Genomic DNA, 70991 nt, shown 5'->3' with positions numbered 1-70991 from the left:
CAGACAGACACATGTACCATCCACAGCCAAAATACCCTTGTGGGTCTGGGCTCTCCCTTCCCACTCCATTTACATGTTCAAACTCTCAACCCACTGCCCAGGTCTTGCCCCTATTTCTTGGTGATCCATTAAGCCTGGAGTGAGCTCTGCAGGCACAGCTCTGTAACCAGGACTGAGCCCTGGGCTCTGTGAGCTGTTTACATTTTAGCTGCTAAATAATGCACTAACGGAAAAGGAAATCTTAGCCAGGGCATCCTGATCAAGATGCAGAGTAACCACAGCTTTTAGCTTTAATTCTGTGGTTCCAAGTGATGCATTTCTTAGCTTTATTTCTACATATGTATGTTTTTTTGGTTGTTGGGGTTTTTTTGCACGGGCTTTCCAAGAAGAGATTTTGACTACAGCACTTGAATTTTTGATATCAGCATTCTTGCAAAAAAATTTTTGTTTCCACAGGAAGCTGCTGGATCTAAGAAATCACAGACAATCCCCAAAGCACAGAAAAAACTGAGAGGTGCCTTTCGTCTTTTCAGCCAACTCTTGGATTATATATTAGTTCTATCGGTCCATCTTTCTGCTAACTACTGTATTCACCTTTGAGGGGAGTGGCCTTTCTCTTTACAACTTGAAAGAATTTTATCCTGACTATTAAATTAATAATTAGTGCTTCATTTACCCAGGATCTCCAGTGTCCAGACTGTATTGATGTATCAGAGATGGTGCAGTGGAAAGATGGAGCCTCTTTCACTGAAGTTTTGGGCAGAGAGTCAACAGGGCTTGTTAGCTATTTAAAGGGACATTTCCCATGCAGAGGACAAGCAGGCTGGGAGAAAGGAGCCAGGGAGGGTATATTGCTGCAGGTTTCTCATCCCTGCACTGGCCTGCCCAAATCCCACCTGGAAAACTGCCTCTGGGCAGAACAAAGGAGCTGGTGGCACCCCAGTGCTCCCAGTCACATCCCATTCCCAGCATGGCACAGTCACCCATGTCTTCACTGCTCTTCCAATCCCCACAGACTGTTTCCAGAATCCTCAAGACAAAAAAAAACCTTTCCCGCAAGGCCGTGCTGCCTAAGGGCCACTCCAGGCTCAGGAATCACCACGGCTGGCCAAGGAATTGCTAAAGTCACCTGCTGGTTTTAACAAGAGCTTGTGATCCTCTGGAGAGCCCTCAGCTGCTTCTGGAAAGAGGAATGAGTATGGGAACTTGGCTAAGGAAACCTAGGGCAGTGGTGGAGTCACCACCCCTGGAAATGCTCAAAGAATGAGCAGAAGTGGCACTTGGGAATGTGGTTTATTGGGTGTGGTGGGATTCTGTCCAAGGTTGGACTTGTTGAGGCCTTTTCCAACCTTAATTATTCCATGGTTCTAGGAAAACAGTCTAAGTGACATCTCATATGTCATATTCACGCTTCTTTCATCTGAATTTTAAACCAGAACATAACTCACCCTCACCACCCAAGAGCTATCTGGTCTAAATCAAAGCGTTCAGCAAATCTTTTATTTGAAGCAGCTGTTTGTGAACTAATAAAGCATCGCTAGGAAATCATGGCAAACTTAGATGAAGAGACTGCCAGTCATCAAAGCAAGAGACAAGAGTTTATCCAACTCAGTGTGAGCATCTGCAACCCAGCACAGGATAAATCCTGTCAATGGGATCAGGGCAGTGGGCACAGCCCCAAGGCTGCCAGAGCTCCAGCAGTGTTTGGACAACGCTCTCAGGGACAGGGTGGGATTGTTGGAGTGTCCTGGGCAGGGCCAGGAGTTGGACTGGATGATCCTTGTGGGTCCCTCAGGACATTCTGTGATTCCATTAATTGCTTTCAGTCAGGTTGCACAACACCCCCAGGACCCAACAGACCTGGGGTACACGTGGAGTCCAAGCCATGGGAGTGCACTAAGGGCATGACAAAGGTGGAGGCTCAGCAGGAGACTCTGCTGGTTTCAGTTGGAGCTGAACTGAAGCAAGAGGATGCTCTGAGCAGCCCAAATGGGCTGCCACGAATCCACTGCCTGCCAGAAGCAGCACATGGGCACAGACAGCTGGGCAAAGGATTAGCAGATTTAGGGAGCCTTTTGCCCACAGCTGTCCAGCACAAGGGAAAACATGGAAAAAAAAAGCCTTTACAAATAATCTTAATCTAATCTGTAGCTGCAAACTCTCTACACTCAACCTCAGTGACACGTCATGGGCGGTGAAGCAAAGTGTGCTACAGGGCCCTGTGCTGCTCCCAGGCTGCTCCGAGATTTTGGTGCCACAGCCACACCCTCCTTGGGGCACTGGAATTGGCCATTGTCACACTGGAGATCTGCTTCTCATCTGCAGTAGCAGCCCTGGCACTGCCAAAGAGCAGCTCAGTGAGGATCCAAAGGGCACATATTTACAACATGCCATCTTGGGATAAAGCCTGGAGACATTTAAGGGATTAAGGGATTAATTTATCTACCACAGCTGATCACCTTTCTATGGAAGACCAGTTCCCATGGTCCCTCCAGTGGAGTGGAGGGAGGTTAGAAACTGCTTTGGGCTCTCCAGGTTTGTGGGTTTTTCAACTTTATAGGATCGTAGAATCCCAGAATGGTTTAGGTCAGAAAAGACGTTAAAGCTCATCTTGTTCCACCCCTTGCCATAGGACACCTTCCACTAGCCCAAGTTGCTCCAAGCCCTGTCAAATCTGGCCTTGGACACTTCCAGGGATGGGGCAGCCACAGTTTCTCTGTGCCAGGGCCTCACAAACCTTCTCCCATCAGAGGTTTGTCCATTCCCATGGTTCCCGGCCATGGAAGGGTCACTGCACATCCCACTGACCAAAGGCTTCTGTTGTATCTGCATCTATAATTATAGTAATAGCTGCTGCTATTCTTTCCACCAGCAGTGGATCAGATGTCTGGATTTTCCATTCTGTATCTCGGGGATGCCTTGTGAGACTGGATTCCCAGCTGGGAAAGCATCCTGCTTTTCCCTGCTCAGCTTCCCCACTTTGCCAGGCACCAGCCCTGCTCTGCCAATCCATTGTGCACCACCAGTCTGACCAGCTGTGACATCCTGAGCAGGAGAAAAGGAGGGATCAGGATGGCTCTGGGAATAAACAACCACATGAGGTCACCCAGAGCCTCCAGCAGCCCCCAGAGCACACAGCAGGAACAGTGGTGGGTTTGGGGCAGTTCCAGAGCCAAAGGATGTCACCTGCATGTCACCTCTCTCCTCCAACTTCTGGGGAGTTGCTCTGTAGAGCAAGGACTAAACCCCTGAAGGCCTGACCATGATATGTCCTGCTGGCAGCAGGCAAAGGCAGAGTCCCAAACAAACGAGAGCAAGAGGTGCCTCCAGCTGAGCCCCTGTGGGCAATGGCTGGGTGCTGGGAGCTGCTGGGAGCTGGAGCTGCCCCCAAGGCTGTTTGTCAGCCATGGACAGGATGGGCCTGTCAGACAGGGACAGCAGGGCCTGTCAGCCATGGACAGGATGGGCCTGTCAGACAGGGACAGCAGGGCCTGTCAGCCATGGACAGGATGGGCCTGTCAGACAGGGACAGCAGGGCCTGTCCCGCTCAGGAATGCAGGTCCCAGGGCAGGGGAGCACTGGCTGGGCTGGGAGCAGAGGGTCAGTGTGGGGGCAGCATGAGGAGCTGGGGGACAGGTCTGCTCTGCTGGGCTGTCCTGGTGACCCTCAGACTCCTCTGGAACAGCCCTGCTCAGTGCTGGCACCCTGAGTGCTCTGCCATCTGCCCAGCCCTGGGGCAGCAAGCACGGGGAGGGTTTTCCCTTGCCCTGGTTTGAGCTGGGGCTGCAGGGGGACTGTTACTGTGCAGGGCAGGAGGAAAAGCATCCATTACATCACCCCAGCAGTTAAGAGAGTGTTAGCAGACTATGTCACTGGGAAGATCTTTGAAAACTCATAAAACGACAGAAAACCCCCCCAAACCTTAGTGTTTCAAGCTAATTAAACCAATATTAATGGAAACAAATTTGCAAACACAGGCCCAGTCCCCATCTCCTGCACTTGGGGCACTTCTGAGGTGTAAGAAGGAGCAACCAGTTTTCTGGCAAGAGGGGAGCTGAGCAGCTTCCAGGGCAGGTTCCCAACAGGAAGCTTGTATGGTCTGGAGCCTCATCATCCCAGATGGACTCGGGACCTCCCCAGGCTCCCACAGGAGCTGCTCCCCAGTTGGTGCGTGGTGCAGACACTGCTCCTTTTCTGCTGCTGGGGGCTCTGGTTGTTGCTATCAGGAGAGTCAACATGAGTCCTACAAATAGTTCAAACAGCTTGGAGTTAAATTTACCAATATTTATGGCTACTGGGAAGTTGCTTTATCCTTGATAAAGGCAGCAGGGCTCAGTCGCAGGAGAAGGAGGAGGGAAAGAGGACAGAAGAAAAAAAGATCTGTAAAATTAAGGGATGTTTGGAAAAAATCTCTTTAAAAATATGATTATTTTTAGGTCAGTTTCCCACCCCAGAGGGTGTTTGGGCACTGCCCAGGCTCCCCAGGACAGTGGGCACAGCCCCAAGGCTGCCAGAGCTCCAGGAGGGTTTGGATGATGCTCTGGGGCACAGGGGGTGACTCTTGGGGCTGGGCCTGTGCAGGGCCAGGAGTTGGACTGGATGGTCCTTGTGGGTCCCTTCCAACTCAGCATGTCCCGTGATTCTTTGAAAGTGAAACAAATGACAGGTCAGGTCTGGTGTGGGGGAACAGAGGGATTCTCTGGCAACAGGGCACAGGATTTGGGTCAACACGGGATTCCGTGTCACTGGAGAAAAGTGCCCAGCTCCTGTCAGAGCTGGGAAGGAGCTGCACATCCACCTCCACCACAGCTACCCAGCCACCCAGAGAGCACAGCGACCACCCTGCACCAGGGGATGTCCAGCATAGGAAGGGCAGAAGGAGGAAGATGGGGATCCCATCCCTGTGGTGCTGTCAGTGTCTGCTGTGGAAATACAAGTTTTGAGCACTGAAGCCATTCAAGAAGCAGGAACAAACATGCTTGAAATGATAAACACTGGCCCGCAGAAAACAAGTTTCAGAGAAGAAAAAGAGTAACTCATGATTGCCAACTGCAAAGAACTGCTTCCTGTTTCACTATTTTCATTTCTTATTTTCTTGTTTTATTTTCTAAATTTTCATCATTGTCAATTGATCCTTTTTGTAAATATTTCACAGATCAATTTGTTCCCTCTTCACCCTTGATTTTGCCTCCTTTTAACACATATTTCCCTATTTCCAGTTCCTCCTCCATGCTGTCACCAGCTCAGCTTTTGAGCTGACAATTCTATCTCCTCATTTCCTCCTTTTCTTTCTCTTTCTTATCCCATTTCATTTCCTCCTCCCCTTAGGCCAGGTGTGTGCTGAGGCTGCTCCTCTTACTCAGAGGGACCAAAATAAACCTGGTGGGGTGGGGAGGGCTTCTTCTTTAAAAAATTAAAAAGCAGCCTGTGGGGAGCAGGAGCCCTCCAGGGCAGCTCACCAGGCTGCAGTTTGAAGGGAATTCAGCAAGGAATAGGTTGTGTCAGATGTGGTTTGGGACATAACTGAGGATGGGCACGCAGGGACAGTGCAGGGGACACGAGTTTGGTGTCAGCACATGGAGGGCAGCAGTACTGCCCACAGAGATTGGATCCCAGATCTCTGGGGGAGCAGGATGGGAAGCTTTGGGGGCAATAAGGTTTGGGGTGAGCTGTCACAGGGGGGTGGGGTTCAGTGAACTTGAAGAAGGGGTGAGAGTGGCCTGGCTGTCACAGGAAGGTGGTGGAGGGTGGGACTATTGATGGTGAGTCAACCCTTGCTGGACAATGACTTAGGATGAGTTCTTGGGTTAGAAGGTTTAATGCACCCACCTGGCAAAGAGCCTCAGCAGTCCTGCAGGGAAGTATTCTCCAGTTCGATCTTCTGGGGTTGGGGTGGCCATGTGGCTGTATTTTAGGGCTCATCTGTGTGTAACAGCAGTAGGGTTTCATTGACCTCGATGGGGATCTGAAGAGATTCCACCAGGAAAAATCTTCTTAAAGCAAACTGGGCACCACAAACCCAACGTCAAGGCCAGGCTGGACAGGGCTTGGAGCAACCTGGGACAGTGGAAGGTGTCCCTGCCCATGGCAGGGGGTGGGACTGGATGAGATTTGAGGTCCCTTCCAACCCAAACCATTCTGGGATGTAGTGATTCCATGGTTTTGTGACACACTGGAGGCTTCTGACCATCCATGGTCATCCTGGGCTGTGCCAGCCCCGGTGTGTCCCAGCCCCAGGGCAGGGCCTGTCCCTGTGCTGGCACTGCTGGGGCACCTCCAGCCCTGGGGCACTTCTGGGCCCCTCAGACAAGAGAAACTGAGGGGCTGGAGCGTGTGCAGGGAAGGGAACGGAGCTGGGAAGGGGCTGGAGCAGCAGGAGGGGCTGAGGGAGCTGGGGGGGCTCAGCCTGGAGCAAAGGAGGCTCAGGGGGGACCTTCTGGCTCTGCAACCCCCTGACAGGAGGGTGCAGTGAGCTGAGTGTCAGTCTGTTTTCCCAGGGGACAAGGGACAGGAGGGGAGGGAATGGCCTCAAGTTGCACGAGGGGAGGGTCAGGTTGGATATCGGGAGAAATTTCTTCACTGAAATGGTGGTCAGGCACTGGAACAGTTTGACCTGGGCAGTGGTGGAATCCCCATCCCTGGAAGTGCTCCAAAAGTGTGTGGATGTGGCACTTGACACAGTTTGGTGGTGAACGTGGTGGTGCTGCTGGGGGAAAGGTTGGACTGGATAATCCCAGAGGGCTTTTCCGACCTAAATGATTCTGTGATTCTCTGACCGAGCTCATCCTCCATTGGAACTTTTTGTTTTCCCCAAGTTAATTTTGGACTCAGGAAATCCCAGCTGGACAGTATTGGAGGTGAAGCCCCCCAGCCTTCCTAGTTCAGGTCTCGTGTCCGTGACTGCCAAATGCAGGAGGACACACAATTGAGTGGCTGAGTTGGGTGTTGGTAGTGGGTCTAGAAAGAGGTTCTCTGGCTTGGCCATCTCCAAGATGAAATTCTGCAAACCCTCATCTAATTGTTGCTAAAAACCCAGGCTATAAAGACAAGTCATTTTTTCACAAGTAAATCCCTCAGATGTCTCTGCCTTTCCCTCCTGGAAAGGCTCAGTGTGCTGGGTGCTCACAGAAATTTTCATAGGATCACAGGATCAATGAGGTTGGAAAAGACCTCCAAGATCACCAGCTCCAACCTGTGCTCAGTGCCCAGTGCCCACCTTGTCCTCCAGCCCAGAGCACTGAGTGCCACAGCCAGGCCTTCTCCACCTCCAAGGGTGGAGACTCCAAACCTCCCTGGGCAGCCCCTGCCAAAGCCTGACCACTCTTTCCATGAAGTTTTCCCAATATCCAACCTGACCCTCCCCTGGCACAGCTGGAGGCCGTTCCCTCTCCTCCTGTCCCTTGTTCCCTGGCAGCAGAGCCCGACCCCCCCCGGCTCCCCCCTCCTGTCAGGGGGTTGCAGAGCCAGAAGGTCCCCCCTGAGCCTCCTTTGCTCCAGGCTGAGCCCCCCCAGCTCCCTCAGCTGCTCCTCATCAGACTTGTGCTGCAGACCCTGCTTTGTAACACAGAGTTTGAGGAAATCCAGAGTGTGTCATGTACCAGCAGCTCTGCAGAAGGGCTCAGAGCCACAGCAGCTTTCCAGTGGTTTGCACACAAACCAGAAGTATTTGGCCCATTCAGATTAATTCTTGGAGGGTTTCTGTGGGATATCTGGGAAGAAAATCTCTGCAAATATACCTGCCTGGAGCAGGTGAGTGCTGCTGTCAGTGCTCTGGGAAATGAGGCAGTTAAGGACATTGAGAATAAATGTCAAGACATTGCAAAGAGAGTCACCTGCTCATTATTTTTATAAGCCCTTGCTGAAAGAATGCTTTTTGAGGTAGCAGGCGATAGCGCTGTGAGCAGCTTAAATGTCACGTCTTTTTTTCTTAATTCACACCAGGCAGAGGCATCTGCCTGTTACAAGTTTCTGATAATGAAGGGCATGTAATAGTGACCACCCAGAGCACAAGGGAGCCCTGTTTAACATGCTCAGCCTTCCTTGGGTGTTCATTACAAAGCCTGATGCAAACTCAGCCAGCCCATTACTGCTCTGCTTTTTATTTGGGGGCCACTTGAGCAAGTTGAGAGCTTTGGTCTTTGAGGGAATCTGTTTACACTGAAAGCACTTGTGCATTTTTTGTAAGTGGTGTTGGGGGCAGGAGGGTCATGGCTTCAATCAATATGATGCTGCTGGACTTGGGAAACAGGAGGAAAAGCATCACTGGTCTATCCAACGTGAAGATGGGGTGTTTGGAAAGATGTGGGACTCGTTTGCTTCAAGCACTACTGAGAAGCATTACAGAGGAACAGTGAGTGGCATTTCTGGGGTAACAAGGCCTCTCCCAGCTTTGTGCACCAGGCAAGCAGGCAGGAGGGAGGTTGGGTGTGCAGGGAAAGGGGGATCAGGACCTGATGTCACAGAATCATAGAATGGTTTGCGTTGGGAGAGACCTTAAACCCCATCCTGTTCCACCTCCTGCCATGGGCAGGGACACCTTCCACTAGCCCAGGTTGCTCCAAGCCCCGTCCAACCTGGCCTTGGACACTTCCAGGGATCCAGGGGAAACCACTGCTTCTCTGAGGAACCTGAGCCAAGGCCTCCCCACCCTCACAGGGAAGGATTTCAGCTCAATGCAGGCTCACCCAGGCTCCAGAGCTGGCTGGGGTCTGGAAGCTGTGAGACAAAGCCAGACCAGTGCTCTCCCATCTCACATACCTGCTCAGCAGTGGGGTAGCATTCCCTGCTGCCATGGCCAGCAGCTCCTCTTCTGTCCACCTGTTCCCAGCTTGTAAACTCCTGGGATCCTCTGCCTTCACCAGACTGATGTCCCAGCTTCAAGACACCAAGTTCATGTTTGCCCCTGGATTGTTTATAGGCACGTTGGTTCACAGAGGAGCTGGAGCAGAACAGTTCCCGTGTCCTGGGGTGGGCTGTAGGACTGGCATGGCAGGTCCCAGCTCCAAATGATGTCTATACATTGTATAAATGTCTTTCCACTCCTCTCTATGAATACAGGCTGGGAGAGCTGGGGTTGTTCAATCTGGAGAAGGGAAGGCTATGGGGAGACCTTAGAGCCCCTTCCAATGCCTGAAGGGGGCTTCTAAAAATGAGGAAAGGTGATAGGTCCGGGGGAATGGTTTTAAACTAAAAGAAGAGAGATTTAGATTAGATTTAGGAATTCCCTGTGAGGGTGGGGAGGCCCTGGTACAGGTTACCCAAAGAAGCTGTGGCTCCCCCTGGATCCCTGCAAGTGTCCAAGGCCAGGTTGGACAGGGCTTGGAGCAACCTGGGCTGGTGGAAGGTGTCCCTGCCCATGGCAGGGGGTGGAATGAGATGAGCTTTAAGGTCCCCCCCAACCCACACCTGCCCATGACTGATTCTCTGCAGTGTTCCTGGGTCTGCACAGGGCAATGGAGAAGGCAAAGCAGAGCTGGTGGGGAAGGCGAGGGGAGGAAGAGGAGGCTGCTGCGATATCCAAGGGCAGAGCTGGGGAGCAAATAGGAGAAAGGGGGGATCTTGTCTCTCTGCTACATCTGTTTCCAACTTGCCTAGAATTCCAGTCTGTGAATCGGGGATGGAGATCATCACACGGAGGGGCTCCTGGAAGGGTTGATCCTCACCTCCTCCCAAGCACAAGGAGATGGCTTTGACTGTGCTTATCAATGAAAGCGGGACCACAAATGAGGGATGAGCCAGTTCTCCCAGTCCAGCCCCAGGATTCCTGCTTTGCTGCAAGAGGACACTTCAGCAGGAGAGCAGTGATGGGAGCTCTGAGATGCCACTTTTGTGGGCTGACACTCTCCATCGTGCTGCCACCCTCACCCCTCTTCCTTCAGAGCTTTTAATTTGTTTTCTTCTCGTTTTCCAGCAACTGGGATTCCCAGTTCCAGGTGGTGCAAAGCTGCCTGTTGTGTCTTTGGGAGCAAAGACCATTTTCCCGGCCTTGGAAAGACCATTCCCCACCACACCCGTGTGCCACCAGTAGCGCTAGCATTGCCTCCTTGCCACTTCCAAGCAGGAATTGCCTCTCTTCGGGATGAGAGCAGGGTAGAAGCCAACAGGGCATTTCTTGTTAATCCAGCTCTACTTGGGGCTCCTTCTCCTGGAGCAGCAGAGACTCAAGGGAGCAATGTGTCACTGCCTGCATCCCTGTGATGTAGCCTGTAGGTGGGAAAGCATGTTCTGTGAGTAGGAAAACTCCCAGTGTCTTTTTTTCAGCAGAGAACATCAACAAGTGCAGCTCTGCTGCCTCCTGACAGTGCCAGGCAGGTGCTTGCTTGCTCGGAGATCTCTTTCCCACTTGGTAGCTGGGGAGATTCGCTGTCAGTGCCGCCTGTGTACACACAGATGTGTCCTGGGCTGTGACCCTGAGCTGGAGCCATCACAGCTGAAAAACTGCATGGCACATGGTCAGCATGATCATGACCCCACAGATCAGCTCCAGAGAAATTCAGGCTGTCTGTCCAGCACCCCGAGGCCTGATGCCACCTGACACCACTGTGGTGCCTACGGTGATTTCAGCAGCAGCAATCAGCAGGCAGTTCTGGAGCTGACTCAGAAAAGGTGAAGCTGGGCCAGCAGCCAGCTGGATGGACTCCAGGGCCATGCCAGTGTGGCCAGCAGCCAGACCCTTCTGTGCCCTGGGGAGGATGGGGAATGTACCCCTCTGCCTTTACCAGGCTTGTGGGGTGCAGATAATGCCATGTGAGTCAGCAAGGGAAACAAAACCTTCCTTCCCTGTGCTCCCTGATTTTATCAGGCATCACTGGGATGCATTGTGCAGACGGAACGTCCTCTCCACATCCCCACAAAGGACCCTGTGCTGAGCAGGGAGCCAGGGTGGAGCTGGGAAGCTCCCAGTGGCCATCCCAGCTCTGCTCAGAGCCCATGCCCAGCCAGGCTCTGTCCTGACCCCCCTCAGCAGCTCTGATTTCATTAGGGATGAAGCCCTGATACAGCTTTTTTCCACTTGAACAACATCATCCTGAACTTCCCCCTCTGAACACACATTCCCTTTCCAAGATCTTCAATTCCCTCTCTGTGCCTTGTTTGGAGGAGGCTGTTCCCACACTGCTCCAGTCCCAGCACTTACTGACACCTGAGTCAGCATCATTCCCGGACCTGGTCCCTGTTGGCATGTCCAGGTGGGCACAGCTGAAAATGTAATCACAATGCTGGCCAACTCCACCAGGTCAGAGCCTCCCTGGTAGCACTTGAGTAGATGGAAATGCAGCATTTCAATGAATGGCCCTTTAATTACGCTCTCTCTGCCCTGCTCTTTCTCTCCCCGCTGCAGAAGCCAAGTGAATGTTAATAGGCAGCAGCTCTGCGGGCTCCCACAGCCTCACACCTGCTTGCTTTCATGCTGCTGGATGCCTGCACCGGGTATTAATTAAGCAATTAAGGCAAAAGAGGTGTCTCCTGGTCTGCAGCCCTAGAGAAATGCTCCCTCCAAGGCCTTGGGGCTCTCTCAGAGCCCCTGCCCTCAGTGGAGATCCATTGGAAGCTCCTGGGAGTGCTGTGAAAGGCCAGGGGAGTGGCCGTGCCTTACTCAGGCAGATGCAGCATTTGAGCTGCACAATGAATCCGGCTCTTCCAGGGATTTCATCCAAGCAGGCTTGGCCTGACCTTTCCTTCCTTTTTTTTTTTTTTTTTTTTTTGGGTGGAGCTTGCTCTTCTCAGAGAAAAGCACCATTGAAGCAGAATACAAAAGCTTTAGAAAAACTCCCAAAGCAGAAGGTTTCTAAGACTTCTTTGTCATCCCCAGCTCGGGAGGGAATGTTGCTGTGCTCCAGCCAGCTGATCTGTCCCTGAGCCCTGGACCTGTCACACTGCTCTCCCTGGCCAGGCTGGCAGTGGGGGGATGCTGCACCTCTGCTTCTCTTGGAGAATTCCCAGCCTTCCAGTCCCTGAAGGGGGCCTAAAAGAGAGCTGGAGAGGGACTTCACAGAAGGACAAGGGCAATGGCCTTAAGCTGAAGAAGGGAAGGGTTAGACAGGATATTGGGAGGAAATTCTTTCCTGTGAGGGTGGGGAGGCCCTGGCACAGGTTGCCCAGAGAAGCTGTGGCTGCCCCTGGATCCCTGGAAGTGTCCAAGGCCAGGTTGGACAGGGCTTGGAGCAACTGACAGGGCCTCAGTGAGATCACAGCAGCTCAGGGTTGTCACAGACCTGGGCACTGATGGCCAATGCTGCCTCTAAAGAGTGGGATCCCCTGCAGTGCAGGGTGACCCTGAGTCTTAATGGGAACAACTTTCATGAGAGCTCACCAGGAATTTATCTGCCCTCAACTCTGGGCAAATATTCCCAGGAATAGGATGGTGATAGGTAGGGCACTGGGGGAGCAGGTCTGGCTGCCCATCCACATCTGCCTGTCTCATGTGCTGAGCACAAGGCTCAGCACCCCTTCCTGCCTCCACCTCAGCCCACTTCTCCCATCTCCAGGGATTTTTTCATGCTCTCCAGCCCAAAGCTCCTGCTCCAAGTGCAGCTGGTTGAGCCTGTGTTTCTCTAACCTACCTGCTGAGGTCACCTTGCAGAGAGGCCACTTCACAAAATCCTGTGTCCAAAGGAGCTCTCCAGGAAGCCTTTCCAAACCCAGCCTGTGCTCCTGCCTGTTGAGGAACCTTCTCTCTTCTTACATTGTCCCTATGGACAACCCTGGGCATTGTGGAAAAAAAAAACTGAAAAAAACCCTGGAAAATACCTGTACATTACTGGAAATATCTTTATTTAATCCCAGGAAGAAGCAGGACTGGGGGGAGAATTTTTGCTGTGCAGCTGCATATGGCCTGAGAGAAGAGGAACCTGGGGATACAGCTCTGTATCACCAAAAATGTTATGATGTATGTCATGCAAATAGGGAAAAGAGCTTAAAAGATTCACAAGTGTGAAAACCAGGGACAGTGGCCTAGAAAATATCTCCTGCTGGGTTAAGAAATCGTTTACAGTTACCCATTGCCTTCCAAAGGAGGGGTGCTGTTAGACAGGCTGGGGGACGTTGGTCAAAGAGCAGTGAGCAAGATCACAGCCTTCAGGAGGTGTCATAGTTTGAAATTGGCCCCCCCTGAGAGGCTGGGGGGCTCAGAGGTGTTTGGGTGCCAGGACAGTGTTCCCTGGAGAGCCAATCACTGTCCATGTTGTTTGCTTCTGCTCAAAACCATATATCACAGCACCGGAAGCTGTTGGCAAGTTCTGTCTTGGTTGTTTTGCTGTTGGTGTCTGCTGCGGGTAGGTGGACAAGGCCGGGGGGTGGCTGGGCTCCCTCTCTTCCCCCTCCGGGGGGGAGAGGGGAGCCCTGCAACCCCCCAGCTCAGCCTTTGGCTAGAATTATTAGAGTCAGCATTTGGAGTGTGTGCTGTGAAGGAAGAGATTCACAGCACCTGAGGTAAGAGGAGAGAGGCAGGCTTTGCAGCCGAGCCCTCTTCCCCCTCCTTTTCTGCAGTGAAGCTGTAGAGGGGGGGCTTTTTCTTTCCCTCCACTGTAAGTGGAGGAGAGGCTCAGAATTGAAGCTGAGCTAAGAGAGTGGGCCGTGGAGGTAGGCCCAGCACTCGGGAGAAGAGTCCCAGATGAAATTGGAGACGAGCCCAGAGCTCGAGGGTTGCCTGCCGAAGCTGACCGGGGGCAGCCGAGAACTGATGTGGAGGAATGAAGATTCCAGGATGTGGACGCTTGATAAACTAAGCTACACTACAGCAGCTTACGAACTGAGGTGAGACACCGAGAGGGAGGAATCACCAGCAACAGAAGAGCAAGGACTCAAAGCTATCTTCTCAGACTTCACGAGGAGGAGAGACTACAACAAACAACTGCTGGAACTTGGTGAGGGGGGAGTGTTCAGGAGCTCAGAACACTCCCACAGCAAAAGACTGTGTTACATGTCAGCCTTAAAGGCTGCTCCTGGACTAAAGTTAAAGGAGGGGCTTGAAAGGACTGACTGATAGTAATGTAATATATATATATAGTTGCCTTTAGTTTGTATAGTATTTATTTGTGTAAATAAATGTATATACTTCCCCCTTCCCCTACAGAAGCCTCTGGCCTGAAAGGTTCTCTCCAGTGTTAGGATAAATTGTTGAGAAGGGGTGGGGGAAGCCTAAAAATTGGATTTTAGATTTCTAATGTGGCTCAAACTGCCACAGGAGAGAAGGGAAAACCTGCAGCCAGTCTGCTGGGACTGAAGGATTGTCCCTTTTGAGGTGCACTGAAGTTTCCTCTTCTCTGAAGTTTCTTTGGCTTTTGCAGAGCTGCTCTTTCTCTCCTGAGCTTCTCAGAACTCAAAGCATGGAATCACAGAGTCACAAAAACCAGTTTGTGTTGGAAGGAACCTTAAAGCTCATCCAGCTCCACCCCCTGCTATGGGCAGGGACATCTTCCACTACCCCAGGTTGCTCCAAGCCCTGTCCAACCTGGCTCAGAACAGCTGACAGTGGCAGACACCCAGCTAAGCTGTTGTCAAAGAATGATAGAAAGAGTCTTGGTGCAAGGGGCTTCTGAAGGTCTCTAGTTGCAGAGCTAACTCTAACCTGGACCAGGTTTCTTAGTGCCCGTTTAGAAAATCTTCAGGGATTGAGATTTTCCCCATCTGAAAAGTGAAGAGTATTTTTTTAGGAATTTTCCCAGTTCCAACTCATGTCCATTCTCTGCTAAACCTCATTTTGTCCCCTTGCGAAGAGTTTGGCTCCATCCTCTCCACAGCCCCCTTTAGGTAACTGTACTTAGAGCATTTCTGCATTTTATCACAGCCACCATTGCTGGAATTCTGCCATTCATTTCAGCTGAGAATTCTTCACAGGAGTGGAAGCAGGCTCTCGATTCTGTCCTGTAACCCAGGAATTACAGCTGAGAAGAGGATCAATCTCAGGACAGTCCCATCTGAATAGCCCTCCTGGTTTGACAGAGCTTGTTAGGAGCTCTCTGAGAACAGCCCTTCACCTGCTTCCACCCTCATCCTCTTAAAAAATCTCGAGCATATTTCCCTGGTTTGCTCAGAGAACATCCTGTTGTGCTGAGTTAACAGCCCTAAAGTCAATACATCTCGCATCTATTGCTGCTCTTTATCCACTGGGCCAGTTACTGTCAAAAAAAATTGGTCTGATTTGAAATGATTCATTTCTGACAAATCCCAGATGGTTGTTTTCCATCACCCAGGGATATCATATGTACTTATAAACTGAAGGCTTTCTACTTGCTCTTTCTTTGATATCAAAGCCAGGCTGAGCTGTTTACCTCCCATTGCTCCTGTGTCCATACTGCTCTTCTTCAGTGCCCCCCACCTCCCTAATGAGGGTTCTGGAAGATATGGGGAGTGTTCAGCCTGGAGAAGAGAAGAGGGGACACCTGAAAGCCCTTTCCAGTGCCTAAAGGGGCTCCAAGAGAGCTGGAGAGGGACTTGGAACAAGGGCCTGGAGGGACAGGACAAGGGGGAATGGCTTCCCACTGCCAGAGGGCAGGGAGAGATGGGAGAAATCCTTCCCTGGGAGGGTGGGGAGGCCCTGGAACAGGTTGCCCAAAGAAGCTGTGGCTGCCCCTGGATCCCTGGAAGTGTCCAAGGCCAGGTTGGACGGGGCTTGGAGCAACCTGGGCTGGTGGAAGGTGTCCCTGCCCATGGCAGGGGGTGGGACTGGATCAGCTTTAAGATTCCTTCCAACCCAAACCATTCCATGATTCTGTAATTATCCCTGGGTTTGCATCCAAGAAGTTGTCAAGTTGTCCCAGACATCACCTGGAGTGTTTCTCTCCTGCTCCAGTGTCCTTCCATCAGATATAAGAAAGACTAAATTCTCTCAAAAGAGTGTGGATATCTGGAGCCCTTCTTGAGTTGTTTTAAAGAGATGTTCTTCTCTACTCCCTCCCCCTACAGTGACCTGCAGGACATCTTCCACCATAGTGTCATCCTCTCTGAGTCCCACCCAGACTCAATCCTTCCACAGCAGAAGTTCTGTGCACCTCCTCCAACAAAGCACATTTCCTTCTCCTCAGCCTCTCTTCCCTTGACTGCCCATGTCTGCCCCCACACCAAGCCCACCACAACACATCACTTATCCCAGTAATGCCATGGTTTGATGGCCACACACACAGCTCTGTCTCCTTTGACACTACATTACATTTCCAAGGACTTCAAGGGCTTTTTCACACCCACTGCTCTGTCACAGCTGTTTACCACCTCAGCTTCCATTCTCTTCCTCAGTTCCCAGCTGGTGTCACCATCCCACAGCACACCTCACCTCACCAGCCTGTTGGGAAAAATGCTCCTGCCCCACTTTGTCATCATTGCCCAGCTGTCCCTGCTCACCACAGAGACACAAATGTCACATGAGCCAAAGCACTGCCTGTGTCACCAGCCAAGTATTAACTCATGGGGTGAGTCCTTTCCTACCCGTGTTTTTCTGATTCCATTGGCAGGATTGGATATAACAGTGTCTGGCCTTCAAAATCCTTCTCTCTCACCCTTGCAGTCCTACAGCCAATCTTGATTTCTTACAGGTATCCCTTGGCAGCAGCACTGTGGCCATACTGATTTACAACAAGGTGCAAAAGTCTGAAGGCCAAAAAAGCCTCAGCAGCATCTCCAGAACATCCAAGATCAAAGTCATTGGCAGCCTACAAACCTCCTGTGTCACAGCTCAGGGGACATATGTGTCCATCCTGCCCAGGAGGGAACCTCTGATGACCAGCACCAGCTGCTTCCTCTTGCTCCTCATGCTGGATTGAGGTCTGGCTGAAACCTCCCTTTGTGGGGTATGGTCCCTTTCTTGGATATAAAAGTTCTGCAGCAATTTGCTAACACGGATCAGGAGGCAGAGAAAGGCCATTTCCCAGCTGTCTGAGGTGTCCCATCTCAGCCATAATCACAGAGTCACAGAACATGCTGAGCTGGAAGGGATCCACAAGGATCACCCAGCCCAACCCTCAGCCCTGCACAGGCCCAGCCCCAAGAGTCACCCCCTGTGCCCCAGAGCATCATCCAAACCCTCCTGGAGCTCTGGCAGCCTTGGGGCTGTGCCCACTGCCCTGGGGAGCCTGGGCAGTGCCCAACCAGCCTCTGGGGGAAGAACCTTTGCCTGAGATCCAACCTGAGCCTGCCCTGACACAGCTCCAGCCATTGCCTGGCTGCTGTCCCTGGTCCCCCCAGAGCAGAGCTCAGTCCCTGCCCCTCCTCTGCCCCTGCCCAGGCAGCTGGAACTGCACTGAGCTCTCCCCTCAGTCTCCTCTGCTCCAGCTGAACACACCAAGTGCCCTCAGTGTCCTTACACGGCTTCATGGGAGTCTCCACCCAGAAGTCCTTCCAGCCCCATCTCTTGCTGTCCCACCTCCTTTGCTTCAGAAACCTGTCTCTTTTGTGTCTTTAAAATCTTTACAAAGACTGTGTCATTCTCATGTTCATCCTTCCTGCAAGTGCCTCTGCTCCTTCCCCCCCAGCTCCTCCAGCTGCCAAACCAGCCTCTCAGCCAGTGCCTCCCCTCTAGGCCCCCATCACCCGGCCCTAGGAGAGGCACCAGCCCCTCCCTGCAGCCACAGACCACTGGTGCAGACCTTTTTAATGAGGGACCCACCGAGTGGGAAACAACCAACACAGGCAGTTGGCCCGAGAAATCTCCAGATGATACTGGAAGAAAACAGAAACAACAAATTACATTTGAGAAAAAAAACAAAACTGAAACAACAGATGAAAAAGTAGAGAGAAAAAAAGAGGTAGATGGACAGAGAGACAGATAAATCTCAACCAGTGCACCCATAGATCAACTGCATGGGAGGTGTGGGAGAAGAAAAATGCCAAAACCCCCTGAACTAAATGAATAAAAAAACCAATGGAAATGCCCAACAAAAAAACTGCAGGTGGGAACAACAACAAAAAAGATCGAAAAAAAGTTGCTGGCCCCCAAACAGTCCCAAAAATATGACCTATCTAAATAGCTAAGCACTAATTTTTTCCCCTTTCCCTGTGCCAGCATCTCACACTTGTGTCCCCTCCGTTTCTGCACCGCAAGAACAGCCAGTGTTGGAGGGAACATGGAACATTAGTTACAGGAGCAGGGAAGGCTCACACAGGTCTGTGGTGTGCAGAGGGAAATGCCAGGATGAAGACACAAATCAGTCCTGTCAGGTCAAAATCTAGGGCGCTGAATCCTGCTTTTTTATCCCCAAGCTGCCAATTGAGACCCGCCCAGGACACTGCATGTGGGGGAGGCTGGGCTTGACCCATGTTTTGTGCTCATCAGGCAGTGAAAGGGGCTGTGCTGGACAAGATCCCTCCTCATTTTCCTGATCAGCAGCAAAATAAGGAGGTGAGGGGAAAGTTTTTTCTATCTTCAATGAATTAACACATCTCTTAAACAGAATTATTAGATATACAATACATACTTGGATAACAAGTGTTAGGAGGAGGGAGCACAAGTCTGATGAGGAGGAACTGAGGGAGCTGGGGGGGCTCAGCCTGGAGCAAAGGAGGCTCAGGGGGGACCTTCTGGCTCTGCAACTCCCTGACAGGAGCGGGGAGCCGGGGGGGGTCAGGCTCTGCTCCCAGGGAACAAGGGACAGGAGGAGAGGGAACAGCCTCAGCTTGTATCCTGGGAGGTTTAGTTTGGATATTAGGGAAATATTTTTAATGGAAAGGGTTGTCAGGTGTTGGCACAGGCTGTCCAGGGCAGGGGTGGAGTCCCCATTCCTAGAGGCGTTCAAAGAAACCTGTGGATTTGGCCCTTGGGGACAGAGGTGGGTGGGTTTAGTGGGACCTGGCAGTGCTGGTTAATGGTTGGACTTGATGATCTCAGAGGGCTTTTCCAACCTTAATTATTCTCTGATTTTATGTTTATATATAATAAAATTTCTGTTTTGTAGGGATGGATGTATTTATGTATTGCATATATATGTATCTGTGTGGCCTCTCAGACTGTGAATTGAGCTGGGCTATAAATTGCAAAGCTTTTCATGCTCAGCCTTGATCTAAAAAGCCTTTCGCTGTCCCTGCATCTCACAGTGAGAAAGTGTCTGCAGGCTCCCTGTCCTGCTGCTACCCAGAGGTTCCCCCTGGAGATACCCCTGTTTTTAGTGAATGTTTCTTGTGTAAATGCAACCTCCTGCAAGGGCTGTGTCAGCCTGAGAGGGTCTGAGCACTGAGAGGGTCGGAGCGCTGCTCACCCCCAGCAGCCCCAGCGAAAAGGGGAAGGGTTTGGGGACTTTATAAACTCCTGGTTTTCCAGCTCTGTTTGCCAGAAGCCCCAAGCCCAAGTGCTTCAGCTCTGGAGAGCTGCCTGCCCTGCAGTGGGCTGGCAGGCACTGTGGAAGTCAGCCAGTCTGATGTCAGGGTTTTCTTCTCCCAGAGGGACCGCGTGAGAATCTGCATTATCCATTCTGACAGCGTGGCAAAGCAAAAGATGAATAAAACTGACTTTAATCCATCAAAGCCCCATCAAACCTCGACTGTGCAGTTTGTCAGAGATACAAAACAGGAAACAAATATGTGCACAAATGTTGACATTTAGCAAAGATCCTCTTCTTTAAGGTCTCTCCTCGAGGGACTGCGGAGAGATCGTGGGCTGATCCAGGGCAGGATGAGTCAGTCCTGCTCCTGGGGAAGGCACATCCTGCAGTGGTCCCTGTGCTGACCAGGAGCCCTGAAACCCTGCTGGATACCTCAGTAATGCCTGGGAAAGCAGAGCTCTGCAGGGCCAGCAGCACCTTCCCCAGACCTGTTTGTTTCTTGAGCACAAACAAAGAGCAGTGGACACTGAGGAGTGTCAGCACACACAAATTTATGTATTGAGCCCTTAAAAGAATCACAGAATAGGTTGGGTTGGAAGGCACCCTAAAGTTCATCTCATCTTCCCCATGCCATGACAGGGGCACCTTCCACTAGCCCAGGCTGCTCCAAGCCCCATCCAACCTGGCCTTGGACACTTCCAGGGATCCAGGGACAGCCACAGCTTTTCTGGGCAACCTCTTCATCTCATTTTCCTCAACTTTCAGGGAAAAAACCCCACCAATTCTCTGGTCGAGCTTTTCAGCAAATCTGTCCAACATGGGGCTGAAGGAGAAGCACGTGACTAAATTACATCCTTTGGGTTGGGGAACACTGAAAGACATCAGACCTGGACACCACACGTAACACAAGGGCTGTGGAATCCTGCTCTGCTTCTCCAGGCAAACAGCGTGTTCACAGCAGCATTTCTGGCATGACGAGAAAGGGAACTGTCACTGGAAAAGGGGCAAAGGGCAAAGGACAAGTGAGAATTTGATGTTAGTCACTGGGCAAATGGTTGAACTTGCTAAAATTCATCAAGCTCTGTGTATGTCCCCATCCCTGTAAGTGTTCAAAACCAGGGTTGATGGAGCTCTGAGCAACCTGGACTAGTGAAAGGTGTCCCTGCCTGTGGCAGGGGATTGGAACAAGATGAGCTTTAAGGTCCCTTCCGACCCAAACCATTCCATGATTCTATGATTCTGGGATGTGTGGTTGTTTGGGTGGTTCCCAAGCATCTACTCAGCCCTACATCACAGCCAAGAAGCCAGCCCAGTTTGCCATGCTTTGCCTTCACAGGCAGAGAAGCCAGTTCCCTTCCTGCAAGGGCAGCTGTGACCCCAGCAGGCAGGTAGGGCCAGTCAGGACCTCCTGACCTCCCTGGGGGAGCTTCAAATGCTGCTCAGCCAGTTGTACAACTCATGCTCTGAGCCATCCCATCACAGGCAGTTATGCCCTGCTGAGGAGTCAAAAAATGCCCCTGTGTCATAGGCAGGATCATGAAACCCAGGGGTGAAGCATTTGCAGGTAAAGTGATTCACTAGTTTCCAAGTCCAAGTCAGCAGTGTCCTTAGGAGCATCCCCATCTCCATCCCTCCTTTCCCAGCCTGAAAAGGCTGACCAGGTTTGGCAGCTCTGATGATTCAGCCCTCAGAGAGCTGTTATTTCTCTTACCACCTCAGCTGCAAGAGTCAGGGGATTATATGAGACACGTGGTCTTGAATGAAAATCACATCAGAGACAAATTTGTGACTGCAGAGAAAAGCTGGAAACATGACTCCTAACATTTAAAAAAAAAAGAGGGGAAAAAAAAAAAAAGAAGGCAAATAAACAGAGCCAGAGTTTATTAATTTTTAAAATCTCATTATTTTTGGACACCATAACGTTTTCGGAGACCTGAGTCAAGTGTTTTGAGCGCCGGGAGTTGATGAGGGAGCTGTGGTGTCTCAGTGCTCTGCTGCCCACATTCCCTGCAATCAGATAATGAGCCCCAGGCAGGCTCCTCTCACAGCCACTGCTCTCTGTTCCCTGCAAGGGTGGCTGGAGTGGTGCTGGTGGATATTACTGAGTTCGTGTGATGGTGAGCTTGATCTCCACAAGGAGGTTGTAGAAGGAGTTGGATCAAGAAGCGTGGCACATCTACACACTCATCTCAGCATCCCAGAGGCTGAAATTAAGTGTTGGGAAAATGGAATTTTTGGCTCTTAGCTTGGCTCACTTACTGGCTGGAGGAGCAGTTCATCACTGCTCCTCTGGCTGAGCCTCGTGGGCAGGAGCTGGCACAGCTGGGCAGCCCCAGTCTGGCAAGCCTGTGGTGTGAGAGGCAGGACAGGACAGGGCAAGGAGCTGATGTTCTGCCATCTGAGACTTGTCCATAAGGACACATAGTGGGATGCCTCCTCCTGCCCCCTCCTCTGCCCCCAGTGCTGCCTGATAGCTCTGCCTGAGAGCCTCATGGTGGACAGACAGCATCAGTGTGGAGAAGACCATGAGCAGCTCAAGGAGCAGCTGTGGAGAGCAGGCACTGCAGCCCCTGGAAATGCAGCAGAGACTTGGTGTGTTCAGCTGGAGCAGAGGAGACTGAGGAGAGACCTCAGTGCAGTTCCAACTGCCTGGGCAGGGGCAGAGGAGGGGCAGGGACTGAGCTCTGCTCTGGGGGGACCAGGGACAGCAGCCAGGGAAGGGCTGGAGCTGTGTCAGGGCAGGCTCAGGTTGGATCTCAACCAAAGGTTCTTCCCCCAGAGGCTGGTTGGGCACTGCCCAGGCTCCCCAGGGCAGTGGGCACAGCCCCAAGGCTGCCAGAGCTCCAGGAGGGTTTGGATGATGCTCTGGGGCACAGGGGGTGACTCTTGGGGCTGGGCCTGTGCAGGGCTGAGGGTTGGACTGGATGATCCTTGTGGGTCCCTTCCAACTCAGCATATCCTGGGATTCTGTAAAAAGGAAGAGCCTCCCTTCAATCACCTCTCCCGGAGCATCCCTGGGACCCCTGGAGCTGGCAGAGCCCTTGGGCAAATGTCCTCATGTGAGGACATCCCAATGAGTGGGATGACTCAGGGAGTGTCAAGTTTACATGAAATGAACTTATTCTGCAGCTCCATCTTCTGTGTGAAACTCGTGCCCTGGTGTGAACAAGCAGGAAGATAAGGGGTCTTTTCAGTAGGAATTGCCCTCAAGGCTGGAGCAGTCTGAGCTCTCCTGGGTCATACTGGAGCTCACAGGAGGGTCTGGGTGTTTTGCTGAAGAGGATTATTCAGGATACAACATACAGGCTTTTATCAGTCTTTGTGTGTCAAAGTGAGGGGTGAAAGGTCTTCAATGCAGGGTGAAAATGAACTGGAGAATATCCCATAATAGATAAGGAGAACTGTACACTTTTAAAAGGGGTTTGAAGTGAGCATTGACCATTTGAGCAGGGGCCCAAGACTGATTTAGGCTGGATGGAGCCCTGAGCAGCCTGGTCTAGTGGAAGGTGTCCCTGCCAAAGGCAGTGGTGTGGTACAAGGTGAGCTGTAAGGGCCCTTGTAAGCCAAACAATTCCATGATTCCATGTTTTATAGGTCATTTCTGAATGAAAGTGTGGGGAAGGGAAGACATGGAAAGGTTCACACTTCCCACCTGCACCTTTGTGCCCAGCCCTCTGCCAGCACCTGGTGCAACCAGAATGCAGATCCCTGCCCACCACTCCTGCACTGTCAGGAAAATGGGCTCAGTGGCACCCTGTCCCAGTCTGGTGCTGATCACACCCATCTTGGTCCCATCCTGGGCCTGTAGGGAGGATGGGAGCCCACAGCATCCAGTGGAATAGGGGCTGTGAATAACCCAGGGTGAGAAGCATTTCTGTGGCATGAAAATCAGCAGCCAGGTCATGGCAATGTGTGTGTGTGTGTGTGTGTGTGTCTGTCTGTCTGTCTGTCTGTCTGTCTGTTTGTCCTTGACCATGAGGGCAGTGTAGCCCAGTAAACATCCTTTTTGTCATCCCAGTTGAAAGCCAAAGGCCCTTTACTGACCTGGCAGTGTGGAGGCTCAGGACTGGTCTGGTCTTACCTTGGCCTGTGCTGCTTTTAGCATGTTCTAACAGCAGCCCAGCAGCAATTAAGGAGCTATTATTGTTGTGGTTAAACTCTGTGCATGCTATGGTAATGGTATAACAAACCCAGGGTGTCCTGTATAATGAAAAGAGCCCCTTGTGTTCAGTGGGGCTGTGGGAGGCTACTGTGAAGCTTTCAGACTTTAGCTGTGAGCTTATGAAGAGGGAGCATAAAAGAATAACACTGGGGTATCTCAAATCAAGACAGAAGAAACCCCACCCTGAACACCAGACTCCTGCCAGCAAAGGGTTGAGGGTGCTGGTGACTCTCTGGGATTCCAACCACCTCCCAGTGATCCCAGCCACCTTTCTGTGATCCCCACCACCTCCCAGTGATCCCAACCACCTCCCAGTGACCCCCACCACCTCTCTGTGACTCCCCACCACCTCCCTGTGGTCTCCCCATCTCTCTGTCTGAGGAAGCCAGGCACTCTGAGCCATGTCTAAGTACACACAGACCCAGAGGGACATTGAAAGGGTGAGCATAGCACAGACAAAAGGACAGACTTGGAAAGTTTTTGTATAACAGCTTTGATGGCATTACTAAATAGGGTTTTCTGTATCACTTAGGTGACCTCGACTGCCAAAACATTACTGGACTTGGCTCTATATGGTCTCTTCCCTTTTGCCCATAATGAGATTTTAGGCATAAGAGTAGCCTGGAGGAGGCAGGCAGACCCTAAGCCCTGGGGGAATTGAGGAGTTTGTCCCCTGAGGTCTGTTCTCCACCTGCCAGGACCCAGTGCTAACACCTCCCAGGTTGTCCTGCTGTAGAGGGCCTCTGCATGTCTCAGGTGCTGCCTCTCCAGCTACATCCTGTGAATAATTCATCCCTGAGATTTGGGCCATCCCCATTCCTGTTGTTTTGGGAATTCACAGCCCAGAGCCTCCTGTAAGGGATTGACTGGGCCAATATTGCAGCACTGCCAGAACAGCCCCAGCCTGAGCAGCCCCCCTGCTCTGATCCCATCTCCTGAGCCAGCCTGGCAGCTCACAGGGGCTTTCAGAGTCTTCAGGATTAGTCTCAATCAGTTTTGGGATTTAGCTTCTTTGGGTCCTTCCACATCTGGAAGTGAACTGGCCTGGACCAAATGGGAAGCCCTTTGTCCCGAGGCCAGGATCATCCAGCCGTGTGCTGAACGCACAGCCACCGTGAGCGGGACTGGGTGGCCCGGTAAAGGTACAGGCTGCAACCCAGGGCTCTCACCTCTCCCAGGAACTCCCATTCTCCCCCTGGACATGGCAGCAGGCTGCAGATTTGGCTGCAAGGGCTGTTTCCTCCACCTCTGTTCAGCACAATTTGCCAGCAGGCTTGGGAAAATTCCTCCCTCAGCACAGCCCTGCCCCTTCCCCACTGGAACCGCAGCAGGAGCTGCCAGCAGGGTCAGCCCCGGCACTTTGCAGTTCTCCTGCTCCAGCCTAACTCTTCCCTGGGCCTTTCTGCCATTTCTAGAATAAATTGGCTCGGAGTGACCAATCTGGGTCTGTTGCCCGGGGATGGCAGCACAGACCCAGCTGCAGCTGCTGGAGAGGGAAAGTTGTTGGCTCAAGCCAACAAGGTCATGAATGAATCTCTGTTTTCCTTGAAACACCTCCAGGCTGCTGATTATGGAGCATGGAAACACCAGGGTTTTCAGGGCAGGCCAGAGTTGGTTGTGTGTGTGTGAACTCCCAGGGTTTTCTGCAGCAAGTGCCTGGAAACACTTCAGCAGGAATCATGGTTCCCCTGAAAATCTGGGGGGAATCAGAACGCTTTTCTTTGAGGATCACTGTCCCACATCCCACTGGTCCCTTGGGAAGGATGCACACCTTTGGGGGGCCTGGCTGATGTACTGAGACTGTGACAGAACTGTGGATAAGTGTGTCAAGTACAAAACAGGCTGTGAATATTTGCTATTGGTTCCCATCTTGCTTCCACTGGTTTATTTTCACTCTACACCTCCTTAACTGCCCTTCCCAGAGCTCGGCAACACTCCCAACACAGCTTCCCCTTGTCAGCACTGACGGGGGAAAGAGGCAGAGCATCCCTGCTGTGGGACCAGGACTGTGGGCCCTGGTGGGGGAGGCACTGAGGTGTTCAGGCCCCCCAACCCTCAGAGAGACAGCTGGCAGAGAAGGAGGTTTCTGCTGCAGCTCCCAGGAAATCCCCCAACCAAAGATTGTTTCCCCTTCTCTGAGGCCAAGCTGGATTTAGTGGGACAGTGGCCCAGAGGGTTAAATCATGCTGTGGTCCTGCTGAGTGTCTCAGCTTCATCTCCTACCACCAGAGTGACCCATAAAAATAACCCCACCAGGAAAAAGCATCATTCCTGAGCCATTATTGCACGACCTTCCCATCCCAGGCACCAAACCGTCTTCACCCCTGGCACCCAGGGCGCCAAGCGTTGGTACCTCTCAGCTCTGCTTGCACAGACCCCCAGACCACGGCACACACACTCAGCTCAGGGGACCCACGCCCTTGCTGGAGGTGAGTTTGGACCTTGTCTCACTGTTCTCCAGCACAGGTCCTCTGTCATGCCCTGTTGGCCCTGCCAGCACTCACCTGCCCAGATCCTGCTCTCTCCTCACCAGCAATGGTCCAGCAGTGAGGATTCAGACCTGGCTGTCACGAGCTCCCCGTGGCTGATGCCAGAGCTGGCCACGATCCGAGAGCCATGTGGCACCATTCCATGGGCTCTTGGAGGGACAGGCAGTGCTTGGACCTGTCAGGAATCACCTGCTCCACATGTCCCTGGCAGGAGCATGATAAACCACGTTGTCCCCAACACATAAGGGCTGGGGATTATTCTACAACACAAACAGTTCAAGACAGAGGCTGCTCTCATGTGGCCCTTGGTGTTTTCACTGGAGGAGGGAGCTGAGCCGTTTCAGGAGGGCACAAAGGAGAGCACATGAGCTCTCACAGGTTCTGAATAGTCAGGAACTTGAAGACTGGCAGAATGGGAGCAGGAAAAGTTTGCTTTTAGCACAGAGGAGACATAAATAATATGGATGAGAGTCTTTGTGATGTGTCGGTTGGTTGAACAGGACCATGTGCAGGGGGTGAGGAGCAGGAACTGGCAGAAGTGCTGGGTGAGGGTCCTTGGTTTACAGGACTGTAGCCTGAAACTGCTGTGCTGCTCCAGATGGGAAGTGCCCCCAGTACAAATAGTGCTGCCAGTTTGGCAACATGGAAATGTAGATGATGGCCAAGAATGTCATTACAGCCAACCAAACACAGAGAGCAGGAATGAGAAGTGTCTGTGAAACCATAACTCCTTGAGGGTTCAAGGCAGGTTTGTGCATCCTGTTACTCACCAAAGGGCACCTGGTTGTCAGAGCAGGGTACCAGAGCAGGGATATTTTCAGTGCCACTCCCCACAGTGGCACAGACTGAGAGGGCACCTCGTCCCTGCTCCTCCTGAGCATCCTCCATCACTCGACCATGAGCTTGTGAGCTCTGACACCTTTACCATCACTCCCCACACCCCCTTCCCAGGTGCATAAGCTGCTCTGAGCTCCTGCCCAGAGGGAACTCAGCCACTGTAAACATGGTTTTCCTTTATAAGGCACAAACAATAAGGGGTTCCCGTTGCTCTGTTTGATCCTGTGGGGCCCTACTGCTTGAACAGATTTGGCATCCACCTACCTGGAAACAGTTGTTTTTTTGCCCCCAGATATTGAGGTAAACTGTTGACTAAGCACTGATCCATATCCTGATCTGCAGAAAGTCTGATTTTCCAGGAATTCTTTTTGTGAGATCTGTTAGCCCATTCTCAGTCTACTGATCAAGCACTTGACTGGGGTAGTTTGGTGTTAATTCAGCCAGATTTCCTAAGGAAGCAGAAATTGTGTGATATCACTGCCTGCCAATCTTGCCGTTGCCACCTTTCATCCCGCTCAGCTGAAAGGCAGAGTTCTCAGAGATCACGTGTTCTTACAAACACCAGGAATGTGTGTGTCCAGAGTAGAGGAAACAGACCCAAATGAACTCTGTTGAGAAAGAAAGGTTTCCTTCTGAGATATCCACACTGCAGATCCATGGGGAAATACAAGGGAGGGAGGGAGGAAGGGAGGGAGGGAGGAAGGGAGGGAGGGAGGGAGGAAGGAAGGAAGGAAGGCCCTACTTGTACTTATGGCTTCTCATGGTCCCAAAAGGGCAGGGAGATCACTCACCAGTTACTGTCACAGGAAAGCAGACTTGCCCTTGGGAAATTAGTTCAATAGTTTGCCAATCAAATCAAAGTAGCATAAAGAGAAATAAAAACAAACCTTTAAACACCTTCCTCCCACCCCTCCTTCCTGCTCCACTTTTCTGCTGCTTTTCCCTCCCTTCTCCCCCCAGCAGTGCAGGGGGAGGGCAATGGGGGCTCAGGTCAGTTCATCACATGTTGTCTCTGGCACTCCATCCTCCTCAGGGGCAAGACTCCTCACACTCTTCCTCTGCTCCAGTATGGGGTCCCTCCCACAGGAGACAGTCCTCCAGGAACTTTTCCAGTGTGGGTCCCTCCCATGGGATGCATCCCTTTGGAACAGCCACTCTAGAGTGGGCTCCTTTTTCCATGGGGCCACAGGTCCTGTCAGGACCTTGCTCCAGGGTGGGCTTCCCACTGAAACCCAGCCTCCTTGGGACATTCCCCTGCTCCAGTGTGGGGTCCTCCAGGGGCTGCAGGGGCACAGCTGCCTCCCCATGGGCTGCACCTCGGACTAACAGGGAATCTCCGCTCTGGCACCTGGAGCTCCTCCTGCCCCTCCTTCTGCACTGCCCTGGGGGTCTGTGTTCCTCTCACACATCCTCACTCCTCTCTTTGGCTGCATTTGTGCAGTTGTTTTTTCTCTGTCCTAATCATGTTATTCCAGAGGTGTTGCCACTGTTGTTGATGGGCTCAGCCTTTGCCAGTGGGCAGGTCCATCCCAGAGCCAGCTGGAATTGGCTCCATGGACATGGGGGACATGAGAAGCTGCTTCCAGCAGCTTCTCAGGGCAGCCACCCCTTGAGCCTCCCTGCTACCAAAACCTTGCCATGCAAACTCAATACGCCACTTCAGAAACTCCCCATTGTTCACCAACCTGCCAGCTATGTATTATTTTTTATTGTTATTGTCTTCAGTTTTCCTTGTCCATTCCCTGCCTTTCCTTGCTGCACTTCTTTCCAGTAACATGACTATTTTCCCTTTCTCCATTCGGTCCCTGTGGAGTTTTTATTTCTGACAGCTCCTTCACTTTGCCACTAAACCAGTGTGGACTTTTAGGCAAAATCATCTTTCTTTGGGGTGAAATTCTGACCTAATAAGCTCTCAGGAAAGAGCTTCATGTCTTCATTCACTTTTTTTTTTTTCTTTAGATTACTATTTCCCTCCAAATTAATTCCACTCATCATTTTCCCCAGCTTTGGGAAATGAGTCTTTTTAGAGCATCACGTGAGTGTGTGTCTCTATAGGTACAGGATTGGTTAGGACTGCTCTCTCTTTGCCTGTATTAAATATAATCAGGTCATGATCATGGGTCCCTAGGCAACCACTAACTTCCAGTCTGTTGATTAATTAATCTTTATCTATCATAACGAGGTCCAAAATAAATTACCTCATGTTGGGTGCAGTACCTTTGCTGTTAAGAAATTACATCTCTAATGTGCAGTAATGCTAAGGAGGTTTGAGTCCTGGCTGCAGCAGGGCCTGGCCTGGGCACAGCCAGGGCTGCCATCGCTCTCTCTGTGCTCACGGAGGGGTGGGGATGCAGCTGCTCCTCCTCCTGCCTCAACTGCCTGCAAGTCCTGTAGGAAATCCCAACCCATTCCCACTAAGGGGGACATTAGGAGGAAGAAGGGGAGAAGGAGAAGACCTTTTCCAGGCATTGGGGACTTCAGAGGGGTCCCTATACCTTCAGTATGCAAGGCATGCCAAGGTGGGATCCCAGACCTGGCTGACTCTTCCCAGAGCCTTGGCTGGGTTTTAAATCTCTGGTCTGTATTTTCCTGCCAGTGATGGCCAGGATAGAGGTGACATCCAGTCTGGGGAATGACTAATGGTTGAGGAAAGGGGTAGGAGACTGCTGGCAGAGAGTGACGAACTGAGGAACAGCAGAGAGCTCCAAGAGGCCCTGGCACAGGTTGGCCAGGGCTGCCCCTGGCCTGTAAGCTGTGGCTGCCCCATCCCTGTAAGTGTCCAAGGCCAGGTTGGACGGGGCTTGGAGAAACCTGGGCTAGTGGAAGGTGTCCCTGCCCATGGCAGAGGGTTGGAATGAGATGGTCTTTAAGGGCCCTTCCCATGCAAACCATTCCATGATTCTATGAAGAGCAGCCACCAGTCCAGCTTGATAAATCAGAATTCCCTTGGCTACTGAAATCTTTCCCATGCCCTTTCCAGAGTGTCTGCTTCCCACACACTTCTTCTGATGGAGTAATTGGAATCTGAACACCACTGGGTACAAAGAAGACCACATCACATCCCAGAGTGAGACTTGTAGTGGGGCTCTCAGCACAAAAAGTCTTGGTGTACTTATTCTCAGGGCAATGAGCACCATCAACCTCTGGGGAAAAAAATGTCCAATCCTCAGAGCAGAAAGCAGCTGCTGGTCTCCTCTGCACCTGCCTTGTCATCAGACATCATGGGCATTGTCCTTGGCAGAAATAAAGGTCTGGTCCCTATAGTGGCATTGCCTCCATTGCTTTTCTTTCCTCATGTTCTTCAGGAAGGAAAGAAAAGCCATGGAGACCAGGATGGACTTGAACTCTTGGTGTGTGGGTACCTGGCAATAATAGTTTGCTTTTCTGTGGCCTGTGATCACTGTGTCTGTCCCAGGTCAGCGGGCATGAGCCACTTACACTGTCGATGTGTGCTGCTGAGGGGCAATCCAAGGTTCTGCCCCCTCCTTGGGCTTCTTCCTTCCTGTGATGTCAGCACTGCAGAGACCACAGGGAAAAATAGTTTGCAATTATTACTTAGAGCAGGGTTGAGAGCTCAGGATGCTCTTTGCCACAGGGGTCCCAAAGTCTTGGATCAAGAGTTTCACTGCTTTTCTTCCTCCCTGCCTTGGCCACACATTTAATTCAATCTGGAAGGGCACAGGAATCAGAGTCTGGGGGGCAGGTGGAAAGGAAAGGAGAATTTGGCTGAGGTCTCCCACTAAACTCACCCATAGTCACCAGCAAACATGGGCCCTGGTCCTGGCATTGCTGGGTGATTTGTGTCCAAGGGATGGGTAGGGAGACCTGGAATGTGGAGTGCCTGAGTCAGGGAGTGTAGAGAGGATGGGGAGATGCAGCAGAGGCACCACAATCTGCTCCCTGGTGCAGCGGGACCAGTTCTATCAGCTTCACTCCTGCCTCTGGCAGAACAACCTGGAAGTCTTTTCTGCTGCCCATTTAATAAATCCCCTCCTCTGGTTTTTCATCTTCTGGAGAGATTTGCACACAAGACACCAGCCCTGAGCTCAGCCTGTGAGATTCCCAAGGGAACACAGGGGTGCTCAGACAATCTAGTTTCCAGAGGATGTGTTTGTAGGGCTGATGAACACCAGGAGTGAGGACAACCCTCCAGTCCTGCCAGGTGGGGGGGCAGGTGGCAATGACCAGAAGCTGAGGGACACAGGGTGAGTTTTCTAGTCTATTCTAGGGCTGATTTAGGAGAAAATTGCAAGACTTGGTTCAAAAGCCACTGAATGAAGCTATCTGGGAGCTCAGGGTTAGCAATTCCCAGGAGTTCCCAGTCCCAGATAACTATCTGGTGACCACAAACATTCCAACATTTCCTATGGCTCCCGGTCCTTTTTCAGCTGTTGTGTCCCACCTTGTCTTTTCTGTCCTGTTCTGTCCCACCTTCTCTTCTCTGTCCTGCCTCTCTGCCACAGCCCTGCCACAGTTGCTGAATTCCCTTGGCTGCTGAAATCCTTCCCATGCCCTCCCTGGAGCCTGCTTCCTGCTCAATTCTCCTGATGGATTAATTGGGATCTGAGCACCACTGAGCACAAAGGGGACCATGTCACACCCCAGAGTGGGACTCGTGGCATTCCCAAGGCCATGAACACCATCTAGAGCCAACATAAACTTTAATGAGGAGTTTGGGAAGGGGGGGAGGAAGAGTATTTAAAGCATTTGGAATGTATTAAGTCTGCCCTTGTAACAGCATCTCTTACTCACTTTTCTTTAGCACTAGAAAACCTTGATAGAGAAAAGTCCCTTGTCTGAGAGACTCTTGACGTTATTAAAGAAAGTAATAACTGTGCTTTCGGGGGCGGGGGAATAAATCAATGGAATGATACTCGGCCAAGGTGCTGCCACTGCTGGAATTCGATTCTGCTTTCTATGAGGCAAAACAAGGCTCCAAATACATTAACATGGCCAAAAAGAACAGCAAAACAGAAAATATGTCTCTGGTGAGAGATCAAATTGCGAGTCACTGTTGGAGGAACAGGGGTTCAGTACATTCAAACAGCTGTTCTTTGGAGACCTGGCAAAGGTACATCACCCATGGAGCTGCTTAACCCCTTCAAGGGCCTCATCAATACCACAAAGGACAGAATTACAGGCAGATAATCCAGCATCCTGATGTAAGGAGGGAAATAGGGAAAAGAGGGTGTCCTAGTTAGGACAGCTGAGACCAGTTCATCATGGCATGGGTGTAACCCAAACCTGTGTATTCTATAGCCTTCCATGCCATTTCTCAGAAACTGTTATCAATAGAGCATCTACACCCTCTGCCCAGAGCAGCCTGACTCCTCAGGCTATAAACTAGGCGTTAAGAGGCCTGCGAGATAGGAAGATGTTTCTGTCCTCACATCCTTTTATGGAATTCCCCGCTCTGAGGGAAGGACTGAGCATTCCTGCCTGGACTGGAGAATATATAAACTTGGAGTTTTGGAACCTTTTTACTACTCGTGGGATCCAGAGGAAGACTGCAGCTCACCGCTCTCAACCAGACTGAGACCACTACCCTCAACTGGACTGCAATCACCACTTTGACCAGACTGCAACAGCTCTCCCACCAGCAGGTTTTTCCCTTCTCCCTTTACTTTGGACTCAGGGGGGGCGGGGGGGGGGGGGGGGGGGCAAGGAACACCACTTTGTTCATGCCCCAGGGTGCTGGGTTTTGTGGGTTAAGACCAATTGTTTGTCTGTATAATTGTACTTATTGTATTATTTTATTAAATTGTTATTCTGACTTATAATCTCTCTTTTGAGTTGAGTTCATTTCTCCTGCTGGTTAACTTTTAAACCAGCACAGAGGGACAGGAAGGAATTAGGGCAGGGAAAGAAAAGCCAAAGAAGCAAGAGGAGCTGTACAAGGCTGTGTTCCCAAGTTCTCTCAGGTACACTGGGTGAGTATTGAATTCATCACTTCTGGCAAGGTTTCTCAGGAGCTGGGTGATGGAAGTATGGGTTCTTTCATCCTAGCACTGGAAGGTTAAAGTGGCAGAGAAAATGTCTTACAGTGCATCATTATGTGATGGATCATTTCTTTACATCTCTTTTTAGAATTGTAAAGTCATAGAGTGCCCTGAGCTGGAAGGGATCATCAAAGTCCAACTCCTGGCCCTGCACAGGACACCCCACCCTGTCCCTGAGAGCGTTGTCCAAATGCTCCTTGAGCTCTGGCAGCCTTAGGGCCGTGCCCACTGCCCTGGGGAGCCTGTTCAGTGCCCCTGAACTGCCTGTTCTTCTGGGGGAAGAACTCTGTCCTGATACCCAACCTAAGGACCAACTAACAGATGTTTTCTCCAACAATTCAGCCCTACCCAAATGTCAAGGTCTGTCCATTTTTTTTCCAGATTTGTTTCTTTTTAACGGGAGCACTCTGTTAGATGGACAGCTCAGATCTTCACACAGCCCCCCTTTGAGCAGTTACTGTCAGTCTGCAGAGAGAGCTTGAGGTTGGCCAAGCCTAAACAGAGCACACTGCAGGGTGAAGCCTTTGAATATTAAGGAATATCATAATTCAGTGTATCCTGAGCCCTTTCTTCTCCTTACCTGGGAATATTTGCATGAGGATCTGAGGTCTCTTCCAAGGTAGAGGGTGTAAGGTCCAGCACACTTAAAGCCACGTGCATAAAGCTGATCAAGGACACTCTCTACAGTCCAGTTAAAGCCTGTTTACTTGTCAGAACACTTGCACAGTGGACACTTGTATAGTTGGCAGTGTAAGAAATTTGGCTGGGAGACCTCAGAACACACAGGGATGGCTCCCACAGGAGGGGCTCTGGGAACGTGGTGTCTGTGCAGCTGCTTGGACCAGATTAACAGAGAGAAGAAAGCAGGGAGGAGGAGACAGGATGGGAAGGTGGAGGGGCTGAGTGCTCAGGGAAGCACAGTGCAGCTCAGAGGGGTGACTGCCCAGCTCATACACATCCCAGAGACCCTGGGGGAGGAATCCCACAGGAAAGAGAGGAGTTCTGCTGTCAGCTCTGCTCCAGGATTGTTTTACACTTTCCTGTTGTTTCATAACTTTCTTTTACATTTTGCTTTTACAAACCTGACCTGATGTCCAGTGTAAACACTAGGGTATCCTCTTTTCTGCTTCTTTGGAGTAGCTTGTCTGGAATCCCATCGTCAGTGGGTAGCAGTGAAGCTCCTGGGAGCAGCTCAGCTGCATTTCTTCAGACATTTCTGATAGCAGGAGATTCCCTGTGCCCTAGAAGTGCCAATTTCTCTCCGTCAGCTGTAAAGGCAACCAAGACAACAAGCTCTGGGGAGCAGAAGAAGATGGGATGCATCTACTTCACACACAGCTATGTTTGGACAGATGAAACTCAACCAATTATTTCCACTCCTAAACGTGCCAGGCTCTGGAGGAAATTTTGGTAAAGCTGAGCAAAAGGAGGTGTTGGATATCCTTGAAGATGATGGCTCCAGAGCTACAGTGTGTGCAGGCAAACCTCAGGGTTGTGTGCCACAGGGACGAGGAGCAGGAGGATGATGATGATGGTGCTCCAGAAGCAACAGAGAGCTGCCTCACTGCAGCAGCTCAGCTGTAACAGAGATGCTGCACACACAGTCCTAAAGACTGATTAAATCAGCTTTGGGGCTGGCAAGTGCACAGGATTGTTGGAGGTTTCCCATTATATTTCTCCCTTTGAAAGTGGGTTTGGAAGAGGCTCCTGCCCAAGTTAATCACAGGAGGAAGAGACAGAGTCTGTGTGGATGTTGTACATGTGGTGAGGACAGACACCAGGGCTGAGTGTCAGTCCTGGAGCACCTCTGAGCTTCAGGGCCCCCTCCAGGGCAGGGCTGTGCCTGTGCTGGGAGCTGCCTGCTGGAACAGGCAGGACTGGAGAATGGTTAAGCTGAGCTGTTCAGAAGATGAGTTCAGTTACTTCACATCATCTAAGCCTCTCTAATGAAACCTCCTCTTCCCGTTTGGAGGTAATCTTCCTTTGATCAAAGCCTCTTCTCCTCTGATGAGAACACAGCACAGTAATCAAGCAGCTAATCTGAGCCTGAGCAGCCTCCCAGGCCCTGCAGCACCCAGAGCTTCCTCATCCTCCCTCTCCTCCTCAGGCTGTCAGGCAGCTCTTTCTGTCTCCTGCTCCAGCCTTTCACACACCTGCCTGCACTGGGGCAGGGGGGGCTCTGCTGCTCCTGCAGGGCAAGGGGTCTCCTGGAGCAGGGATCTGAGCTGGCTGGAGCAGGGAATACCTCTGCCCACACCTTCCCTTGCAGTAAACTCTCTCCAAAGGCCAAAGAGGCTTTTAAACTCTAAATCCAGTTTTATTAGAATATAAACTTGAATAACTACATTTCTGAAAGAGGAGGAACTCAGTGACTAGGCCAGATGGAATAGAAATAAAAAAGCTTATAAACAACTCTTTCCCTTTCTTCTATGTCCCTGCAGAGGAGTCTTTACTTCTAGTTTGGTTTTATCTGGCTCAGTGGCTTTCTGAGTTGTAACAGAACTTTACTGAGTCCCTTCTGGTCCCTGGCACATCTTTTCCTTTCTGTCACCTCACCAAACACTTGTCCCAGCTGGGAAAACGCCATCCCACTGCACGGAAAATATCCCTGTGCAGGATCAGGAAGATCCTTAGAAAGAACAAGATCTACCATGGCTGCTCTGATGCTGATACAAATGACAGCCCACAGCAGGGTCTCCTTTGCTTTTCCTTCCTTCCTCCCTCCCTTGTGGGAATCCACCTGGGAACACAGCAGGAGACCCTGCCCCTGACTTGCTTCTTGTATTTTCTAGGTCTGCTGGACAACATGAGCTGTTCTTCAGACACGATGCACAGATCATGGGGATTTCTCCCCATCCTGCCTGAGGGGGGTTCTTGGCATATCAGAGAGTATCACAAACACTAAGCAGCACTTAAGATGATGAACAAGCTGCTTTCCTCCCATCATGATACACATACTCTTGTGATCCCACATGCCTTCATCCTTGGTTTGGCACTTTGCACTGAAGAGGCAGAGGTGTGGGACTTGAAAATGCAAATTCAGGTCTGAACATCTAGAAAGAAACATGGAAGCAAATACTCAAATGGTTGAGCCCCTGCAAATGCTCCTTGCACTGAGAAAGAAGCAACTGAGCCTCCTTGAGCACCTGAGCAAGTGTTTTGCTCTGCTCAGAGAGGAGCTGCAGCTCTGCAAACAAGCACCAGCCTCACAGAGTGGCCGGTGCTGATCAGCTGTGGATGGAACATCATCATCTGTTCCCAAAGCTGGGGAATCCAGGAGTATGTCCCAGGGCTGCTTGTTCCCCAGCAATGAAGCTTCATTCCCCAGGGGCAGAGTGCAGGAAGGTTGGCACAGCCAGGCACATCTCCTGGCTCCAAAGCCTTTGGATGTTGCAGTATTGGACTCGTGGGATGAGGTGGAATTTCCATCAGAGATTCTCTGGTCTTCTGCACGTTGGAGTGGAGGAGCCTTGTGTCTGTCCCACAAGGGGTGGGAACACAACTCCCTCCACCAGCAGCAGGCAGTTGGAGAAGTCCTGTGTTTAGGTATAATTTTTCTGCTGGATTTCTCCTGCTATTCCCCCTGGGGACTTCCTCCTGGTTTGTTCCTCCTCATGAGTGTTAGATGAGAAGGAGCATCCCTGAGTGTGTGGTGCTGTGTCCCACAGGGGGTTTCTGCATTTCCCTTGGGAAGAGGCAGCCTGGACTCCACATCCTACCTGAGGAATATCTCCTCTATCATTATTCCTGTTGGATCTAAGGTGGACACAACCACAGGGCCAAAGCCCAGGCTCTGGTGTGAGCTGTGCTGTGACTGTGTCAGATGGATCCAGGGCTGCAAGGCAGTTTGGGAATCCTGAGTTTGACAGTCACCACAACCACGTCTGCAAATCTGGCCTTTCAGCAGCATCTGGGTCATGCTGGGGCTCTGCAGGACTTGTCATCTATGGGATAATGCAAATCTGGGCAAGGAATGTTGGGCGAGATCTAGTAGAAGATGTAGTTGATGATCTAGTTGAAGATGTCCTTGCTCATTGCAGGGGGTTGGACTAGATGGCCTTTAAAGATCCTTTCCCACCCAAACTATTCTATTATTCTATGAAAGCTCTGAGACCTCCAGGACAATTAACTACTAAATTCAGGTATTAATCTTTGTAGTATTTATTGTGCTCTCTCCTCTCAAAGGGGATCTTTTCCCAGCCCAGTGCTGCCCATTATCTCTTATTGATCTGAAACAGGATCATAACAACAAAAAAGGTAATTTCTGGTAAAATCCACAGAGCAAGAAATGAACTGCTGCACACCCCAGAACATCGTAGCAGCTGAACCAAGTCCTGTGTCTGGGGACCTGGGGTGTCACCACAGTGGGGCCAGAGAGCAGAGCTGCCCTGGGAATACAGCAGGGGTGGGAAGTGGCCCCTGGCCCTGGAGCAGCCAACTGAACAGGGAGGGGAATGATGTTACAAACTCAGTCACCAACTTTGCAAGGACTTGTTTTAAAGTACTGGGCTCAGGAAAGTCACTGACTTACAGAATCAGGAATCACAGAATGGTTTAGGTTGTAGGGGACCTTAAAGCTCATCTCATCCCACCCCCTGCCATGGGCAGGGACACCTTCCACCAGCCCAGGTTGCTCCAAGCCCCGTCCAACCTGGCCTTGGACACTTCCAGGGATCCACAGCTTCTCTGGGCAGCCTGTGCCAGGGCCTCCCCACCCTCACAGGGAAGAATTTCTTCGCAATATCCCATCTATCCCTGCCCTCTGGCAGTGGGAAGCCATTCCTCCATGTCCTGTCACTCCAGGCTCTTTTCCAAAGTCCCTCCCCAGCCCTTTTGGAGCCCCTGTAGGTATTGGAAGGCCTTATTCAGTTCAGTCTTTCAACTGTGCCACTCTGAGAGAAGGTAAAAAAGAAGAGACGATCAAAGGTATGTTCCTGAGGAAGAGATTTCTGCTTTAAATCAGGATGAATAGCCAGAACAAGATGCAATAGCTGTAAGATGGAGCTTGAAGGAACAAGATGAACATGAGGAGCAAATTTGGTGGTGGGAGCTGATTATTGGGGTTGGTTGCCAAAGGTTCAGTACGTTTTCCATGAATTGCCATTTGTAAATCAACACTGCCCATCTCAGAGAAGTCTGTTTTCTCCTCAGTTTAGGTGAGAGTGGGTGCAGGATCGCTGAGTGTTCAACAAGAGGCCAGGCTGGGTCCCTCCTGAAGTCCAGATCCTCAGAAATGAGCAGCACAGAAACTCCTACACACACACCAAGGGGTGCCAGCTCTCCTGACACTGTGTCCTAACCCCCTAAGGCTTTTCAAGTCTCAGACATTCATTATCACTTCATTAAATGTAATGACTTTGGAACTTTCAAGATAAAATAGCATCTGGTGCCTCTTATGGAGGGTCCACCGCAAGTTTAGTGAGTAGACCTGGCGCACTTCTCCTTGTAAAAGGTCGTTGGTGGTTCCTGGGCCTGGATCCACCTGCACTTCAGGCTGGTGCAAGCACATACTGCTGCTAAAGGAGGATATCTGCCACCCTCCCACGTGGGGCTGATCCTCCCTTCACCCTCCCTCCAGCACACCTTTGTTTGGCCAGGAACACCTGAGCTGGGACAACAACCTGAGCTGGGACAACAACCAGAGCTGAGAATGGGTCTGGCTGAAAACTATCTCAGCCCACTCTTCCAATGGGAAGGACTGTAGGACTACCCTGGGGCTTGTGAATCTCCTCTCCTAAAAAATAAAAAAGAAACGGCAAAAGATTTTTGTCCTTCCCTCCCAGCCCTCCCCAGTCCCCTGGTCAGGAGTGATGCTGGCTGGGTCCTGTGCTTTGCCTGCCCAGCCCCTCACTGGTGTCACCCCAGGAAGAATGGGGACACTTCCTCGTGGAGACCCTATTTCCAACTAGAGAAATCATTGGAAAAGTGTGTAATGTCGTTTATACCAAGGAGACATGGACCCTCTGTCCACCCCAGGAAACTGAGTTCTGGGGAAGAGGATATGGGAATTCTGATGCAAGAAAGCAGGATTCTCAACAAATGACCAGTATCACAGATTGTTTCTGTCTTTCTCTGCCTGGATGGAGGGAGCAGGCTCAGCACATGCTCCCTCAGGACAGAGCAGCTCTCCCCTGGGCAGGGTGGCAGCAGGAGAGAGCACAGGTACATCCTGCAGGGCCCTGCCTGCAGCTTGGGATTAAAGCCAAGGTTCAGCTCATAAATCAAAGCTTTTCTTCCAGAGGGAAAGAGAAAGAGCTGAGCTGAGCTTGCAGCCACATCCCACAGCTTTTCCCTGTGGGACAGTACAGCCTCATTGCTCCTTCCCTGCTCCTCACACTCGTGGCAGGGCAGGTGAGCCCAGGGTGATAATGGGAGAGATGCCTGCTAAATCTTTCCAGAGCCTTGAACCCCTCCAGGCTCTTCAGAGGGCAATTGGGAAACATCTGTGGGGCCCAAGTGCCCTCTGGCACCACCTGGACATGGCAGCATTTGGGGTTGGAATCAGAGGATATGAAACAGCCACAAACTAAAGCTGTAGAGCAAAAGTAGGGCAGGAAATCTACCTCCTGTCAAAAGATTTGGGAGCCTTGGAGAAAGGTGTCTTGTGTTTTCTCATGGATCTCAATTAGCCATTTTGGGGCCTTATCCAGATCTGTATTCCTGGGATACACAGGTGAGCATCTCCTTTGTGAGAATGCCAAGTCCTGGTGGTGCCAGTTGTCCCTGAGTCAGCAGTGCCCTGGCAGCCAGGAGGGCCAACCCTGTCCTGCTCTGCCCTGGGGCGGCCTCACCTCAACACTGGGGCAGTTTGGGGGGACACAATGGAAGGAAGGGATTGAGCCATTGGAGAGTGTCCAAAGGAGGGACACGGAGATGGGGAAGGGCCTTGATTTGAAGGTGTGTGAGGACACTGAGGGCACTTGGTGTGTTCAGCTGGAGCAGAGGAGACTGAGGGGAGAGCTCAGTGCAGTTCCAACTGCCTGGGCAGGGGCAGAGGAGGGGCAGGGACTGAGCTCTGCTCTGGGGGGAGCAGGGACAGCAGCCAGGGAATGGCTGGAGCTGTGTCAGGGCAGGCTCAGGTTGGATCTCAACCAAAGGTTCTTCCCCCAGAGGCTGGTTGGGCACTGCCCAGGCTCCCCAGGACAGTGGGCACAGCCCCAAGGCTGCCAGAGCTGCAGGAGGGTTTGGATGATGCTCTGGGGCACAGGGGGTGACTCTTGGGGCTGGGCCTGTGCAGGGTCAGGGGTTGGACTGGATGATCCTTGAGGGTCCCTTCCAACTCAGCATATCCTGGGATTCTGTGATTCTGTGGTATTATGCAGAATACAACACAGGATGGCCCATCCTCTCTACTTCAAGGCTCTGATGGTGAACCCAGGGAGACTGGATCATCCTGCACAGGCACAGTTTGGGAGAGAGACTGGAGTAGGAGCACAGCAAGGGACTGACAGCTGGAGAAAGGCCTGGATTTGCTGGATCTTGTGTGGGGGCCACAGAAAAGGTCCAAAGACAAATCTTTGTCTGGAAAGGCCTGGATGCAGGGAATGCTTTTAAATGTCAGTGTAACTCCTGGAACAAAATGCTGCCAGGGAGGAGATCAGAAATCCTGTATACTCTGGGGCTTCATCCAGGCACTTCCAAAGGGATCTCACCTGCAGACACCTGTCTTTTTATAATCTACAGTTACAAAAGGAGGAAAACCCCATCCCAGCCCCACCTCCCACCCACCCATTGCCTGAGGACTGACTGCACTTCTCTGGGGGGTTTCCTCTTGGATTCTGCCAGCTGGGCTCACGTGTCCATGGTCAGGCTCTCTGGCATTGCCTGGGTGTGCTGCTACCTGAGCCAGCTGCCTCTGCTCCTGCACACACAGCCTCTCCCACCGATCCCAGCTTGGCAAGGAGAGGAAGGTCTCACTGCTCTGTTGTGAGTGCAGGGAAATTGGAGCTGCCTGGAAAGACACTGGCTCTGGACCCTCTGCCCTGAGTCCTGGGGAAGGCAAGGGTATTGCTGAAGGTGGAGTGACAACTGTGGAGTTATGAGAAAAAATCTAATGGTGAAAATATCCCTGCCAAGGATTTAGGTTAAGCTTTTGAAATAATGTTGCATGTTTGCTTTGTAGGGATCATCCCAAAAATCACAGGGAAAAGAAGGAACTCAAAACTACAGGGACAAAGTCCCCTGAAAAAGTGCTCCAAGAGAAGCTGCATCCAGGCTTAGGAGCAGCATTAAAATTCATGAAAAGAAGACACATTTCTGCTGGTAAGTATTGTCCAAAGAGTATAATTTAAAGATTCTTGCCAGAATGAGAAATAAAATCTAGAGTGGTAACATAATTAAAAGCCAGACAATCACAGCCTTACCCTGAGAGCCAGGCAGGGAAGGATCAATCAGATTTCAGCCCTTCACATAAAAGAGCCAGTTCTGCCTTTTGTGAAGCTGCTGCAGTGAGAATAGGGCAAAACGCTGCTCCCCATTGTACCAGGGGAGTCCAGAGGGCTCCAGGGAATCACAGAAGCAGCAGCAGCAGCTGATCTTCAGGAGAAGGCTCAGTGGGATGGGACCCTGCAAATCAACAAGACAAGAGGAAATGGCCTCAAGCTGCACCAGGGGAGGTTCACGTTGGACATCAGGAGGAATTTTCTACCTGGTTTTACTCCCATTCCCATAGGACAGACCCCACCACTTGCACCAGAATCCACAGAGTTATGTAAATTCTCCCTCCTCTGTGTTGGACGGATGCAAGGACAAAGCAGCAACACCAGCAGCCCTTCAGGAAGACTTCATTCCACAGAAACCACAAGTACAACACTACCCAAGTGAATAAGATGCAGAGCTTAGCACAGAGCTTGGGTTTGGTATTTAATTAGCATCTGGAAGCTGCTCTCCTGCTGAGAGGCTATGGATCACTGGGGTTAAATGGTCACACACAGAGTTTCTACTGCTGCTGTTCAAGGTGCAGAGCAGAAACCAAGGAAAGGAGACTGTGGGAGTCCCAGGAAATTGCATTAGACCTCCCCAGGATCAAGAAGTTGATTCCACGGGTGGGACCACAGGAAGGGACACATATGGGAGAGGGCAGAACAGGCTTGCAGGGATGTGATGGGGTGTGTCTGAGCAGCAGAACCTCTACAAGGGAGCCAGAGAGGGGCCAGAACAGCTCTGGGACCCACAACACACCAGGTGACCCAACTCAAGAGTGGCTCTTTCCCCAAAGCAGAGGACAGGCGTTCACAGGGAAACACCCACTCAGAGAGGTCACCTTTTTCTCTCTTCACTGATTCTCCATGGCACTGGAAATGCTAAGGGAGAGTTTTTTGCTTTTCTCAGTGCAGAATCAGCTAGTTCAGGAAGATGTGCTGCATGGAAACAGGAAAGTTCAGGCTCTCTGCTGCAATTATTTTATTTTCTGGGATGTGGCCTTTGTTATACCCCCAAGAAAGGGCTTTCTCTGTGCACAGGACTGGAGTCCCTCGTGGAGCTCGCTGAGAGATGATTCCATGGGGGTGATGAGGAAACAAACACAGGGATGAACACAGACATCTTTTTCAGGGCTCCTGTTCTATGCACAGTGAGCACTTCCAGCAAAACAACATTCCATTGAAAGTACTTGCATCCAGAAATACTTGATGGTGACAGCCTGTGGCATCCAACAGAGACCTTCAAGGGGTCTCTGCTGTGACCTGCTGCAATCTGGGGTCTGTCAAAGCCCCCCTGCAGAAGGGGGTGGTTACAGCTACTTCAAGGTCCTGTGCTTTGCAAACATGTGCATGAATGGCCCTGGGAAAGCCCCTCAACAGGATTTTTGTAGTCCCCAGCCACACTGAAATGTGCCCAGTGGCACTCAGAGAAGCTACTCCATTTCTTAAACTGTTTTAAACTCTCCTTCTCTCCAGGACCCAAGAGCTCCAGTGTCCTGGAGCCCTCCCAGACAGTGCCCTGGGTGTGGAGGCTGCAGGGACAGACGGGGCAGTGCACAGCCCACCCCTCCAGCAGGCACAGTTCTCCCAGGCTGGGGTTTCAGGAGGTGCCTTCAGCTGCCTCCAGCTGAGGTTGTCTGCAGGAATCTGTGTTTTCTGTACGAGGACTCCTGGGGGATGTTCCATATCTACCATGAGCAGAGAGGAGTGTGGTGATGGGGTAGCAGCTAAACCCTTGGGACAGAGGGGAGGGGAGCAGAAGGGACTGTAGAGAGATGGTTACATGCCAGTGGCAGTGCACTGAGGGTCCTGACCCACGTCTGGGTCACGTCCTGCCAGCACAAACTTCTGAACAAGTGGAAATAGTAAGAGAGTTGTGCAAGACAACTTCCAGACCAGCTTCCTGCCATCACCTGCTCTTTGACTTTCATCTCTGGCGTTAACTAATGAATGCAGAAAACTTTAAATTGTGAGAAAACTGGGATACTAACTTTGTTGTAGGTTTTTAATCTCCACCGGTCCTCAAAGATAATTGAGGATGTCTGTAATAAATAATTTAATGCAAATTTGCCATGAATTTCAGAATCTTTACTGCATATTCTGCTCACTCAGAAACTCCTGTGATTTGCATTTCCTTAAGAACAGTCACAAAAAAAACAATGGCAACCAATTTAAAGCAGAAGTAGCTTTTGATGGGGCACCGCTGAGGGGTCATTTTTCAGCTGATAATAACAGCATTTTAAATGTATATCTTGTTTTACTGAACCTGAAACCATAAATTGTTTACAATTTGGTAAAGCTTCTTGTCTGAGTTCCTGTGAGCACAAGTTGGTCCACTGGGTGGCTTAAGGGCTTCTCTGAGGTTCCTGAGATGAGCAGAGTCCCATGGGCATTAAATCCCCTCTGAGGATGTCTCACCAAAGTGGGACCCTTGGAGACCTTGGTAACCTCAGTACACCCTCGAGGGTGGATAAGAGAAGAAAGTCTTGCACAGCTGATTGTGAAGGCTGGGGTCAGTTCCACCCTCTTACTGGAGAAATGGGCTGGTTCCAGAGATGTGGGACCCTGAAGACACTTTCCAGCAGTTGCAGCTCTGTTTGGATCTGGCACATCTCAGTTTCCCACAAATGACAGTTTCACAACTCTGGGAATCCTCCTCCTCCTTATAAGCAAATCTCAGCCAAATGCGCCAGTGGGCTGCAGGAATCCTGCCTGGAAGGGGAGCAGCCAGCCTTGGAATGCCTGCACGGAACCGAGTCAGAAGGGGGAGCTCAGAGAAACCCGAGCCCTCGTTGTGACAGAGTGCAAACAACAGGAAGCAGGACACCATGGGGAGTCAGGACTCCACATTCCCTTACATAAATATCCCTGGCAGGTTGGCCAAGCTTTAAAATCACAGTGGCCACGTGGGAGCTGGGGAGCAGGACAGGAGTGCTTGGACAACCACTGACCCCCCGTAAGAGTGGGCTTATCCCACCAGAAAATCCAAAAATCTCCACCCTGGGGAAGAGACAGAGATGCCACTTCTTGGCTCTGTATTTCCTTAGCCCTTTACTTCCTTCACTATCTGTACCAGTTTTAGTCTTTCTGATTAAGAAGCCTCTAACCAAGGAGTCTCTGGGGATTAATTTTTTGCGTCATTTCCTTCTTCTGTCCAGTTCAGTCTTGATTCTCTCTCTGTCTCAGTAACTTGCAGAAACCCTTGTGCTGAAGAGGCTCCAGTCTAAGCTGATATTACAAATGAACCAAGCCCTGATACCATCTTTTCACAGCATGTCTGGGCACAAGGAACAAACAATTCATCTGGGTGGCCCCTGCAGAGCCAGGGTGAGCACAGACCCTCCTCAGCCCTAAGCGAGTCAGGCCTGTCATTTCCTACAAGATAAACAGAAGACAAATTTCCTACTGGTAAATAAAAGGGTCTGTATTCTCCTACTGCAGCCAGACATCAAAATGCCTGTTCCCAGCCCAAAGCAGACACCAGGGATCACAGTTGGAGTGGCTGTCTTGGAGGAGCAGTGGCTGGAGGAAATGCTACAGAGCCCTGGAAAAACTCCTGTTGCTCACCTTGCCTCCTTGCTGGAGGAAATGCAGCTGCCAGAGGAGTCAATGGCATTTTCAGCTAGAAATTATTTCACCAAGGACAGCCTTGAACATAAAAAACTATAAAATATCCTTACTAGATCTATAAAGAGCTTTTTAGCCCCCAGATTCTCTCCACTTTTTGCTGGCACTGAGGGCAGTGGGTTCCTGAACTCCCCGTGATTCTCCTGGTCTGATCTTCATGTTGCTGTACTTGGGATCTTGGCTCTTTAAAGGACAGCCAGGACCTTTGCAAAGGAGCCTGGAAGGACACATCAGTTCCTCCTGATGTGAGGGGAAATACAGGCATTTCCTCTGTGATGCTGCATCCCCTAAAATAAGCGTCTCCCTGGCTTGCAGGCTCATTCTCCACAGCCTTCTTCTGCAGCCCCCTGCATACTGCAGGGCTCAGAGGATTCTGCTCTGTTCATCTATGGTTTCCTACCTTCCTCCTTTAGAACGGTTCCATCAACGCTGCCTCCGCACAATCCTAAACATCCACTGGTCAGACTATGTGACCAACACATCTGTTCTAGAACAGGCAGCAGTCACAAGTATAGAAGCCATGTTGCTGAGAACACAGCTGTGCTGGGCAGGGCACGTCTCCAGGATGAAGGACCAACCACCCCCTCCCTAAGATCTTGCTTTACGGTGAACTTGCCACCGGCTGCCGCAAGAGAGGAGCCCCGAAGAAAAGATGCAAGGACTCCCTGAAACAACATCTCAGCCTTGGCCATATTGATCACCACAACTGGTCTACTCTGGCCTCCAATCGGGAGGCCTGGAGACACACCATCTACAACGCAGCTGTCTCCTTTGAGAACACACGCAGGATCACCCTCGAAGAGAAAAGACAACGCAGAAAGAACCGTATATTGCAGAATACACCATCTAAGGAGTCTTTCTGCTGTGCCTTTTGCAATCGGATATGTCTGTCTCGTATTGGCCTCATTAGCCACCAGCGTGCCTGTAGCAAATGTGGATAGAGCCTTCCCAAATCTTTGTTCGCGAAGCCTAGCCATGACCTTCCTCCCTTCTTTTCCTCATCCAGTCTCCTGCTTGGTGATTCTTCCAGAACATCCTCATCCTGTGCCTGCCTCACATGGGGAGATAAAGGACCAGCTGAAGGTCTCCAGTGGTGCAGTTTGTGCGTTGAGGGTGGAACTCCCTGTCAGGAATCAGCAAATCATGCCAAGAACATCTAGAAAACTTAACCCCTGTAACACTGCAGACCAACAGCCACAAGTGTTACTGCTGCAGGAGAGAGGGCAGGGTCATGGCTGTCCCCAGTGCCCCGGGTCCTGCTGCCACAGGGGAGTCCTCTCCATGGGCTTGGCTGTGTTGCAGCGACTTCAGCAACTGGGCCATGCTTGCTTTGAAGAAAATTTGGACCCCAAGAGCCTGTGGGTGCTGTTAGACATATCTGCTTTGTACTCCCACAGCCAGATTTCTACTTGTCCTTGCTCACAGCAAGAACTGCGCAGGGTGGGACAGGCAAGGAATGAGCAGACCATGGGGAACCTGTGGAGAAATGCTGCCTGGAGGCAGCTCATCGTGCAGCAGAGCTGACCCCATCATTAGCCAGATGACCACCAGTACCCATCTAATCAGTCCTACAGTAATTAGCCAGGAACAAGCTCTTCCTCAGCCTAAAGAGTTGTTATTAAAATCTGTGGGGTGGCTGCTATCTCGTTAACTTTGGAATTGCTTCAGAAGTTCAGGTGTAATTACCCAGCAATTGCAAGGAGAGGAAATTATGGGGCACTGCCCTTGTTTTAATACATCAGGGGTTTTTAGCCACACATGCTCTGTGGAGTGGCAAGAGGAATGAGCAGTGAGGGATTCAGGAATTAGAACATGTGGAGTCAAATGTAGTGACCAGAGAATGCTGATGCCTCCAGGAACAGAAGCAGCAGCTGGTCTGTGGTCAGTGTGTCCAGGCTGTGCTGACCCACAGGAGTAGATCTGGGCTGGACATGCACTGGGAATATTTGATGTGGCAACTGGTCTTGGCAGGTCAGTTCTGCCTGCAACGTGCAGACATTTCCCACTGCTGCCCAAAAAATAGGTCTTGAAAGCCATGTACTGAAACACCAGGTCATTCTGCAGATACCCTCTGCACACCCCAGCACTGCCCTGCTTGGACCCCAGCATAAATCAATGTCTCATAAACGGAGCAGGATGTAATTCCATCTGCCCGCCCCCTCCACCGTGGTTCCTGCCACAAAGGTCGCCCAGGGATGTCACAGAGGGGTGATGGGTGTCAGTGCACTACTGGAAGGACATTATGGCCATGATTTGGCATCAGAATTTATTCTGCATCTTAAAATAGAGAAGGAGATAAACAGCAACATGTGATTACGTGGTGTCTTTGTCAGCACTTTCAAGCCTCAGTTGCCAGACGGGCTAATTCTTTATCATTCAGTTTTGAAAGTAGCGAAAGACCTGGGGGAGAAAACAGGAGGGACAATTCATTCATTCCAGGAACAGTGACTGGAAAATGAAGATGTGAATTTTGGCATGAAATGGCATGAATCACACGTTGGAAAGCTCAGGTTTGAAATGGGCTCACAGACTCCTTTTGGGTAGCTCAGATGAAAGGTTTCATGTGCAGAAAAAGCCACAGGCCAGGCTTGTCTCCAGGCCAGAGACCCAGCAGCCTGTGAGAGTCCAGCCCAGCATTCCCATCACATGGAGTGTGCAAGGGAAAACACTACCCAAGCCTGTCAACCTTCTTCTCTCAGCCTTGTCCTTTTGTTTACTGATACAATACGATGTTTTTAACTTCTGGGAAATCCTTGGAGGACCTGGAGTGGGAGTCTGCTGAGGAACAGCAACCAAGCGTGACCTGAGAGCGCTGACACACAGACACGTTGGAGGATGAAGGCTGGGACAGGAGCCCCGAGGGGCTGCAGGGCCTCAGGTCCCCGGGAGCCTTGCAGAGCTCAAGGCTCTTGTCAGCCCAGGACACTTGGCAAAGCTGAAGGCGAAAGAAAAGGGGCAGGAGAAATGGAAATAATGGAGAAGCTGAAGTGGACCTGTTTGCATCGTATTGTGATGAGCAGGACAAACCCAGAGGTGTCTGAAGGGTTTGGAATGAACCTTAGACTGGTTCTTTGTTACACCAGTACCTGCAAAACTGAGGGGGGGGGGGGAAGGAAATGCTTAAACTGAGCCCAGTGATTTGTGACCTTCTGCTCTCCAGTGCAGTGTCCCACACACTGCCCCAGCCCTTAATGCCGCTTTAGCTGAAGCAACACCCAGAGCAGGACCATGGCTGCTGGAGAAGGGCTTGGATGAGGGTTATTAACCCCAGCCCTGCTGTCCCCAGCTCTCCCCAGTTCCTCTGCTCCTGGAGATCTCATTTCTCTTTGCACTGTAAAAAGCACAGCATGAGCTGTCGGTGCCTGTGGTGTATCTGGGTGACACAGTTTTCAGCACGAATCAAAACAGACGTGTCAGAGAGCCCTGCAAACAGAGTCACTCACAGAATGCCTTTTCTCTTGTTTTCTTTACCCTGAAAAAAGTATTATTTGAACTTGTGGGAAATGATGGTAGGTGTGAGGAGAGCAGCACAGTCCTAGGGCAGAGCCCACAGAGACTCGCCCTGTTGATCTCCAAGAGCTCCTGGATTTTCTCACATTTTCATGCATCTTTAGCCTCTGTCATGGATCAGAAACTCCACTAAGCATCACTGTTTAATTGGCTTCCTTGGATCAGCTGCTCCTTACCTGTCTCAGTCTCTTAATCCACCCACAGTCTCAGTTTGGGATCCACGCTCCTCAGGAAGGATTTTTCTGTCACCACCCACTGATGCACTGGAATTGACCCACAATTGCAGACACCACCAATTACACCACTGGGAAGATTTAGTCATATCAGTTAAAATTCATGTCTCCGTTGGGTGCAGAGGTAATTAAATCTTACTATCATTATTGTGTAATAAAGGGCAACTGAAATTTATTTAATATGTGCTGGGTGAGAGGTGCTTCATTATAAAACTCAGTTATATATCCTTAGGGAACACTTGCAGAGAGCAGAGAAGAAACCAAAGCTGTCTGGGAGAAGGGAGCACATTCCTGGTGGTAACAGGGATTTGGAGCCCACCAGGGTGCACTAGGACCCTGAGGGGCTGTGATGGCATTTTGGAGAGATGGGGTAAGGAGGGAATATCATGCCTGTGATCACCCCGTTCCTGGGGACCTCTGGGCTCATGCTCAGGTCCCCAGTGCAGGAAAACAGGCAGCTCCTTCAGAAACACACACTTGGAGGAAAGCTCCATCCCCTGGGAGACATATCCTGGGTATATTTTAGTTCCATTTCACATGGCCCAGATTGATTCATCCAAAAGCTGCGCAGGAGGCACTGGGAGCATCAGGTGTAACACGACTTGGTGATGCAGGAAGAGATCTGTTTCCCACTAAAAGAAAGCGTTTGCAAATGGTCCTTTAAATTTAAGGTTTAATTTCCCCTTTTTGCAAAGCCCATTGATACACGTAAGCACTCACCAGCTCTTCCACCCTGCTGTCACTGGGAAGTAAAGCCCATGAGAAGTTGGGAAGTCCACAGGCAAAGAGTTTTAAAGCTTCTTACGAGCTGTGCTTTTTCCACAGAGCCTTCCTGCTAGGAAAGCATGTGGCAGCAAAGGCTCCTGACCATTTTCCATGCTCCATGTGTTGCGCCAGCAGCTCTGCTGGGGCTGTTTCACTGGGACTAATTATAACCATGACTTGGAGGAGCAGCAGGGGGGCTCGTTGGGATGGTGCAGTTGATGTCACAGGTAGCAGCACATGCTGGGGCTTCCAAAGGCCTGTGAGTCACTTCCAGCCAGCGGATGAAGCTCTGAGCCATTGTGGGATTCAGGGACTGACAAGCAAGTCAGATGAGCAAGATGAAGGAGCCTGACATGGTGCTCTGGAGAAACTGCCTTACAAGGATCACCTGCCACCATGGTGCTTGCTGCAAATGGGTGAGGATGTTGAGCACTGACACATGGCCCAGGGTTTGAGTCATCTTTTATTTCAAAACTTTCTTGCTTTTGATAACATACAGCATTTTTCCGAAGTTGCTTTGAGCTATTCTTTTGCTATGGAACCACTGTCACACATCCTCTGCAAAAATACTTCAACTGCACCTGTGATTGATTCATGGATGGCAAAGGCAGAAGGAGCAGTCAATCATCTGGCCTGAGCTCCTGTGTGGCACGAGGCAGATAATCCCATCAGGACACTGCCTAAAGACCAAAGTCTTGCATCTGACTAAATTACATCCCCTAGGTAGTTGTCCAGTCAGCTCCTCTGAGGGATTTTTTTGGAGGTTAGTCACCTTCCATGTGTGCTATGTGCTTCCAGCAACACATCACTTCTCACAGAAAGGGCTGTGGCAGCAGTCAGCAACATCCAGGGTCTCCAGCCTGGTTTGACACCACACCATGGCTGCCAGGGGACTTCTGGAGACTTCCAGAAGCCTTCTCAATTCCTCTCTCCAGCCATGGCATGGGAGGTCACCCACTGAGGGGTGGGCCTCTCCTAAGTGGTGAACCAGGACAAGTCCATGCTGGGGAGCTGGAACAGGGGATCAGGTTTGTTGGTTTGCCAGTAAAGCTTCTTGGGACTGTGTACTCATTTCCACAGGCTGTGAGCCCATGGGCGCTCTGACCCTGTGCACGTCAGCACTGTGACTGATGTGTGGGATTATAAATATGGACTTGAGGAAAGAGACTCACTCCCAGGGAGCACAGAGCCAGAAGGGATGGGTCAACATAGAGAACCGGAGGGTTTTATGGGATCCTAAGTCCCTCAGTGGCAAACCCAGATCTCCTGCTTTTGGCCAGTGCCCCAGGCTCTGCATCTCATCTGCCAGATCCTCATCCCCTGCAAACTCAGTGCAGTTACAGGGTTGCCAGCTCCAGGTACAACCCAGAGAGCCCAGGTGACCTGTGGTTAGGAGGACAAAACCCGTGAGTTCTGACCTGTTGCACAACAGCTTCCCTTGCCCTGCTCTGCGCCGCGTGCAGGATGTGACTCCTCAGCACTCACACACTGCACAGGCCCCAAACCCTGCCACTGGCACAGCTGTTCTCATGCTGGCTGGACACTGTGGGGCAGTGCTACAGACCTCTTAGCTGCACTACTCCCTGTTTCTAATCAATCCAGTCAATTAGTCTCACTAAGTTCAGCATCCCCATTGCCCAGTTTCACAGCCAAATCTGCAATCAGCTGCTTAACTGCCCCTCTCCTTGTCAGGCTTCACACCCCTCAATGTGATCACTGCTGATCTGGACCAGCCACACATCTGTGACCAGTGTGATCTCACAGTCACATGGGGGCCTGAATCCAGGCACACACAGCCACATGCTCCCTCCATGCCTGCCTGTGATCCCACCAAAATCCACATCAAAGGCAACCTTTCTCCCTTCTATTGAAACGAGGCTTTTGGGGTAGACCCCAGGATCTCAGAGCTGTGGACATCCCAAAAGGAGAAGCCTGGCTGGGCATGGGGAGTCTCTGCCAAGGCAGATGCTCTGAGCCCCTGGCTGGTGCCAGCACGTGGAATGAGCCAAGTGCTCGGACGTGCTCTGAATTCCCACGGGCAATCACTCCCGAGAGCCGCCGGGCTGGATTTGATGAGCAGTAACTGGTGTTCAGTGGAGTGAGTGCAGCCTCTGCTCTAATTGCTTCTGTAGGCACGAGAGAGCTGTTTTCCTCCTGACCCCCTCACAAAGCATCCTAACCATGAGCTCCCACCTCTATCAACATATTCCCTGGAGTTTCCCCCTGTGCTCCAGACAACAGTGCAGATCTGCCTCCCAACAGGGCTGATGGCAGCCCACCCTCAGAGGAGCAGGGCTGGGAATGCCCAGCCCTCCTCCCAGGCTCAGCACCTTCTCCCCATATCGCTCCCATCGCTTTGATTGTCTTGTGACCCGTGTGAGAGGATGTTTTCTGAGTCATCAGGCTCCTGTTCCTACACAGATGTCAATTGTTAGAGCAGAATAAGGCATTGTCTGGACCACAGGAGTTTAAGAAGCTCTTGGGTAAGAGCAGCAGAAGCAGCTTCTCCAATCTGTCCCAGTGCAGCCACATTTTTGCTGTCAGATCTCACTCTGTGAGATCTCACTCTGTGAGATCTCACTCTGTGAGATCTGCTGTGTCCTGTCAGATCCCAACCTGTCTCATTCCCCTCCATGGGAAGTGGCAGAACCAGCAGGGCCAAAGGTGTTGCTGGCACTGTGGTGGGACAGGGCTGCCAAGGAGCTTGTCCTTGCAGACTCACTCGGAATTTGAACCACACACAGATGAGAAAGTGGAAGACTTGGGGCCACCTGGGGACATGGTTTGGGGGTGATTATGATGGTGCTGGTTGATGGTTGGACTAGATGGTCTTGAAGGTCTTTTCCAACCTTCACGAGTCTGTGATTCTGTGACTTTCCAAACCAGGATGCTCCAAGGTTGCAAGTCCCAAGCAGGTTTCAATGCATGGCCAAGAGTAGGGAAACCTGAGGACCATCCCTGAGCATCTCCTGACAAGGACATGCTTTGATGTGGAGAGAAATCAGGCACGGGGAACCCTCCTTGTCCTTGTTGATGTTTAGATACCATGGCTCATTTTATTCCAGGGACAGCCAGTTTGACATGCAGTTCATGTCAGCAGGGTGCCAAGGCTCCTGGAAAGGCCAGAGGATCTGCAACTAATTAACCCTGATGAAAAATGAGGATGTAGGCTGCCAGGCCACTGAAGCCCCTGAACTGCTTTCCCAAGGGATGCAAATGGGAAAGTGAAAGGTATTCCTGTGCTGCACAGCCAGGCCCCTCTGCAGGGCACAGAGCTGAGCTGGGAGCCCTCAGGCAGGGGCTGGGCTTTGTCTTCCCCAATTGGCCTCCTCAGAAGCAGGGGAGCAGTCCAGGAACAGTAGCCACACCCCTGCCAGGTTGGATGGGGTCCTGAGCAACCCGCTCCAGTGGAAGGTGTCCCTGCCCATGGCAGGGGGTGGAGTAAGATGAGTTTTAAGGTCCCTTCCAGTCCAAACCATCCATGAAGGACTTTGCCTTTGCTCAGCCTCTGGCTCTCAGCTGTTGTGAAACACAGAAGAGCTTCGAGACAGGTCCTAGCCAGGAGAGGTGTAACATAGACCAGTCTTGCAATGCCTGGGCTGAGAAAGGAGGGAGACGAGGAGGGAGCAGGGGTGACCAGAGCAGGAGCAGCATATTATGGGATTCTGTGACTCTGTGATCCCAGCAGGACCCAGAGCAGGTTTTCTGTGGGCAGCATTGGTTGGTCCTTGGTGACCCAGGGCTGTGATGCTTGACTGACACCCATATGGGTTTCCCTCTCCCCATCCACGACGTGGGGGATCCCAGCTCTAGTTCCCTCTCCGTCTGAAGAACCATTTCCGACGTCTTGTGGGACGGGGAAGGGGAACTCCAGAAACAGGGTTTTTCAGGCCCCGAGCCTGGAGGGGAGAGGTGCCCTCCCCTCCCCCCAGCACCCACGTGGCTCCATGGCAGGCACAGAGACAGCACACCGGGCGTGGAGAGGAGGCAAGAGAGAGTTTATTGTTGGGAAGGGGTTTATAAGGCTTTTAGGAGGGTCAAAGGGGAACCAATCACAAGTTCAGGGTCACACAAAAGAAACCATCAGGTAAAGGGTCAACAGCCAATAGGAAGGGGTTAAACAAAGGACCAATGGGACGCCTCGGGACATCTTCCCAGGACACTCCTGCATGGGAGATAACAGTTGCTGTGGGGGGTATTGGGAAGAAGAAACACGTGTTTGCAAAGGGACCACAAAGAGCCATTTTAAAACATGTTTAAACAAGTTTCTCATCAGATTCACTGCCACACACCCATGGTTTGAATGGCACAAGTACTGCAGCACTGACTGCAGCATGGATTTTCCAAGCATCAGAGATGCATGTTTCCCTTCCTGGGATGTTCACTTTCCTTCAGGAGCCTGCTCTGAGCCATAACTTGGCCAAGAGTATGTTTATACTCTTGAGGAGATAGAAGGGGAAAGGGACAGACCAGGCAGAGAGGTAAGAGAATTAGTGAGCAACCACCTGATGTTCAAAGGGACATAGGGAAGCTGGGGCTGAACATATAATCATGGAATCATAGAGTCACAGGATGGTTTGGGTTGGAAGGGACCTTAAAGATCATCTTGTTCCACCCCCTTCCATGGGCAGGGACACCTTCCACCAGCCCAGGTTGCTCCAAGCCCCGTCCAACCTGGCCTTGGACACCTCCAGGAATGGGGCAGCCACAGCTTCTCTAAGCAATCTGTGCCAGGGCCTCAGCACCCTCACAGGGAAGAATTTTTTCTTAATATCTAATCTAAACTTGTTCTCCGTCAGTCTGAAGCCATCCCCCCCTCGTCCTGTCACTACATGCCCTTGTAAATAGTAATGAATCAAAGGATACTCCATGTCATGGACCTCCTGTGAAAAACACCTTATGGTCGAATGTCAGACACTTCGTAGGCAATTAAACTGTCTATCTGACAGTTTGTTTGACTTGTAAGGACAGGCTGAAATTCATGGAATTTCTAAACACTGCAATTAATCTGTTCAAGTTATCACAGAATAACACAGGACATGCTGAGTTGGAAGGGACCCACAAGGATCGTCCAGTCCAACCCCTGGCCCTGCACAGGCCCAGCCCCAAGAGTCACCCCCTGTGCCCCAGAGCATCATCCAAACCCTCCTGGAGCTCTGGCAACCTTGGGGCTGCGCCCACTGCCCTGGGGAGCCTGGGCAGTGCCCAACCAGCCTCTGGGGGAAGAACCTTTGCCTGAGATCCAACCTGAGCCTGCCCTGACACAGCTCCAGCCATTCCCTGGCTGCTGTCCCTGGTCCCCCCAGAGCAGAGCTCAGCCCCTGCCCCTCCTCTGCCCCTGCCCAGGAAGTTATAGCATAAACTGAAAGAACAAACAATAGATGAGACAATCTTTAGATGAAATCCCCATTCTCCTATCCTAGAAGAATTAATGTCTTACAAATTAGTCCAGATTTTGGCTTCAAAGTATAAATAAGTCTGTATCCAGGTCTGGGGTCCTTAACACAAGAAAGACATGGACCTGTCAGAGCAGGTCCAGAGGAGGCCACGGAACTGCTCCCAGGGCTGGAGCCCCTCTGCTCTGGAGCCAGACTGGGAGAGCTGGGGGGGGTCACCTGGAAAAGAGAAGGCTCCAGGGAGAGTTGAGAGCTCCTTCCAGTGCCTAAAGGGGGCTTCTAAAAAGGAGGTAGAACAACCTTTTATTTTGGCAGAGAGTGACAGGACAAAGAGCAATGGTTTTAAACTGCCTGAGAGCAGGGTTAGATGGGATATTGGGAAGAAATCTTTACTCAGAGGGTGGTGAGGCTCTGGCACAGGTTGCCCAGAGAAGCTGTGGCTGCCCCTGGATCCCTGGGAGTGCCCAAGGCCAGGTTAGACGAGGCTTGGAGCAACTTGGGCTAGTGGAAGGTGTCCCTGCCCATGGCAGGGGGTAGGAACAAGATGATCTTTAAGGTCCCTTCCAACCCAAACCATTCTGGGATTCTGAGTTCTCTCTTTCCCATCTCTACCTCATGTCTCATCACCTTCCCAGCCATCCAAAGTGCTGTCACGTTCTGCTGCACATGTAAAGGTTGGTTTAACAGGCACGAGTCCTGATCCTATTGATGCTCACTGGGAGGTTTCCCTTGCACAGTTAATGCAGATGGAATTCTGACTTCAACACACTTTTAGAAAAGAAAGATTTCGAAAAACCCTGTTCTGTATTTCTGGACTTTGATGAGAAGCTTCTCATGGCCACGTGTTGTCTGGAGGAGGTTCTGATTGCCCCAGTGAGTTACTGCAAGGACTGCAGCACTGCTGGAGGGGCTGGCACAGCTCAGGAGAGGGAAAAACTGACCATCTGTGAAGCTTTGCTCAAAATACCAGAGTCTGCCATAAAACATTCTGCCTGATTAAAGCCCCCAGGAACCTCAACTGGAGGAGCCCTCCCCCACCTTCTCTTCATTTTACAAGGTGTTTTTAAAGTTAAATGGCACCTGATTCCACCCCAGAGCATTTGTATCTTGGTAGCACATGGGGTCGGGTACTTGCGGAGCTCAAGTACTTAAGCAATCCTTTAAAATCAGAGCTGTGCAGTGTAAGTGGGTACTTCAGCCCTGTTTTCCTGAGCAGGGGCAGTTCTGTAAGACAACAGGTGTGACCATCAATAACTCAGTCATTCAGCAAATTAATTCCCATGTTGGCTGGCTTTGAGCTGGGATTTTGGCTGATAAATGCAGCCCCAAGGAGAAGAGCAAAGAGAGAAGGGCAGGGACCTGCAGGTTCCCCATGCAAAAGGCACAATGAGCTGCATTCTCTTCTCCTGTGAAGACAGTGTATTTTGGACTAGGAATGTTCAAAGCAACAACATGTCACGGACAATTTATTCTACATGAGCCCTGGGGTCTGGTTTGGAAAGCTATCTCAGCAAACCCCCCTGGTGTGCTAATGGCCCTACTACTGGTAGCAATGTGATGTCCTATTGATTACTTATCCATCGTTAATAGACCTCTGTACTCCCAGAGGATAACTCTGGTGTAACTGCGAGTGAGTGTTTGATGTTTCACTGCAGGCACAGGATCCAGAGCCTCAAGGGTGATAAAGACCCTTTCCCAGCAGGTCTGTAAAGAGGGAAAATTCATTTACCAGGGTTAGACTTAGAAGGGATGTCCTTAAAAAAGGCTGTAGCCTTTTCACTGCCATCAAAAAGGGTCTGTAGGCTCTGGGATCCTGTTATAGCAGCATCTGCTTTTGGATGCACAGCCTTTGTGCTGTGAACACACAGGAGGGGGATTTACATGGGCAATGCTGTCTGGGAAAAAGAAGGACATCCAGCCCAGTATTTGTACCCTGCAGGCCCTATCCTGCAGCATTTCATCAGGTTTACAAACCTTGAGGTCCAGCCCAGCCTCAATAATCCCTGTAACTGCCCAAGGTCTGCATGGTTCATGAAAGAAAAGCAGTTTTTTTCATTTCTTGCTCTCTGACCCAAACTCTCTTATTTAGCCTTTCTTTGCAATTCTGAGTTAGTAAACATGCTCTGATCCTGCAAGATGACATCCTTGAGCAGCCAGTTGCCTCTGAGCACACTCAGAAGGGCACACAACAAGTCTCCTGTCCCGGCAGGAACGTGGCAGTGCGGGCACAGACCCGAGCAGCCTGAGGCACGAAGGGAGCCTCTGCAAGCAGGGTGGAGCACTGCGAGCCTGGGGGCTTGTCTGTGTTCCACTGGCTTCCAAAGGGACTCCTGGCTCTCCAGCCTTCTGTGCTGGCCTGGTATCTCATCACAGCAATGGTTCCCACTGCTCTCTGACAATCTAGTTGCCTGCCCTGGTCTGTGCAGCCCCAAGTGATATTGCAATGAACTCTTTTGGTCAAAGGCCATGAGAGTTGTCCATCACGTCAGACTAGCAGGGCTGGAAATCTCCCCCTGCACCCAGCCCAGAGAGCCCTACAGAAGAGAGATGTGTTGGCTGTGGGTAGAGTGGGGGTCTGGACACGGACATGGTTTCTTCTCCAGCATGGAAGACCCCTGGATCCGTCTGCCAGAGACTCAGGCTCAACCATAACCCTTTCCCTGTCATTTGGAAGCAACGATTCCTGGGCAGTTGTTGCTGAAGGAGCTGCCTGTGTCTGAGGAGCACATCAAAATGCAGCAGTTAGCTGTGCTGGGAGAGCACATCACCCAGCTTGGCTACGTGAGGAGCTTGCTCTCTGCTGTAAACACGAAACTACACTTGCTCAGAGGCAGCAGGCTCTGTATTTCATCACTCTGTCACTGCAGCACTGCAGCAGGTTTATTACAGGATGGATGGATGGATGGATGGATGGATGGATGGATGGATGGATGGATGGATGGATGGATGGATGGATGGGCCACCAGGGCAGTGGGGTATTTGCTCTCTGAGGAACGCTCAGTGAGTATGGTAAATTGGTTGAGGAGGATTACAGCTGGTGGTAATGCAAGGCACTGTCCAAGGAGAAGGGAGACAGAAGGGTGACCTTGTTATTTCCCCTTTGATTTCCTTGCAAATGAATTTATTCAGCCCATTGTGCTGCAAGGGCTGCTCAATCTGCTGAGTGTCACTTGCCCGGTGTTGGGATGTCCCCTCCATCCTTTGACTGTTTTTATGGACAGAGAAGCTCTGGGTGCTGGCAGGGCACCCATTAGTCTGGAGTATCAGAGTTGTAAATGCCCCTTTGCTCTCCCCTAAGCTCTGCTGTCCATCCTCTCCTGTTGTGTGCTGCTCCACTAAGACACCCTGGCAATCCTCCTGGCTCTCCCTGGAGGCTGAAGGAGCTCCATTTGGGGGCAGATCTGGGGCCTCTGTGTTTCTGGTTTTTTTCTGCTGTGCCCTGGTGACTCTGTGTGGGCTGGTGTTGTGCCTTTCACAGGCACCTATGGAGCAAAGGGAGCTGGGCCACAGCAACACCCCAGGGGGTATTTAGGGCAGCTGCCTGTCCAAGTGCTGCTGCTGTCATGAGACAAAACAGGACACGACCCCTCATTGTTCTGCTGAGTTCCAGGGACAGCTCCCAGCCACCCCAGCTGAGGGGCAGGGTCTGATTCCAGTGGGAATGGCTTTAAACTGAAGGACAGTAGGTTTAGATTGGATATTGGGAAGTAATTCTTCCCTGGGAGGGTGGGGAGGCCCTGGAACAGGTTGCCCAGAGAAGCTGTGGCTGCCCCTGGATCCCTGGAAGTGTCCAAGGCCAGGTTGGACGGGGCTTGGAGCAACCTGGGCTAGTGGGAGATGTCCCTGCCCATGGCAGGGGGTTGAAATGAGATGATCTTTAATGTCCCTTTCAACCCATGATTTTATTATTCTATGAAGTGAGGGCTATGATCAGAAAGCTCTTGAGGACAAGCTCTTGAAAGGCCACCAGTGGACTGTGCTAGAAGGAGGGATTGTCTAGTGGGGTCAGCAGGGTTCTGCCTTTGGAAACTGAGGCTGAACTGAGGGTGAAAGAGGAGACATAAGTCAATGTTCAGGAATGGCCTTTGGTTTAGGGAGTGTTTGAGCTGCTGTGGCCCACCACATGACTCTGCAGTGCAGAAAACCTGGGTGGTGTCTGCAGTGGGTCTGTGGGCTGCTGCTCCAGCTGAAAAGCGAGAATGCCTACCAGATATGATTTAAAGGAGTGAGAACAGTTGGGAAATACCAGGCTTAGGGTGACCTGTGTGTTAATAATCCCAGTTCCCTTATCTATATGTATTGTTCCCTACTCTTAAATGTCACAGGCACAGACCATTTGTCCCACAAACTTCTGCCTCAGTCAGTGTGTTGCTTGGAAGGTGCTAAAGAGGCAGCTCTGTAATAATTTACCTCTTTTGGTTGCCTCAGGCCTTCCTTTGCTGCATACACTCGTGCTTCCCTGCTCACAAGGTCCCTGCAGGGTTTGCTGCAGTGTGTGTGCCATTGCTGAAGGTTTGTCCTTCGCTGCCAGGAGGGCACTGTCCCATGGACACAATGGCACACAATGTGTGTGCCAAGGCACTGTCCCATGGACACAATGGCACTCTCCAGGCACCCAGATCACAACCTCTCCTTGCTTTTCGGTAAGAGTCACAGAATATCCTGACCTGGAAGGGACCCACAAGGATCCTGGAGCTCTGGCAGCCTTGGAGCTGTGCCCACTGCCCTGGGGAGCCTGGTCAGTGCCCAACCAGCCTCTGGGGGAAGAACCTTTTCCTGAGATCCAACCAAACCCTCCCCTGACACAGCTTCACATAAGAGACGCGGAGGATCTAATTCTTCACAACTATGTCTTTCAAAACATTTTGCTTATTTAGTGTGCAAGTCTGTCTGACACTTGTGCAGGTGTGAGCACTTGGCTCTTCTGCAAACCTGGGTCTGAAGCTGGTCAGCCAGAAAATGAAGGGTACATGTTTTGAGAGCACTTGTCTTACTTTAAGTCAATATGTTCTTACCTTAAGTCACTAATGAGGAAGCAGATGTGATCCTGTGGGAGGAGCAGAGACAGGTTGTTTTTTCCAAACCTTTGTTCCACATCAGAGTAACAAGAATCTTCAGATCCTTTTATGACACAACCCAGACTAATTCCCAGGCAAGTCCATCCTGCTGCTGAATGGGAAAGGTGTTTTGTGTAAAAAGTGGTGAATAATCATATGATTAAACTCAACTTCCTCAGAAGGACTCCCAGGAGGCCTCACTGTTGATTCTGCAGGCAGTCTCAGGGTTAGCTGCTGATTGGCTTTGCCATCCTGTAAGGAATGAGGGCTGGGTGTGCCTGCAGGTGTGTGCTGGGAGGAGCAGGAGCATCCACGTGTGTCTGCGGACACGTGTCCACCTCCGAGTCCGTCTGCAAATCCAGGAAGCAAAGTACCCAATCAACAGGGTGTGACATAAAGGTACATCCAGTCCTGTCTGTCTGAGCACACAGATTCAGTTTGGAGACTTTTTTATCAGAAAACAGTGCAAATCTAGAAGCTTTCTGTTTGCCTTCCCATTTAATTGCCATTTCTCAGTTCTTTGATATTTGATACATATTTCACCTTTGCAGCAGGTCTCCAAGGAGGAAGCTTGTATTTGTGATGGCACATTTGGGAGTGTGGACCCTGCTGTTACAAGAGCTGAATTGAAAAGAATTTATTAAATATATCGAGAACAATTGATCAAGGTCATCTGGGGGAAGTTTTCTTGGACTGATACAGAATAGATACGAAATGAGGGTCACCAACTGAAATCCAGCAAGGACCCAGGTACAAAAAGACCTTTCAAAGATTAAAAGGACAGCAAGGACAATATACAGCTGTGTCCATGCTGTCCCCTTTGGATGAGGGTGCACATCCTACCAAACAGCTGGTATGAACTTCTTGGACTTTGCTCTTCTTTGGGAAGACAACAATGTGGTTTGGCCTCAAACCCCTCTAGAAACCACAGGGTTGCTCACACTTGGCAGGGTTCCATATTGCCATGAGTTTATGGAGACTGTTTGGGGGTTGTTTGCCCATGTATCTGCATTTCCCACTGCACTGCTCCTGTGGGGTCATCTAGAGGCAGCATCTCACAAAATACCTCTCATGCTCTTTAGTCAGAGGGCTTTGATAGCTTATTCCTTCCACTGATTGCATCACTTTTTACTTGTCCTGGCCATTAATTGCAGGTCTTTGTTTCCAGCAGTGTCTAAAGGCAGGTCAGGATTGGATGCCTGCACCTTCCAACATTGTTTTTTCCTTCAGGCCATGCAACTTTTGTCATTTCCAGAGTGCAAATACCATTTGGAAAACAAACTCAAACCGATTAAACCACACCTTTATAATTCCTGTAAATGTAATGGCCACAGTTCCCCATGTTTGTATTTTGTCTTTTGGAACTGTCAGGGCTCACAGCAGAGACAGAGGCATTATTCACCCAGGGCTTATCTTACTCACAAGGCAGAGAATGTTTGACTTGTGGTTTCAGGTGAAGGACACACTGCAGAACCAGATCATTCTATCTCCAGATCATTGATTCATGAGCCAAAGAGAGATATTTCATCATTTGGGCCAAACTTATCACAGTGGTTGAGCAGAATTACAGAAATTGGGCTCAATTAACATAGCAATCACATCCTAATTATTTTTACTGCAGCAGCATTGTCTCCTGTCTCTTGGGCTTGATTCACCCCACTACTGAAGGCAGAACATTTTCAGGAAAGTGTTCACAACTCCTCCTCCCCAGGTCAGAAGTAAGAGAGATTTTGCAGGTGTAATGCATCCCCCCACCATGGTCTGCAGTGTGTTGTGGCAGGAGGGGCTGGAAGGGATTTACCCCGAGGCTGAGGCAGGAGGGTGCTGCTTTGGGAGCTGGTCACACACAGAGCCAGGCCCCAGAATCTGAGCACAGCAGATTTCTGCTCTGCCAGTGGTGGGGGTGAATGTGACACTGGTATTTGCCTGCTGGGACCTGCAGGACTGGCAGAGGAAGCCCACTTTCATATAACAGGGTATCAGACCTTTTAAATCACATTATGGGACAATATTTTTTATGCAAATGAGCTGCAAGTGACTCCCCAAAATCCCCAGGTGTCCTTATTGCCAGGGACCTGCTGCTGCGTGTTCCTGAAAATCCATGGCTTCGACAGCTGAAGGCCTGGGAGGCTCAGGATTCGTGCAGGAGTGTGAAGGGGAAGGGCTTTGTCCTGTCTATGTTTTACAGCTTGGAAAATCCAAGGCTTCAGCTCTTCTTTTTGCCGGTTTTGTTACAGGACCTGCAAAAGGGGAAACTTCTGCCCGCACAGCTGGGGCAGGGTTTGTCCCACACAGGGATGTTCCCAGGTGCCAGGGAGATTTTGCAGCTCAAAGGTGTTTAAAAATGACCATACCCAACGCCCAGAGGATTTTCCACAGTGGCAAGTCTGGCTTAGGAGTCCTTTGCTCCTCATGGTATTTGCTTTGTCCCAGGTTCAAGGTGCTGTGAGCTGGAGTTTGGCATTGCAAACCCCTCGTCGGGAGTGTCCGGAGGCGATGGAGTCGGGCTTTGCACAGCTTGTGTTCTGTGTGGCTCTATCCCCCAACTCAGCTGTTAACGCTAATAGATTAGGGAGAGATTGAGCTGGATCAGATAAGTATATTAACACATCATCTGCATACAGCATTAATGCAAAGCTCTCTGAGCCCATGTACTGCCGGGGATATTTTCATTTTTGGCGTGTATTAGATGCCAAACATCCAGTTGCAAAACCAAATGACAAGAAAACAAGATGTTCTCTTAGTTCTTTTCTGCCCAGGGAAGTGGCTGGATATGAGGTTTTTCGGGAGAAAGCAGTTAAAATAAAGCCAGTACCAGAGCATGGATCTATCTACCTGGCAGCTGTGAATCCAGGACAAAGCTTTCCTCAGCAGGAACAGGACTCTGGCACATTGTGGAGCACCAAGGGGGCTGGCAGGGTGAAGGTACAGATGGTGGTGGCTGAAGTGCCCAGACTAGGTGAGCTCTACTGTCTTAGTGACCAGTGCCATTAATCTTAATTAACTTTAATCTTAACTTTGAGCTGGGCAGGTAAAATAACACCTGAATTACTTCATCATTGCCATCATTGCCACAATTAGGTAGAAAGGTCACACCTCTGGATGTGTCTCCAGAATGAGAACCATAGAATGTCCTGAGTTGGAAGGGATCATTAAGTCCAATTGAGCTCTGCACAGACACCCCAACAACCCCACTCTGTCCCTGAGAGCATTGTCCAAACCCTCCTGGAGCTCTGGCAGCCTTGGGGCTGTGCCCACTGCCCTGGGGAGCCTGGTCAGTGCCCAACCAGCCTCTGGGGGAAGAACCTTTTCCTGAGATCCAACCTGAGCCTGCCCTGACACAGCTCCAGCCATTCCCCTGGGTCCAGTGGGAGGCACATGGCCCTCCCCTCACATCTGACAGCACCACTTGGGGACACTTTGAGAGCAGATCAGGGATGTGCAGTGGTGAGTTATAACTTTTTTAATGACAAAATTAAAAGCAAAAAATTTAAATTTCGGGGTTTTATCAACACCTTCCCCACCACCACCCCATATGTGCTCCCAGGAAATATTCACACTCCCCTAGAGATGCCCATTGAGACAAAAAGAACGATTCTGCAGTGAAGGTAAGTTTTGGAAGAAGGGGAAAGAATCACAATACCTGGCTCCAGGTATTTTCTGACCACCAGGTTAGAAGGGTCTTCTCCTGCTGAGGGCAGCCAGGTAAGCTGGGACGGAGCTGGTGGCAGTGGAGAGGTGATGAGGCCCACTGATGGATTGACCCCTCGTGTGTAAGGCTGGTGGCACTGGGTACCTGGGGCTGTGCCCTGGGACAAGCAGCACCTGCACAAGGCAGGTACTGACCCTTCTGCGGCTGCATCTCCATCAACATCCTGGGCACCTTCCACTGGCTCACCTTGACCAAGATTTTGCCTTCAGTTGGGAAAGAACTCGAAATACCAAATGTTCAGAAAACTTCACTTTATCCCAACACAGCTCAAAGAGGGGCAGCTGGAGGGGTGACACAGGTGTAACACATGAGGTGTTAAAATGTGGGAAGCCAACCTGGGAAGGCAGGGCCTGAGGCCTGTAAACAGGGGCAAGTGCTGAAGGTCCTGGTGGCCAGACTGTCCCAGCCCCACTTGTTGCCATCCTGCTGCCCCTGACAAGGCAGAAGGTGGTGTGATCCAAGTGCCACAGGCACCTGTGGGTTCCAGCTGGTCACATCTGCTCTGGGCAGACGCAAAAGACTCAACAGCAAGAAGGAGTTAATGATTTCTACTCCTTTACAGCTCAGATCAACTGACTTTCTCTGGCTGGAGATGCAAAGGAAGGTGTCCTAAGCCAGGCTAATTTGGGTTGGACTCAGCTGTCACAGGTCAGTTCTCTGTCACGCTGTAGAAACTGGGGCCACTTTGTGATGAAGGACGGGGGGAATCAGTGTGTCAGCTCTGCAGCTCAACCCCTGCACCCCCAGAGGGAGGAGCCTGCCCTTGGCTGAGGAATTCCTGGGAGAGCACTGCACCATCCTGAGGCGCTTTGGGGGGCTGTACCTGCTGGTGCCCTCCCTGTGCTGCCCACCCTGCCAGGCACAGCAGAGCCAGCTGAACCTCCTTCCTGAGGAACGTGGTTAAACTGTGATGGACACTAAAGCCTGGGGCTTGGAAAAGGTGAGCTGGGAATCTGCAGGGAGACTCCAGCGCTGCCTTCACAGCCTTCCTGGAAGCCAGCTGCCAGCCAAGCTGGGACAGCCAGCTCAGTTTTGTTCACCAGCTCTGCTGCATCTCTGCATAGAGAAGGGATGGGGATGTCCTTCCCTGAGGAGCTTCCAAGCCTGCTCCCACTGGAGAAGGTTCTCTGGGGTGCAGTAGGTGAGGGAGAAAAGGGTCAGAGTTCCCTACAACTCACACAGGGAGAAAAAACCTGCCTAAAAGTCTACAACCACCAAGAGGCTGTTTATAAGCCTTTTCCATCTCTCCTCTGCCTTTCTTAATTGCTTTGAGGTTATTCTTTTAGATGAGTTAATTATTCTCTGTTTATTCTGATGAAACGGGAAATATTTATTTATGTTTTTACCTTGAAGGATTTCTAGTTTTTTCAGAGACCAGATGCCACAGCAGATAAACTGCAGAGCCCTGGTTCATGTGCTGCCCAGCTTGCAGTGTTGGGGCCTTGCTTCAGCTGCAGCTTTGGAGAAGTTAAATCCATGGGTTGGGAACGGTGTTGAGGAATAGTCTCCTCTGTTCACAAACAGTGGTAGGGGAGGCTTAAGAGACCTGTGCATCCCTTCAACAGACGCACAGGCTGCTTGGGCATTGCTGTGCTCAGCACCAGACCTGAACCCTGGCAGCCCCTGGACCTGCTCCAGGGCACAATCAATGGGGGGAATCTGGTGGAAGCTTCCTTTCCATGGATCCATTCAGCCTCCCATCTGCAGTCCCTGTGAGTGCCTCCCACCAGGGTGTGAAATACTCTGCTTGCTGTTTGGTGGTGGCAGCACTGACCTGGCACACGGGGGATGCAGCACCTGCGAGGTCCCACTCCCGCTACCACATACCTTGGCTCTTCTGCCACAGAAGGTGTCACTTAGGAAGTTTGATGTCACACTTTTCTTGGCATTGACCTGACCCTGGTGAGATCCGGAGAGCTGCTGCAAAGCCAGTGTGAAGGTTTACAGATGTGATTGACTTGGCTTCAACCAAAAATGGGATGGTTGTTCAGTGGCCTTTTTTACCTGCTCTGCTGTTCAAACCTTAAAGCCAGACACATCCTCCCATTCCCTCTCTCTTTCACCACAGTCACATCTCTCTGGTCTCTCTCCCATGGTAGCTCCCTGGCATTCCATTTTCTTGCTAGTTTAACAAGGAAACCTCTCTGAGGGCTGTGACAGCTGGAAAAGCATCTGGAGGAGTGATTTGCAGTTTGGTTGTTGGTAGCCTGGAAGCCAGCCAGCCAGATTTTTGCTGTCTCATACCTTGAGTTTGGAGATTGTTCAGGTGATGCTGCTTCCACAAAACCTGGATCTCTGAGGAGCAGCTGTGTCCAGGGGGAACGCAGTGCAGGAGCCTGAGCTGGGAATGCAGAGCTCACTCCAGCAGTGCTGGGTGCACCCTGGGTGCACCACATTGAGAGATAAGCACAGTAATTTCACAAAACAGGGCCTCAAAAAGAGATGTCAAAAGAGGATGAGGAAGCCAGAGAAAATGCTGCCTTTCCTGGGATGGATTCCTGGGTGAGCAATAGCTTTGGAAGGACTCTGGACCTTGTGAATCTGTCACACAGAGTGATCACCCAAGTGCAGGAGCTGGGGCTGCTCAAGGGGCAGAGCCTGGCACTGCCTGGTGGGCCTGTCCTTGCCAGGGGCAGACACCTGATCTGCAGGTCAGCTGTCTGTAAGCTCTGGGTCCATCTGCTCTTCAGAGAAGGCCGTAAGCCAAAGCCACGTGGGTGAACCCTCCTTCTCCTCCTCCTCCTCCTGCAACTGCAGGCAGAGAACACTTGAGAAAATGGAGTGAGGGCTCATGGAGTGATGTGGCAGAGAAAAGGAGGCTCAGGGGGGACCTTCTTGCTCTCTGCAACCCCCTGACAGGAGGGTGGAGCCGGGGGGGAGGTCGGGTTCTGCTCCCAGGGAACAAGGGACAGCACAAGAGGAAAGGGCCTCAAACTGTGCCAGGGGAGGCTCAAGTTGGATATTGGGGAAAACTTCTTCACTGAAAGAGTGGTCAGGCACTGGCACAGGCTGGCCAGGGCCATGGTGGAGTCACCATACCTGGAAGGTTCAAAAAACATGTAGAAGTTTGGGGTTAGCAGTGGCTTTGGCAGTTTGCGGTGATCTCAGAGGGCTTTTCCACCCTCAGTGATTCTGTGATTCTTTCTTTGCAGGACTGATTTGCTCAGCATTGCCAGAGCTGTGTCCTGAGGAGAAGCATGACCAGCCTTTTTTTTTGCATCAGAATGCAGAGCACTCTCAGCAGTGCCTTGAGGAGAGGTTTTCTCACCCTGAAGGCAGGATAGTGCTGTGGGAGACAGATGGTGTAGCTGAGCAGTTCCTAAAATGAACCTAAAATTTGCCTGAAATGGCAAAAAAATTATTCCTTATTCTTGCCTGGAACATGGAAACCTTTGCAGAAAGACAAGGCTGTTTGGCCATGCCCTGCCATCTGCAGTCACAGCCCACCCTCCAAGCCACACTTGATGCCAGTCCCCCTCTGGTGCTCAGAGGCTGTCCTTGGCACAGCATGTGGATGCTGGAGAGAACAGGCCCTGCCACCACCACCAGGAACTGCCCCCCAGCGTGGGCGCAGCCTGGGAGGAGTTTCTGTTCCCCTGCAGATGGAGCAGAACATGGACATAATGGAGAGAGGGATCCCAGGTGACTCTGGGTCTCTAAGGATGGGTTAGACGATAACCTCAGAAAAGCCTCGGAAGCACCAGTGCTGCTGAGCAGGAGGAGAGCAGATGGGAAATGCTGTCCTGGGCCCACCCAGCCTGGGCTCTGGTGGCTTCACAGTCCCACTGTGGGCGTCTGGCTGGCAGAGGGACAGCAGTGCAGGGGTTCTGGGCTGCCCTAAAAAGAGGATGAACCACCCACCCTTCTCCCACTGTGTTCCACCCAGAGTCAGGTGCTTCTGTTCAGCTCAATTGCTTGATGACAGTAAAGGTAACTCTGTATTTCTCTTCAAACTTATATTCTTTGGTAAAAACTGGGAGATTGAAACTAAATGTTTGTGTCAGTCCAGTTTCCAACACCTGTCAGGGGGGCTGCTCTAGTTTTCCATCCCCCATATCACACTGACCCCACCCACCCTGTTCCCTCTCGCTCTGGGACCCCCTGCACGTGCACCCCTGGGACCATAGAGGTGAGAAGGCCTGGCAGCCACACAGCTCCATGTCACCCCAGGGGAGGTGCTGCTCTTTGGATAAAGAAATGTGTCATGAAAGGGAGGCCGGAGAAGAAAGAGAATCACAGAGTCACAGGATATGCTGAGTTGGAAGGGACCCACAAGGATCATCCAGTCCAACCCTGGCCCTGCACAGGCCCATCCCCAAGAGTCACCCCCTGTGCCCCAGAGCATCATCCAAACCCTCCTGCAGCTCTGGCAGCCTTGGGGCTGTGCCCACTGCCCTGGGGAGCCTGGGCAGTGCCCAACCAGCCTCTGGGGGAAGAACCTTTGCCTGAGATCCAACCTGAGCCTGCCCTGACACAGCTCCAGCCATTCCCTGGCTGCTGTCCCTGGTCCCCCCAGAGCAGAGCTCAGTCCCTGCCCCTCCTCTGCCCCTGCCCAGGAATTGGAACTGCACTGAGCTCTCCCCTCAGTCTCCTCTGCTCCAGCTGAACACACCAAGTGCCCTCAGTGTCCTCACTCGGCTACTGCTCATGATTCTGCTCTCAGTGGGCAGGAGTAAAGCAGGAGCAGCCTGGCCCTGAGCACTGGCACAAGCACACAGTTAGTCCTGAGGCCTTGTTTTTACGTGCTCTTCACTTCCCACTCCATCCTTCATCATCTCACTGGGAATTCTTCCTGTTTGGGGAGCGCACAGAGCAACTGTGCAGGGCAAACTCTGCTCCTTCTGGAACATTTCTCAGCTGCCAGATGCTGCCGACGCAGCCAGAGGTCCTGGCTGTAGTAATGTGGCCTTTAAACTACACCGGGCTTTGCACAACAATTAATTACCCTCAAACACAAAATCAATGGGCACCTTTGTTTCGCTCTGGACAGCAGTGATGGATGGATAAGGCAACTTTAAGCTCCTCTGCATTAAATAAACTTTTTCCTGGTATGTCCCTGGCAAGGGACAAATCTGCATGTGCTCCTCCTTGTCACTCCAGAGCCTGGGAAAGATCATGGTTTGAGGCACGTGATGAGGAAACAAACCCTGTCAGAGCTCCCCAGCTGACAAGGACTTCAAATTGTCAAGCTGTTGTTGTCTCAGGTAAATAAATTGATCACATCTTTTTCTCCTCTGAAGCTCAAACACTCCATAGTCCCAGGGGTTTCACATATTGCCTGTCTTTTAAAGATTGATGCACTAAATTTTTATACTCATAAACATTATATTATATTATATAGACAAATTATATTACATTATATTATATTGTATTTACTACATTATGGATGTGCCACTGCTCTTGCACAGCTAAAGGCTAGGGCTGAGTTTTGGGCCTAAATCTGCAATTCAAACAGCTCCTTACATAGGAAGGAGGCTTCAAAGAAAGGGTTTTCAAGGAATACACAACTCTAATGACTAATTAATGGTTGTGTTAATTTTAAGACAAGTATTTAAGAAAATGTAGCACCATGTTTCGGGCCATTTTGTTCTCTTGAATATATAGATAAGGGCAGATTCTCCAGACTTGCCTCTGAGTTAAAACCATAAGAAAGTTGGTTCTTTGGCTACATTTGCAGAATCACTCTTTAGGATTAATGTTGCTACTCCTGTATTTTGTCCCAGTTCCCTTTGTGTCAGTGTCTGATGACTCTCACCAGGTTCTGAAGGTTCTGAAGCTCTCTCTCCAGGGATGTTTCAGTCCAGCAGCTCCTGCAGCTCTGTGCCTGCTCCGTGCCCCACTGAGGTTCCCTGGTGTCACAGGAGGGTGGCTGCAGTCACACTGGGGTGTTCACAGAGGTGCTCAGTGGGCTCTCACTGGGACCAGGGGATGCAGAGAGCAGGACCAGCCTCGTGCTTCACTTCACTGTCAGGACCAAGACTCCTCCAGAGCCCAGAAGAGCATGGAGACACCCGGGATTCCCAGTCAATGCCACATGGGAGCAACCTGTCAGCTCTTGACTTCCCCAGCAGGGCTGAGCTGGGATGAGCAGGGCACAAGTCCCAGCTGAGGTCTGGTCTCAGAGCTCTGGTGGTGCCCATGGTGCTGCCTTCCCTCCCTTTGCTTTTAAGCTATGCAGGTACAAACTAGGCTCCCAAGGCAGTGCCCCAGGATACTGGTGCTGGAGCCATGGAGGTGCTGGAGCCCTGAGTCCACTCCAGCTGTCATTCCCAGCTCGCCAGGAACCAAACTTGCCTGGCTGCACCCTCTCGCCCACAGTGCTGGGGTGTCACAAGGGAAACCAGGACAACTCACCTGCTCCAGGACCCTCTGCAGACTGCAGTGCAGATATGAGCACTCTGCTGGGTTCATCCCATAGGCCCCATAAGGCACATCCACAGCATCATTAAGGTTGGAAAAGACCTCCATGGTTATCAGGTCCAACCTTCAACTGAATACCCCCATACCCACTGAACCAGATCATGAAGTGCCACATCTACATGTTACGTGAACACTTCCAGGGACAGTAACTTCACCACTGCCCTTGGGAGAGGGGACAACCACAAGGTTGTCTCAGAAAGTTCCCTGATTCTGAGGGAGGTCATCTGGGGAGGTCAGCCAAGCCTACCAAAGCTGAGCCTTCCTTGCTCAGCAGTAGCCCAGGCAGAGAGCAGGGAGACGGATCTGGAAGGGACGACTGCAATTGCAACAAGGGATGGGAAAGAGAGAAAGGTTCAGCACCAGTTCATCCCAGCAAGGTTTTGGCTCTGGCATTGCACACGTGGCTGAGAGAACACCCAGGGCCAGGCCAGGTCAGGCAGCAGCAGCAGCCTCCACATGCAGAGCCCTGCAGCACTTAGTGCTGACAGGGACGAGTCGAGGACACGCACTGAGCCCACTGCATTACGTGAAGAAAGTGTGAAGGAACAGACTGGTGCTTTGTGAAAATGGGATTTTCAGGGAGTTTTGCTTGTGAATACCAGGAAATTCCTACTCGGTTTGTTTAGAATGACACATTATGAGAATTTTCCAAGAGACTAATCAAACAGGATCATCAAAAGTTATTGGGTTACCTGGTATCTGCAGTGCCCAGGTACCATGGGGTACTCTTAAAAACAGGAGCATGCAAAGGAATTCTTTTTTCATAGAATAATAGAACCAGAGGATGGTTTGGGTTGAAAAGGACCTTAAAGCTCATTTCCTCCCACCCCCTGCCATGGGCAGGGACACCTCCCACCAGCCCAGGCTGCTTCAAGCCCTGTCCAACCTGGCCTTGGACACTTCCAGGGATCCAGGGGCAGCCACAGCTTCTCTGGGCAACCTGTGCCAGGGCCTCCCCACCCTCACAGGGAAGGATTCCTTCCCAATATCTAATCTAAACCTACTCTCTGTCAGTTTGAAGCCATTGCCCCTTGTCCTGTCACTCCAGGCCCTTGTAAATACTCTCTCCATCTTTCTTGTCAGGTCTCTTCAGGTCCTGGAAGGCCACAATTAGGTCACC

The 70991-nt window shown here is 51.1% G+C and overlaps 1 long non-coding RNA gene across 1 annotated transcript; it reads right to left on the bottom strand.

Annotated features, from left to right (window-relative positions):
* Positions 1-49010: 49010 nt before the first annotated feature.
* LOC120323498 lies at positions 49011-49413 on the bottom strand. Its single transcript, XR_005563984.1, has 2 exons — positions 49242-49413; positions 49011-49153 (listed from the first exon to the last, which is right to left on the bottom strand). It is a non-coding gene; the product is annotated as an uncharacterized LOC120323498 (long non-coding RNA).
* Between the last annotated feature and the right edge of the window lie 21578 nt (positions 49414-70991).

Source organism: Pipra filicauda, unplaced genomic scaffold (genome assembly GCF_003945595.2).
Source record: "Pipra filicauda isolate LSUMZ 115617 unplaced genomic scaffold, ASM394559v2 scaffold272_size1030459_pilon, whole genome shotgun sequence".
Taxonomy (NCBI): Eukaryota; Metazoa; Chordata; class Aves; order Passeriformes; family Pipridae; genus Pipra; species Pipra filicauda.
Note: the sequence above shows the minus strand (reverse complement) of the source record. Positions and strands in the feature narration are given on the sequence as shown.